Source organism: Mytilus trossulus, chromosome 5 (genome assembly GCF_036588685.1).
Source record: "Mytilus trossulus isolate FHL-02 chromosome 5, PNRI_Mtr1.1.1.hap1, whole genome shotgun sequence".
NCBI lineage: Eukaryota > Metazoa > Mollusca > Bivalvia > Mytilida > Mytilidae > Mytilus > Mytilus trossulus.
In genome coordinates, this window is record NC_086377.1 from 84,631,814 (window position 1) to 84,703,902 (window position 72,089).

The window sequence follows — 72,089 nt, forward strand, 5'->3', positions numbered from 1 at the left end:
AACGTACAATGTTGTGATCACTTCATATAATGTTGTGAGCACTTCATATAATGTTGTGAGCACTTCATATAATGTCGTGGACACTTCATTTAATGTTGTGACCACTGCATATAATGTTTGAATCACAGCGTATAATGTTGTGAGCACTTCATATAATGTTGTGGGCACTTCATATGATGTTGTGAGCACTTCATATAATGTCGTGGACACTTCATATAATGTTGTGACTACTGCATATAATGTTTGGATCACGGCGTATAATGTTTGGATCACGGCGTATAATGTTGTGAGCACTTCATATGATGTTGTGAGCACTGCATTTAATGTTGTGAGCACTGCATATAATGCTGATCATTAACATAAGGAAGCCATGGCGGTCCATAGATACATGTAGTATTCGAACTATGATATGTATTTAAAAAAGAAATAAAACAATTTTGTATATACATTAGTTTGACTTTTTATCTAAAATAGTAACACATCTTGTAATAGGCCTTCTGTTAAAACTGCAGTAGATAAATAGACCCCTTTTAGAAGATAATTGTATTACTGAAGGCAAAACTGGACTTTCTTATCGCTCTACCATTTAATAGAATTATCCCCAATGCTCTTCAACTTTGTACTTGTTTGGCTTTATAAATATTTTGATATGAGCGTCACTGATGAGTCTTATGTAGACAAAACGTGCGTCTGTCGTACCAAAATTATAATCTTGGTACCTTTGATAACTAAAGGCCACATATTATATTCCGTTTTTTGGGTTTTTTTTTTTTTTTATTTCTGATTGCATAATTAAACTTTTATTTGTAAGAAAAGAAGTTTAGATATAGTATAAATATTCAAATCTTTCCAAAACCATTTAATTGATATATTAATCTTAAAAGTCATTACTGTTATTTTGAAAAGCAATAGTATAACAATGCATACCAATGATACTTTATTTAAAAAAGAAATACAGTTTAAAGGAAGCATACACATAATAAAAAATAATTTTGTACGCACTCATAATACGAATTTTTACAAAATATTATTGAGTAATACAACATATTATTAAAAAGGTGACATGACATACATAATGCATAATACAATATACAAAATACGAACAGAGAAAGATATTATATGTTACTCAGGTCTCAGACAGGGAAGATACTGTGACATTCCCGGTTTAGAGTTTATATCCCCCGAGACGAAGGCGAAGGGGATATAAGCCTTAAGCCGGAAATGACACAGTATATACCCTGTCTGAGACCTGAATTACACATATATGACGGATTATCCCTGACCTGTTATTTTCCAGTGTAGGTATTTGTTGAACATTCACAATGCAACATATTCATTACATGTTTATTGTGTTTTTTAATATTTTGAGTAATCCATTTATATGCACCTTTTATATCTTGTTAAATTTTTTCCCGTTAAAAATACTTTCAATAAAGTTTTTAGATATCATATGTTGTGTTTGTATGTGTGTGTGGCTTTGTTTTTTTACAACACATATATTGAAAAACCCAACCTTATAAGTTTGGCATACGTGATGTGATAATTTATTATAATTAGTTATCAAAGGTACCAGGATTATAATTTAGTACGTCATACGCGCGTTTCGTCTACATTAGACTCATCAGTGACGCTCATATCAAAATATTTATAAAGCCAAACACGTACAAAGTTGAAGAGCAGTGAGGATCCAAAATTCCAAAAAGTTGTGCCAAATAACACATTTAACATTAAATTTAAGTATTAAAAGTGTAAATTAAGTGATTTTGTATTAAAAATGTACTATTGACTGACGCACGTCATTATTTTGCTCTCTGTGAGGCTCTGACATTCCTTAGTGTTCTGTACAGCTTTTGACTATGTTACATAGTAACCGTTGTTATGATAACGTTTTTGAGGTTCAAATTAGGGATACAAATGTCGTATATACCCTAGCAGTTTTCTAAATATATACTGACAATTCTGTGTTGTTATCCAATCACAAACCTCGACACATTTGTAATCCGTAATATACTTTAATAAATATGTTAGAACAAATATACTACACAATGTAATTAAGCTTTTCTGCTTATTTTGAAAATGTACCTACATTATTTATGTCACTAATATTTCTGACAGTTTGTTTCTATACTTGAATTATGAGCTGATATATGATATATTTACAAATATATAGTGTGTATGTATATATAGTTTATAGGTCTATCTAAATAAAATTGCAATCATGTATACTATCTATATATATATATACAAACAACATTTACTTTATTTTTTAATGACTGGCTATACATTGGACTTTCTTATTTTTATTGAAACTTTTTTACTCTTATTTTCTTATTCATCTGTAATAGTGGAAGAAATCAAATTTGTTATCAATACACTCAAGTGAACATGGTGTATTTATTGACTTTTGAGAAACTGTTTCAATTAACAAAACGAGAAAAGATATTATCTGATGACACAATTGATGATACTATCTGCACTACATTTGTAACATAATTGATGTGGATAATACTAATGATGAAACAATTACAAAACAGAAAAAAGATAAACAGTTAAAAGTAAAAGTAATAATAATAGGTATACAGAATCTATAATAATAGGTATACAGAATCAATAATAACAGGTATACAGAATCAATAATAATAGGTATACAGAATCAGCAATCATAGGTATACAGAATCAATAATAATAGGTATACAGAATCAATAATAATAGGTATACAGAATCAATAATAATAGGTATACAGAATCAATAATAATAGGTATACAGAATCAATAATAATAGGTATACAGAATCAACAATAATCGGTATACAGAATCAACAATAATAGGTATACAGAATCATCAATAATAGGTATACAGAATCGATACACAAATTGCATTAACTGAGAATATAATCAGATACAGTGTGCTTTTGACCTTAAGCGATAAAATCTGAATCGGTTAATACCACAAACGACCCCGTTTATATAGTGTCTGGTCAATAACACATTGTGTAAAGTATTTATCTTCGACTATCTTCACATAGTTAAATTTAGACGTTGTTATAAAGACCTAAATGAAGCATTGACGTAATCTTTGGTTTCTGATGGACATCTCCAGCTTACAATTAAGAATCTAATTATACAAAAAATTCAAAATGCCTCCTATAGCAATTGTATGTCATAGATCCTTGATTTCACAACTTTCGACACAAAGCTTTCTTTCAATGATAAAACATATTGATGATTTAACTTTATGATCAACAACTATGTTTTAACTTGAAATACTAGTTATAATATATCAAACACATTCTGCATTTGTCTGCGCTTGTCCTAAGTCAGTAACCTATTGTTCGATGGATGTGGTTTGTTGGTTTGGTTCATATGTGTTTCTCTGTTATAAGTCCTTAGTCGTCCTGTATCATTGGTTTTACACTATAATTTATAGTTTGCTGATTGGTGTGCACCGAGGCTTCGTACTTTGACCTATAGTTAACTTTTATTACATTGGGACTCCAATGGACAGTGTTCAAACCACATCTTCTTATTTATATATTGTTTACCATTGACTTTTTTGTCAATTAAATTAGTAAATTATAGTTAAGAGTAGTTCATTACATTTTTCTAATATGCGAAGTTTTCACATATTCAATATTTATCCTATTGACCGTAAATGGTGAATACAAAAATAAATTAACAAATATCGTTCAAAGCATCAGATACCATACTATCGAAAACTGCATGCATCTTTTCTATCAATCCTGAAAAGTTAAAAAAAAAATTCCGTCAAAAAATCATTTGCAAAACGTGTTTGCAACCGATACTAAGATAATATAATGTACCTAATTAGAGCAATATATCTTTATTCGTTTACCTTAACATGAAGAATAACTTAGTTGTGTTATCCAGATGATTTGTTCATTTGTTTTGATTAGGAGGTATTGTAATGGACACTTTCTTCATTGCCTAATATATTATACAAAAGTCACAAAAATAACAAGCACATTGTGCAAACAAATGGTTAGGTGTTCTAAATTCGTGGTTGATATATTTGGTTTTGCATACTTGCATTCCTATTTTTCTTTTCTGTATAAAAGCAAGTATTTTTCTAATAGTTTTAGAAAAGTCTTATATCATCTGACGAGACTTGTTAATTGGAAGTTGCAGTTTATCTACCTTTATTAACAAGGAAATGTAAACAGTATAAACTTTTGTATTCACGTTTTCCGATCGTAATCGTCAATAGTCGAGAACAAAGGAGAACGTTTTTCTGTTGGCTTCAAAGCATTGGTTTTACTGTTTAGTGTAGTCATTTTTTACTGTTGTACTCTTTTCCATCGATTTCTATTTGGGAGTGGTGTTATCTGTCTTTCTAGATTTAGGATTTATTCCTGTACTTCAAACATGAAAAAGATATCACTTAAATTACCTGCTTTCATTCGTTCTTTTATCTCTTCAAAACTCCTTGTCTCTAATTCCATTTTCCTGATTTCGTCTAATCGTTTTACATAGGATTCACCTGCTGGATTGTTACGCTGGTCAAATCTAGTTAGCATATCATGAACTATAGTGATTAGTGTTTGGTATCGTGTGTCGTCTAATGCAAAGACAGAAGAATGCTGCATTTCATTTCTGATCACACGTATCCGTTGAATGTCGTCACCAATAGTATCTTCAATGGTAGAAATCTCGTCAACCGTTTCTATTTTCCTAAAGCCTTTACTTGGAAAGTTTATTTTTAAAGCACAATATTTCCTACACATTTCTGTTATGTCCAACTTATCACGATCAAGTATTTCTCCAGTCTTTGTATCTATGTATAAGCGATCGTATAAAACGCCTGATAATACCTCTAGAACTATCATTGACATTCTGACGTAATTCTGTTGATCACAACTTATTCTACGGGAAGCCTAAAATATCAATGAAATATGTAATGGTACAAACTTATGCTATATAATTGCCATCTATTAACAGGTAGGTGGACTTAACATGCTTAAACAGGAGGCACTTAAAAAAATGACAGGTGTGGGCGTGAAGCCTGTAGGCTGGCTGTTAATTATCTGTAAGTTCATTTCTGATTTCAAACATTTAAATAGATATAACTCAACTTTTACTTTCGCTTTTCGTGATATTTTTCGTGTCATGTTGTTTTTCAACCCGGAACAGAAATATGAATCGATGAAGACCCTAGGGTAATTTGTATTTTTTTCGCAAATTGTATATTGATCTATGAAAAGCTATATTCATACATTTACAATGCAATCTTTATTTTATATGAAGGTCCCACAAAAAATGTAAAAAGTGTGTATGTTTTTTAGCTTCTCTCATGCGATACCTTTTTGGTCACTTTTTATGTGTTGTGTGTGAATATGAATTATAACCCTCAATAGTGAATGAACAGGTTGAACAAATCCTTCTGAACAAACAGAAAAAGAAGACACATAAGAGCCTCACAAGACCTTTTCGAGTTTATTAATGAAAACTCTGTCTCTGATCGAATACGGTTAGGTGAGCTTTAAATTATAAGTTATAGTGTGGATTACGCAAATGTTTGAAGTTGGTCGCGTTTTGTGTACATTTCCTGTTAAACAAAGTTTTGTTGTTTTCCTCTGACAGTTGATGTGTTTACCTCAGTTTTAGTTTGGAACACGGATCTGTTTTCTCTCAATAGATCTATGACTTTCGAACAGCGGTATATATAAAATTTAGTCCTGGTATCTATGATGAGTTTATTTACAACCACTGCCGGTAGAGATTTATTTCCCCGAGGGTATCACAAGCCCAGTAGTCAGCACTTTCTGTGCTGACATGAATTATCATTGATATTGTTACATTTATAAATTAACTGTTTAAAAAATTTTGATTTTTTTGAAATACTTAGGCTTTTCTACCTCAGGCATAGATTACCTTAGCTGTATTTGGCAACACTTTTAGTAATTTGGGATCTCAATGCTCTTCAACTTCATACTTTATTTGGCTTTTTAAAACTTTTTTGGATTCGAGCTTCACTGATGAGTCTTTTGTAGACGAAACGTGCGTCTTCCGTATATATAAAATTTAGTCCTGGTATCTATGATGAGTTTATATACTACTGTTGCCTTTATTTGACACATTTAAAAAAAAAACTTAGTCATATTTGACACAACTTTTTGGAATTTTGGATTCTTAATGGTTTTCAACTTTGTACAGTCGCGCATATTAATTGCGAATGGACCCAATACTTTTATCTTTATCACAACCAATCCACACTGATACTGACATTAGCAACGAGTACACATCAAAGGAATAAATATACAAATTACCAATAATTGGATTTCATCATGTCACAAATATATGCCCACTAAATGAAAATAATCTAAAGCAAATAGAAACATTACCTTTGATTTCTCACCAGACCAATAGTCTTTATATTTATGAACTGTCGCATGTTCTTCGCAATAATAATTTTCCCCATCATTTACTTGATCAAATTCAAGGAATCCTGTGTCAAAGGAGAAACTGGTGGTCTCACACTTCCATTTTTTCTCGAAAGATACCGTTTTCAACTTGTATCGTGTGTTGACAATTCTGTTGATTTCTCTTTCGACAACTTTTAAAACAGCTTGGTTAACCTTTGTATCTACTTCATCCCATTGCCATACTTGCAGCTGAATCATATGGCTACTCTTTGCTAATACAAATTTTGCACAGCCAGTTCTGCCAATATTAAATACACAACAATCCTTGAAGAGACCTATCTCGCCCTTTACCACTGCTAGAGGATATTCTCGTAGACAAGAGACAATCAGATTGCTGATTAGATACGGCGGTAAAAAACTAAAGACAAAACACAAACATGTCGATTTGCTAGCATTTGGAACGTTAAACAATACATCAATATCCTTAATTTTTAATGTTTGAAGCATGCATGGAACGTAAAAGCTATGCTCCCTTTGTACATTTCCACTTTCCGTCAGTAGCAATGGATAGATGATAATGTCAAACTTTTCGATTACTTCCAGTATATGCTCTTTATGAATCCTCATGTCTGCTGATTGTTTCTTGAATATTTCTTCCAATAGCTTAGGATCCATCTTTCCTGTTTGTTTGAAGTTGTCCCATTGTAAGTGTGGTAATTCCAGTTGAAACTGCTGGGCTGTAACAATGCATGTAAAGGCATTTGCTAACCATTGGGGATCAAGTATGATGTATGACGGAATGTCTTCAAAAAATATCACGTTACCAATTTCATGTTGATACCTGAGAAAGAGATGAAGCTCCTTGTCATCAGTTATGGGAAGTGGTATTTTCTCACCTAGTTCTTTTACTCTTTCAAAAGAAATTATTTGTTTTCCGATCGTAAGTTCAGAGTTGATGGCTTTTTCCATCTGAATAAATTTAACAGGGTATTCTCGATTCCAATTTGCGCTACTCTTTGCTGTGGCAAATATATTATTTCTCAATTTTCCAAAAGCATCTTCTTCATCCTCTGTGTTGGATATCAGGTGAATTGATCTCAGGTGACGCTTGGAATCTTTAAATATTTTATCAGTGTAGGATTCGAGACGTTTTCTGCATTGTTCTTCGTCCTTTCGCAAAAACAAAAACAGTGATATTGTATTATTTCATTATCATTTAACTAAAACAGTCTTAGATACATGATTTCTTATGATGTTTTTGGCTGTCAGTAACTATTACTATTCTCATATCTGTACTTTTCTGTGATGTTTTTCTAGAGCGGATGTATAAGGACTCTGGTTTTCGTAAAATGTTATCATATAAGTTAGACGTTTTAATTTTCCTATGAAAACTGTGTTCTGTATATTGTTGGGTTTTTTAATGATAGTTTTTATTTTCTATATTCATAAAGAATCGAACACTGGGGCAAAAAAATTGTTACTATTTAAGAACGGAAGTTGACAAAATTAAGAATGAGTGATAAAACACTACTTATTGAAATTAGCAGACACCAACACATGCAAAGAGAAAAAAGTGTCTATAGTAATTGTAAAAATCAAATTGATGGTGAACATAAATCCTTTCTGTCCAGTGACTTGAATAATCATAATTTTGACAAATAAGGAAATGTTGATAAACCTGTCAATACCAAAGGAAACTAAAATCGTGACATCCGTAGAAAATGTCTTTTGAGTTAGACAATGTTATACTAGAGACTTAAACTACTAATACAAAGTTGATATAATTTTTTTTTCATATTAAATGTCAAATTATTTGCAATATTATTGATTTGTTAAACACTAGTTTTCTTTACTATGTGTCAATTTATAGACAATAGAAACTTTCGAGTTTAAATGAAATATTTGGATCACAGTTCTCTAAAGATTTTTAAAGGTAATATCGAGTTATTGAAACGTCTCCGGACGCTACTACATAACAGAAGACTATTCATTCAAATATAGACTATGACTTATCGACGTTTAGATATGGTTCCTAAAGTCACTTGATTTAAATATATGTATGAATATTGTTTATATTCGCAATTCACCCTTCGAAAAGTTTTTTAAAAATAAATAAAAGAGTAGGTTATATGCCCCTTTTCTTGGACTAAAAATTTAAGTTCTATCAAAGCGTTTTGTGTTCGTATTAGTTGAAAAAAGCAGCCAGCAATGTGGTGGTGGTAAGTAAATACTGCACGGAAGTCGTTAAGAATGAAATTTTGCCTTCAACTTCATTCAAGGCCGTACGCTCCAAATAGAGTCATATACTAAATAACTATGTCACTACCACCGCACAGCTTAAGGCCTCCTCGAGACATTTGAAGGTTCCCACTATGTATTGGTTACCTAAACTACAAAAAAAAACGGTAAACTATCGTTTCATTTCGGCCTCTTGTAAGTGATCTACTACTAATCTTTCTGTGCTTTTAACGAGTTCCTTAACTATTATCAAAGAACATTTCATTAATTTTTGTAATATCATATGAAAACAGTGGAATTGACCATTTTAGAGTGTAAAAGATTCTTCAGATTTTTAGATAAATTACGTGCTTTTGGTGGTCCTGTTGATTTGGTTGCCAGTTTTGACTTTTTCACTCTCTATACTACACTTCCACACAATCTTATCAAACAAAAGTTTTCACCCCTAATTCCTAAATTGTTGGGATCTTAACTCCCAAAATCAATCCTTATAAAAAAGAAGATGTGGTATTATTGCCAATTAGACAACTATCCACAAAAGAATAAAATGACAACTATAGGTAACCGTACGACCTTCAACAATGAACAAGGCCCATACCTTACCTTACTTTTGTGTTCATAAACCTTGTGTTTAAATTTCATTGATTTCTATTTACTTATACCAAAGTTATCGTGCGAAAACCAAGAATAATGCTTGTTTAGGCTCTTTGGCCCCTAATTCCTTAACAGTTGGAACCCAAACTCCCAAAATCAATCCCAACCTTCCTTATGTGGTCATAAACCTTGTGTCAAAATTTCATAGATTTCTATTTAAACTAAAGTTATAGTGCGAAAACCAAGAAAATGCTTATTTGGGCCCTTTTTGGCCCCTTATTCTTAAACTGTTGGGACCAAAACTTCCATAATCAATCCCAACCTTCCCTTTGTTGTCATAAACCTTGTGTTTAAATTTCATAGATTTCTATTCACTTAAACTAAAGTTATAGTGCGAAAACCAAAAGTCTTCGGACGACAACGACGGAAACGTGATACCAATATACGACCAAAAAAATTTCAATTGTTGCGGTCGTATTAAAACGACTATCAGCATTGACGAGCATGAATGTCAGGACAGAAAAAGATATACATTGTTACCAATATGACAAAGGTACATATTCGTACAGTAAAATGAAATAGATATTATACAATCTAGAATGAAACAATTTCCCTAGTTTCTATTTAAACTGAGCTCTAACGTAACATTGAATCAGCGATTCGTAAACAGCCCGTTATATGTGTAAGACGTCGTGGCAATCCTGATCTAATCGTATCTTATAGATCCGATACATTGGTGAAGTATTCACAATGTCCATAGTCTAAACTTAACTAGAATACCGTTGGTATACAAACAAAAGTTAACATTAATACCTAAATATTTTCAAAGGGCCAAATTCAGTCGTCAAGTTTTTATAAACAGAGACTAAATTTACATGGCTACTCCATTGTTACTATGATATAAATACCTGAAATTTGTCCTTGTGTGTACCAATTGCAATAACTGGTGGATCTAGAAGGTTTTGAGCTCCTTCGAGCAATACAGCTTCAGTTTTGTCGTTTATGCTTCCATAACAATGTATTGTATCCATCCAGAAATTGAATGTGCCTGTGATTAAAGACAAATTAATAATAAATATTTCTGTGGATGACCGCACTTAAAATGTGTCTTAAGAATACAATTACTTCCTTCAATAAAAAAATATATAATGATTTATCCTGTAGACCGTTATAATATTGCAGGTAAAACATATAACTATTTAAATCAGTGTTTAAAAAGAGACAAAAGTTGTTCACGGGCGAATCAACATTCATCAGTCAGAAAGAAAGCAATAACGATCGGGCAGATAAAACAAAACAAAAATAGACAAAAGTATGCACAACAATATATAGAACACAATCAAGAGAAAAATATGAACCTTGCATAAATCAGGGTTAAATCGAGGTGCTCAAGAAGGGAACGCGGATCCTTTATCACATTCAGTACCCGTCGTGTTGTACAAATTCGGCGATAAGTCTCACTTGTAGGTCAGAGTAAACGTAATTAGAACGATATTGTGGTAACTACAAATGGAACATGCCTATGGTAATCTGTGGTAATCAAGCCAATCTAATGATGGAGTCCATATGTTTTCCATGTACAGAAAGCAAAATGCTATACATCAATAAAACACATTGCGAGGCGCAGCTTGATACGAGCAGAGAGGTCGAACCCTAAACAGTTTGGGCGAAAATCGACACTTCATTCAAGCAAGCTTGATACAGATCTGAATTTAGATTCTGATAAATAATTTGACACATATATCATGTATATATATAGCTTTCTAAAAATGATTTTTTACAAAATTATAAACGAACCTACCATGAAGTTCTGCATAGTTAGATTCAGCATATAAAAAAACACCATTGAATTCAAATTTTGTTAAAATCAAACTAAATTTAATTTGGACCCATAGGTCCTCAATGTGGATCAATTTAAACATGGGGCCAAAAATCCCCAATCTAAAAATACGGTTACATTCAGCATAATCATTGATAATCAAGAACCCACCGTGTTCTAGCCTTTGAATTAAATCCCATTAATTAAATATGGTCAAGAAATGGACAATTGATACATTTGTATTAGAAAAGTTTTGTTTTTGTTCTGTTTTTCATAACAGTTCAGACCATTGACCCAACAATCAATCCCAACCTTCATTTGTTTATATGAAACCTTGTGGTAACATTTCATCAAGATCCAATCACTAATATGTAAGCTATTGTTTGGAAATAAAATGTCTTCGGACAAGGCAAGATATTTGTGGTCGTATAACAAAGGATGTTTGTATGAGATAAAAAGGAAATCAACATTTGTGGTGAGATCTTTTTAAGCAAGATATAAAATAGGTTAGCTACAAGTATATTACACAATTTTACGTGTAAAAGAGAGGGGAAAGATATCAAAGGAACATTTATAATCATAAGACGAAAATAAACTGACAAAGACATGACAAAGAACGCCAAAGACTAAAACAACAATCAAAAATATCCAAAACACAACGTAGAGAACTTAAGACTGAGCAACAGAAAACCCAACCAAAAGCCAGGGGTGATTTCATACACTCACGGTAGATTTTACTCTACACATGCACACGTCGTGCTGTTCGTGTATTCCAAACATGGTGATAAGTATAATCCGGTAGGAAAAAAGGATTGTAGTTACAACTTTTGGAACATATCTGTCATCATCTTTAAAACAGATATGCAATGACGTTAAACCAACTATTGATGGCGTCTGTAAAGTTTTAGAAGGGATAATTTCAACTGCACCTCTTTGACACTTGGCTTGATAGCTTTTTTGTGAGCAGCAATCTCCTTAAAAGGACATCATAATAGGAAATACAAGTCCTAGAATATTGTATCACTTTGGAGATATATACTTCATGGGAAGACACTGCTAGAATGTTGCAACATAGAATATGAAAGAACAATTGGGAAGCTGAAGTCATCTCTTTTGTCACGAACTTTTGTTTTCATCCGATCCTCATCGTCAATTTCTAGATGCAAGTCAAGATAGTAAATGGCTATATTAAATGAAACACGGAAAGTAGTGTCGTTAACGTTTAGAGCAAATAATAAAAATCATTTAACAAAAAAGCCACGTATTAAAATTTGCTGTCTTAAATGTTTAGTTTCATTGTTTTTATATGAACTGAACATCAAGAATAATTCGTATCTAGGTTTAATATAACTATATATTGACTTTACAAACCGTAGGATACTGTGTCATCTGTGTCATGTAAATTTGCTACGACAAGAAAAATTGCTTCTGAATTCAAAAACGTTTGATGTGTGTTGTAATACTCAATGTCACCCGCAAAATCCCACACTGTTAAATTTGCATAGCCGTCTTCGTCTTGTAAGTCTACAGCAGATTCCATTATACTTAACAGCTCATCTTTTGCCAGTTTAGACAACGGCGATTCTGTTATCTCCGGATAAGCAAACTGATTCATTTTGGCATGTTTGGGTTGAGGTTCTTCGTCATGTTCAATATTTTTGGTGATTGTGCCCTTATTATCATCTGTTGATATCTGATCTGATGAAAATATCTCCAATATGTCATGCTTTGGTTTTTCTTTATCTTGATGCAACTCTTTGACAATTGACTGCAACATTCTATTGTTGATACTTGTTTCTTTCACTAATCTTGTATCTACAAAAAAAATTAGTAAAAAGTGTTCATAGTATAGAAGAAATCTATGGAAGTTAAACCACGTCCACCCCTTTCTCAGAAACTAAACACATAAAACAATAATCTGTTAAGGCAACATTCATTATCAAGAAAAAAGTTAATTAACAAAAATACCGAACTCTGAGGAAAATTCAAAACGGAAATAATGAAATGACAGTAGACATAAAGTATTTGCTAAAGGATTAAATTGCCATATACAACACTCAATCCAGACATCCATCTGCTTAGATATTTTCATTTAGTTTGTTTGCGCTAATTGGATTGCACTCTTGAGAACAGTGTTTAATAAGACGTTGAAGATCATATAAACATGAAATGCAGGCACTAAAAATTTATTAAAAAAAAATCCTATAAATTACACAGCTTTTTCAATATAAAAGAGTACACTGCAAAACAGTATAATTATAAAAATAACATTTTTACATATAATAAAACGGATGCGAGGATAAGTTTACATAAGCATAGTCGTTTTTGCGAATAAAAATATTTTGCGCTAATTTAGTAGAGATCATTAGTCTGTATTCTAGTTTAAATTACATCCAACATGCCTATCTTTAATTCCATTAATTGAATATTGAATATTTATATTAGGTCTGCTACATATGGTTGATACTAGTTTCTAGCAAAAATGTCTTTCCAAGAATTGAAAAATAAAAAAAAAGAGTAAATACATAAAAACAGCATACACAGAACTTGAAAAAAACTTTAAAATTATGTTTACTATGTTTTAGTTTTTCTATGATAACTTTGCAATAAATAAAACATGCAAAACGAGTGTGAGTAAAAAATCGCATATTTACCTAACACTTTATTCCATTCCCAGTTACTTAGATTTATTCGACATCTCCGCCGATGAATTTCTATACCATTTGTGCTTTTTACGCTTTGTAACTCCTCCCCGAACAATCTTCGTACTAAGGAAGTCTTTCCAACAGATTTTTTTCCAACAATTATTAAATTTATATCCCGTCTTCTTTCTGAACCCGATTCAAGGGCGTTCAAATAAATGGCAATCGACTCATGATCCATCTTTTTTATTTGTTCTGGTATTTTGCTGTCTGAAATGTAAATAAATAAATGTTTATCCTAAAAAGTCTATAGTAAGAGGTCTTACTCGTCTACCGATTTATACATATTAGGTCTGAGACATACAGTTCATATTAGGGCCTTCTCAATCGATTGATGAATTTCGAACAGCGGTATCCTACTGTTGCCTTTATGATTATGGTGGCGTCACATGCCTTGTGACAGCAACTAGTAAGAATGATATTGACGTCACATGCATTGTGAGAGGAACTAGTAAGAATGATTATCCAAAATATATTCAGCACGTTGAGGAAAGAATAAATTAGATGAGAATGATTTTAAAGTTAATGTGATCATGGTGATATGTAATCAATCAATCTTCTTCAAAAGCCTACTTCTCTTTTCCCATCAATTTGTTGTTTTATTTCATAATTTTTCATTATAACATTATAAGCAGAAATCAAGGTTTCTGTATATTAGAAACAGGTAATTATAAATCATTTCAGCCGGTATCTGAATACTTAACATTAGATGATTACCTTCAACTACTTGTGCTGCAGGTTCCTGTAAATGGGTGTAAGCAGTTACTTCTGGGGATGTCTTCGACATGACAGTCTACAAAAAAAGAATATGCTATAAACTATCATGCCCCATGTGAAAACTTATCAAATAGTTTAATACATATACTTTAAAGGCCCATTTTTGTCAATGAGAATAATGATTTTTAGAAAAATTTCAAATTTGCCCATACTTTGCACATAATATTTGGAAAATGCATATAAGATCAAGAAATACATACGTCAGACACATTATTCTTTATATAGAAGTTGGGAATACATATTTTCAAGTTGTTCGTTTGACCAGGCTGATGATACAACCCACACTAACTGGCACTTGAGTTGTGTGATGGTGACTTCGGTCATAAATCCTAATACACAAATAATGGACGACAAACAATATTTTACTAATAATTTGTAATGTGATGTCCTTTTTCAAATTTTTTTTTTTTTTTTTCTCAGGTGCAGTCATTGCCAAGTTCGAAAACAGTAGTGTTATCAACCAAACTCATAATGGAGAAAATACATCATTTCTTAAAATATGTTTTATTTCTCCCATTGTTTAATTGCAAGAAAATAGCACATATTCAGGTTTTCAGGTTTTAGGCTTCAATCTGGCAATATGTGTTGAAATGCATGTAATGTGGCTACCTTTATTTGAAATGATCAGTTAAGAAAACAAGAGGCTCTAAAGGGACTGTGTCGCTCACCTTGGTCTATGTGCACATCAAACAAAAGACACTCTCCAACGTTGTAGACGAGATAAGACTTCACGAGAAAAATCTCTATTTTTGTTGATCTTGTAATACTGATTTTTTAGTCTGTTTAGTTTCACTCTATCTTCTTTAGTTTTTGCTCAAAACACAAAAGAAGGTAAAAAAAAATCCTCATTTAAGGTCAATCACTCCTATGAAGAGTGACAGTCTACTATAAACTGTAGATACAAAATTTGACTTTTAAATAGATCTTGCCTTGCTGATCATTTGTGTGATTTAAAGTGTTTATTTATCTATTATGATTTAAATCATATAAGGCATAACGGAAAAGAAATGTTTCTCTCTAAATATCATAGTTTTCATGATAATAGGCAAAAATGAAAAAAAATGGTAAAATTTGTCATTTATGGGCAATAACTCCTATAAGAATATGTCTAACAGTTTTGATGGATATGGACAATTTGTAGAGCTCATCATTCTGAACATTTTTGTTCCTTTCAGATTTTCTCTATTTATAACATTTCAAAAAATAATAGACAAAACTTGCATTTTACCCCTAAGTTCTATTTTTAACCATGTCGGACAATTTGGTTGGTAGGCGAGGTCATCGGACAGATTTTTTAAACTAGATATCCTAATGATTGTGGCCAATTTTGGTTAAATTTGGTCCAGTAGTTTCAGAGTAGAAGATTTTTGTAAAAGTTAACAATGACGGACGACGACAGAGGACGGATGCCAAGTGATGAGAAAAGCTCACTTGGCTTTTTAGACCAAGTGAGCTAAAAAATCAATAGTTTTCTGATTTTTGTGATTCACAGTTTCTTGCTTTAAAGGTGTCAGACCACCAATTCAAAATCCCTACCTATTCCAACAAATTTTTTTCAATTGTCCCAGCTTTCTTAATTTTTTACCTAAGCATAATTTCATAAAAAGCAGGTATATCCTAAAATGTACATGTATCACCTTTCTATCTGCCAATTTTTAATCCAGGTTAAATGTTTTCACTTGTAGTAAAATACCAACGGTCCGAAGGTAACTACTAAACATAGTCCCTGATTTTTTCTGGAAATCTTAAATAAATATAGTATGGAGCGCATTAATCCTAAATTTTTAATGCAAACTCATGAGCTAGTAAATTATGTCAAATAAAGGGCTGCGCTTTAGCGCATGATACGCCCGTTGCTCTTTTAACTTGTCTTTTATGCTTTAAATGAATTTATATGATCAACTAGAAATATATATATACAAATCAAAAGGGATGTTACATTAATATATTCACCAAAGTTTCATAAAGTCCCCCTTTTTTAAGTATAAAAATTCATTACTTAAGAAAACGTAAAATCTAAAAATTTATAAAAATGGAAAGGGAGCTTATGTCAATAGATATAAACAATTTATCAAAGTTGCATAAAATTTTGTGAAAGTGTTAGTTATTGTCCCAAAATTGGAAAACCTCCCCCTTTTTTAAGCATAAAAATTCATAACACGGAAATGTAAAATCTGAAATTTATAAAAATTGAAAGGGAGCTTACATCAATAGATATAAACAATTCACCAGTTTCATGGACATTGGTGAAAGCCTTTTTGAGTTATTGTCCGAAGTGTTGAAAATCCCCCTTTTTTATGAATAAAGCCCCATAAATCCAAAACTTATTATATTAAAATCTGAAATTTATAAAAATTGAAAGGGAGCTTACATATCAATAGATATAAACAATTCACCAAAGTTTCATGGACATTGGTGAAAGCCTTTTTGAGTTATTGTCCGAAGTGTTGAAAATCCCCCCTTTTTTATGAATAAAGCCCCATAAATCCAAAACTTAAAATCTGAAATTAAAAAAAAACAAAGGGAGCTTACGTCAATAGATATAAACAATTCACTTATGTTTCATGGAAATTGGTGAAAGTGTTTTTGAGTTATTGTCCGAAGTGTGGACGACGGATGGACAGACGGACAACATATACCATAATACATCCCGTCTACAAGACGGGCGTATAAAAATGGTTTAAATATATTTCTCTTTCACTATAACTTTCATTTTTGCAAATGTTTTGGTTAGTTTAAGTAAACAATGACATCAAAAGCACTATATATTTTTTAGGGAAGGACTATTTTAATATAGAACTTTACATTCTAAATTGGAGTGAGTTAATTGGTGGTCTGACATCTTTACCACCATGCCATATCTCACTAGAGTAAAATTTACCGCACACTGCTTATTTAATGATGATGTGATTTATTTGTTTTGTATGTAATTTAAAAAGGTTTAGTTTAGGTGTGACCAGGAACCGATGACATTTACCTGAGTCTTCATCATATGTAGTTGTCTCCCTTATTAGTATAATCAGTTTCAGAATGTTCATTGTTATTTCCCTTGTTTAAAACATGTACATGTATCACCTTTCTATCTGCCAATCCATGTTTAATGTTTTCACTTATATAGTATGGAGCGCATTAATCCTAAATTTTCAATGCGAACTCATGAGCAGGTAAATTATGTCTAACAAGAGTGTACACGCTGAAATGTCTCGCCTTCTTTACCAATCATTTATATTATGTTGATAGTTCTAAATATAAAGCTTTATTACAACTGTCACATAAACTTAACATTAACCTAGAAAACTAAACATCGACCAATGAACCACGAAAATGAGGTCAAGGTCAGATGAACCATGCCAGGCAGGCATGTACAGCAATCAATTCTTTCATACAACAAATATAATTCGCATATTGCTTTAGTTTATGAAAAACAGACCAAAACACAAAAACTTAACACTAAGCAATGAAACGTGAAATTAGGTCACTGTCAAATAAAACCTGTGCTACTGACATAAAGATCATAAAACATTAGAAAAAAAGACAAAAACTCAAAACCATGAAAATGAGGTCAAGGTCAGATGACACCTGCCAGCTAGACATGTACACCTTACAATCATTCCATACACCAAATAAAGTAGACCTATTGCATACAGTATAAAAAAACAGACAAAAAACACAAAAACTTAACTATAACCACTGAACCATGAAAATGAGGTCAAGGTCAGATGGCACCTGCCAGTTGGACATGTTCACCTTACAGTCCTTCCATACACCGAATATATTAGACCTATTGCTTATAGTATCTGAGATATGGACTTGACCAACAAAACTTAACCTTGTTCACTGATCCATGAAATGAGGTTGAGGTCAAGTGAAAACTGTCTGACGGGCATGAGAACCTTGCAAGGTACGCACATACCATATATAGTTATCCTATTACTTACAATAAGAGAGAAATTAACATTACAACAAGTCTTAACTTTTTTTCAAGTAGTCACTGAACCATGAAAATGAGGTCAAGGACATTGGACATGTGACTGACTGAAACTTCGTAACATGAGGCATCCATATACAAAGTATGAAGCATCCAGGTCTTCAACCTTCTAAAATATAATGCTTTAAAGAAGTCAAGCTGATGACACATACAAGGACATGATGTGATGTATATACCTAGAAGATAGCAAGCTGATGACACCAAAAAGATGTGATTTATATACCTAGGATATACCACGCTGATGACACATAAAAGGAGATGATGTGATGTATATACTAGGAGATACCAAGCTGATGACACATACATGATGTGGTGTATATACCTAGGAGATAGCAAGCTGATGACACAAAAAAGATGTGATGTGATGTTTATACCTAGGAGATACCAAACTGATGACACCTACAAGGACATGATCTGATGTATAAACCTAGGAGAAGACACATACAATAAGAGACATCCAACAGATGAGAACACAGATTTCAAACATTTGTCTTTCACATATGCCAACTATATTAGACAACAAGCTTTGAATTGTCAACTTACATTGTTAACTGACAACAAATACTACAATGACCTTAAAAACTACAGGCAACCGTTTTATTGTAATTTCTTTGTACCAAGTCTGTTTTGTCTCTTATAATCTGTGAATATCTTTTCAAGTTAGTAAGACAAGACTATTTACCTTAAGGAAGTCCATCACTTCTTCCTTTTTCCTTTTTTCCTCTTCATCATCAACGCTGTATATTTTTACCAGATCATAAGGAGTCTTACCCTGAAATACAATCAAATAATCTTTCATTAATTATACACATATATATCTTTTATTTCAAAAACTGTATAACATTATATAATAGGTTACTGTAGCATTAATTTCACCTATGCAATGCAGAATGTTGTCTTATTTATATATACTTGAAATAAAAACCAGTGAACCTAAACCAACAACAAATATGAAGTGTCATTATAAAGAGATCAATGAATAATATTTGAGATTTTGCTGTTAAAGAAATTATTGAATTATTGGTGTAGGGTGTGTTGGTGAAATGTGATAAGATCAGGGATGATTCCACTATATAGTTTAGGGCCGCTTAGCGGCCCTTAAATTGGTCAGCGGCCCCCGAAAAATTTATGTGAATATAAATTCCCAATTCAGGAAAATAAAATAAAAATTGGTATTGCCGGAAAAATTTCCGTCACTGATTACGGCAACTATAATTTTCATAGTTTGTTGTCAAAACGTAGTAAAATCCGGATAACATAAGAATGTTGACTACAATAGCATTTTATTACCAACGATTTAATTATGTCAACATGAGGTAAATAATTTACGCAGCTGGTTTCAATTGATTAAAATATTATGGCAGTATTAGATCTGGTATAAGTAGATCGCTCAGCAGGTTGATCAAAAACATGCTTTTTGACAAACAGGTGTCAAAGCAGACATCGACAAAGATTCAAATTTTTGTATAGCATTGATGAATAAATTTTAATGGGCGCCGATCTCGTAAAAGCAGATCGCCCGTTATGTTTTTGTTGGAAAAAATGTTGATGATAGACCATTCATGAAATCAATTCTCTGCTATCCGCCATTTTGTCTTCTTTCCCCCGATTAATGAAATGATATGTCTATAAACCACAAAGAAACAAAACTACAGTAACCGATGTAGTCGTAATCTTGTCAATCGTACGGTTGTTTTATCCGACTAACTAACTCGATACGGAAAATATTCTTTAAATTACCATGGTCTGTTGTTTTTAAACTTGATATTGGAATTAGGTGAAAAGTCAAAGTTGAAATCATAAATAAGTGTACCGTGAAAATTGTTTTCGAAAATCTAATTTGTTCATAATTCTTTAAAGTAATCAACTGTTTTCAAATAAATTTTGATCTTCCCTCTTCTGATCACCAGCATGGCTAAAGGTATTACTTCCAAAGGTATTGTGAGGGGTGTCAGGTGACACGTCCCGGTATTCAAGCGATTTCCTGTCTGGCTTGCAAGTTCACGCATCGTTTCACTTCTGCAGGTATTGATCAGTGCATGTACACGGCTGATAACTTTTAACTTCCCATTTTGAACTATCAGATGTATAATATACAACTCTGTCTTACTTGTCATTACCAAACTCATACGCTTGTTTATAAATTACGTTTCTGGTGTAAAGAATATTATTCATAAAAATATAAATAATACCCAAAAAATAAGATTTGATGAAATTAAAATCTATTTAAATATTTTTTCCAAGGGAGAATTTGGGAAAATGTAATATATGCTCATTGTCAAAAGTGAAGGACAGATTGAAACATACCAGAAACATTGATTTAAAAAAAAGTGTTGGTGGAGTATGATGAGATGGTAGTTGTGTCAGTAGTGTAAGATTGGTTTTAGGTGTGTACATGGAGTATGATGAGATGGTAGTTGTGTCAGTAGTGTAGGATTGGTGTTAAGTGTGTTGGTGGAGTATGATGAGATGGTAGTTGTGTCAGTAATGTAGGATTGGTGTAGGGTGTGTTGGTAGAGTATGATAAGATGGTAGTTGTGTCAGTAATGTAGGATTGGTGTAGGGTGTGTTGGTAGAGTATGATAAGATGGTAGTTGTGTCAGTAATGTAGGATTGGTGTTAGATGTGTTGGTGGAGTGTGATGAGATGGTAGTTGTGTCAGTAGTGTAGGATTGGTGTAAGGTGTGTTGGTGGAGTATGATGAGATGATAGTAGTGTTAGTAGTGTAAGATTGGTGTTAGGTGTGTTGATGGAGTATGATGAGATGGTTGTTGTGTCAGTAGTGTAGGATTGGTGTTAGTTGTGTTGGTGGAGTATGATGAGATGGTAGTGGTGTCAGTAATGTAGGATTGGTGTTAGGTGTGTTGATGGAGTATGATGAGATGATAGTTGTGTTAGTAGTGTAGGATTAGTGTTAGTTGTGTTGATGGAGTATGATGAGATGGTAGTGGTGTCAGTAATGTAGGATTGGTGTTAGGTTTGTTGGTAGAGTATGATGAGATGGTAGTTGTGTCATTAATGTCGGATTGGTGTTAGGTGTGTTGGTAGAGTATGATGAGATGGTTGAAGGTTCAGTAATGTAGGATTGGTGTTAGGTGTGTTGGTGATGTATGATGAGATGGTAGTTGTGTCAGTAGTGTAGGATTGGTGTAAGGTGTGTTGGCAGAGTATGATGAGATGGTAGTTGTGACAGTAGTGTAGGATTGGTGTTAGGTGAGTTGGTAGAGTATGATGAGATGGTAGTTGTGTCAGTAATATAGAATTTGTGTTAGGTGTGTTGGTGGAGTATGTTGAGATGATAGTAGTGTCAGTAGTTTATGATTGATGTAGGGTGTGTTGGTAGAGTATCATGAGATGGTTGTTGTGTCAGTAGTGTAGGATTGGTGTTAGTTGTGTTGGTGGAGTATGATAAGTGGTAGTGGTGTCAGTAATGTAGGATTGGTGTTAGGTGTGTTGATAGAGTATGATGAGATGGTAGTTGTGTCATTAATGTATGATTGGTTTTAGGTGTGTAAGTGGAGTATGATGAGATGGTAGTTGTGTCATTAATGTATGATTGGTTTTAGGTGTGTAAGTGGAGTATGATGAGATGGTAGTTGTGTCATTAATGTATGATTGGTTTTAGGTGTGTAAGTGGAGTATGATGAGATGGTAGTTGTGTCATTAATGTATGATTGGTTTTAGGTGTGTAAGTGGAGTATGATGAGATGGTAGTTGTGTCAGTAGTTTATGATTGATGTAGGGTGTGTTGGTAGAGTATCATGAGATGGTTGTTGTGTCAGTAGTGTAGGATTGGTGTTAGTTGTGTTGGTGGAGTATGATAAGTGGTAGTTGTGTCATTAATGTATGATTGGTTTTAGGTGTGTAAGTGGAGTATGATGAGATGGTAGTTGTGTCAGTAATGTAGGATTGGTGTTAAGTGTGTTGGTGATGTATGGTGAGATGGCTGTTGTATCAGTAGTGTAGGATTGGTGTTAAGTGTGTTGGTGGAGTATGAGATGGTAGTTGTGTCAGTAGTGTAGGATTGGTGTTAGGTGTGTTGGTAGAGTATGATGAGATGGTAGTTGTGTCAGTAATGTAGGATTGGTGTTAGATGTGTTGGTGGAGTATGATCAGATGGTAGTTGTGTCAGTAATGTAGGATTGGTGTTAGGTGTGTTGGTGGAGTATGCTGAGATGGTAGTTGTGTCAGTAGTGTACGATTGGTGTTAGGTGTGTTGGTGGCGTATGATGAGATGGTAGTTGTGTCAGTAGTGTATGATTGGTGTTAAGTGTGTTGGTGGAGTATGATGAGATGGTAGTTGTGTCAGTAGTGTAGGATTGGTGTTAGGTGTGTTGCTAGAGTATGATGAGATGGTAGTTGTGTCAGTTGTGTAGGATTGGTGTAGGGTGTGTTGGTAGAGTATGATGAGTTGGTTGAAGCGTCAGTAATGTAGGATTGGTGTTAAGTGTGTTGGTGATGTTTGATGAGTTGGTAGTTGTGTCAGTAGTGTAGGATTGGTGTAAGTTGTTGGTGGAGTATGATGAGATGGTTGTAGTGTCAGTAATGTAGGATTGGTGTTAAGTGTGTTGGTGATGTATGATGAGATGGTAGTTGTGTCAGTAGTGTAGGATTGGTGTTAGGTGTGTTGGTGGAGTCTGATGAGATGGTAGTTGTGTCAGTAGTGTAGGATTGGTGTAGGGTGTGTTGGTAGAGTATGATGAGATGGTTGTAGTGTCAGTAATGTAGGATTGGTGTTAGGTGCGTTGGTGATGTATGATGAGATGGTAGGTGTGTCAGTAGTGTAAGATTGGTGTTAGGTGTGTTGGTGGAGTATGCTGAGATGGTAGTTGTGTCAGTAGTGTAGGATTGGTGTAGGGTGTGTTGTTAGAGTATGATGAGATGGTTGAAGTGTCAGTAATGTAGGATTGGGGTTAGATGTGTTGGTAGAGTATGATGAGATGGTACTTGTGTCAATAATGTAGGATTAGTGTAAGGTGTGTTGGCAGAGTATGATGAGATGGTAGTTGTGTCAGTAATGTAGGATTGGTGTGAGGTGTGTTGGTGGAGTATGATGAGATGGTAGTTATGTCAGTAGTGTAGGATTGGTGTTAGGTGTGTTGGTGGAGTCTGATGAGATGGTAGTTGTGTCAGTAGTGTAGGATTGGTGTAGGGTGTGTTGGTAGAGTATGATGAGATGGTTGTAGTGTCAGTAATGTAGGATTGGTGTAAGGTGCGTTGGTGATGTATGATGATATGGTAGTTGTGTCAGTAGTGTAAGATTGGTGTTAGGTGTGTTGGTGGAGTATGCTGAGATGGTAGTTGTGTCAGTAGTGTAGGATTGGTGTAGGGTGTGTTGTTAGAGTATGATGAGATTGTTGAAGTGTCAGTAATGTAGGATTGGGGTTAGATGTGTTGGTAGAGTATGATGAGATGGTACTTGTGTCAATAATGTAGGATTAGTGTAAGGTGTGTTGGCAGAGTATGATGAGATGGTAGTTGTGTCAGTAATGTAGGATTGGTGTGAGGTGTGTTGGTGGAGTATGATGAGATGGTAGTTATGTCAGTAGTGTAGGATTGGTGTTAGGTGTGTTGGTGGAGTCTGATGAGATGGTAGTTGTGTCAGTAGTGTAGGATTGGTGTAGGGTGTGTTATGACACATCTAACACCAATCCTACATTACTGACACAACTACCATCTCATCATACTCTACCAACACACCCTACACCAATCCTACACTACTGATACAACAACCATCTCATCATACATCACCAACACACTTAAAACCAATCCTACATTACTGACACAACTACCATCTCATCATACTCCACTAAAACACCTAAATAATGATGAGATGGTAGTTGTGTCAGTAGCTTTATATTTTAGAAAGAGGGGGCTCGCGGGTCTAAATCATTTTTTTAATTTAAAAAAAATGGTAGAGTATGATGAGATGGTTGTAGTGTCAGTAATGTAGGATTGGTGTAAGGTGCGTTGGTGATGTATGATGACAAAAATAATCAGTTTTAAGGGGGCTCGCGGGTCTAAATCATTTTTTTAATTTAAAAAAAATGGTAGAGTATGATGAGATGGTTGTAGTGTCAGTAATGTAGGATTGGTGTAAGGTGCGTTGGTGATGTATGATGACAAAAATAATCAGTTTTAAGGGGGCTCGCGGGTCTAAATCATTTTTTTAATTTAAAAAAAATGGAAGAGTATGATGAGATGGTTGTAGTGTCAGTAATGTAGGATTGGTGTAAGGTGCGTTGGTGATGTATGATGATATGGTAGTTGTGTCAGTAGTGTAAGATTGGTGTTAGGTGTGTTGGTGGAGTATGATGAGATTGTAGTTGTGTCAGTAATGTAGGATTGGTGTAGGGTGTGTTGTTAGAGTATGATGAGATGGTTGAAGTGTCATAATGTAGGATTGGTGTTAGATGTGTTGGTAGAGTATGATGAGATGGTAGTTGTGTCAGTAGTGTAGGATTAGTGACATGTGTGTTGGCAGAGTATGATGAGATGGTAGTTGTGTCAGTAATATAGGATTGGTGTTAGATGTGTTGGTAGAGTATGCTGAGATGGTTGTAGTGTCAGTAATGTAGGATTGGTGTTAGGTGTGTTGGTGATGTGTGATGAGATGGAAGTTGTGTCAGTAGTGTAGGATTGGTGTTAGGTGTGTTGGTGGAGTATGATGAGATGGTAGTTGTGTCAGTAGTGTAGGATTGGTGTTAGGTGTGTTGGTGGAGTGTGATGAGATGGTAGTTGTGTCAGTAGTGTAGGATTAGTGTAAGGTGTGTTGGCGGAGTATGATGAGATGGTAGTTGTATCAGTAGTGTAGGATTGGTGTTAGGTGTTTTAGTGGAGTATGATGAGATGGTAGTTGTGTCAGTAATGTAGGATTGGTGTTAAGTGTGTTGGTGATGTATGATGAGATGGTTGTTGTATCAGTAGTGTAGGATTGGTGTAGGGTGTGTTGGTAGAGTATGATGAGATGGTAGTTGTGTCAGTAATGTAGGATTGGTGTTAGATGTGTTGGTAGGTTGAGGTCAAGTGAAAACTGCCTGACTGGCATGAGGACCTTGCAAGGTACGCACATACCAAATATAGTTATACTTTTACTGATAAAAGATAATTTAACATTACAAACATATTTTTTTTCAAGTAGTCACTGAACCATGAAAATGAGGTCAAGGACATTGGACATGTGACTGGCTGAAACTTCGTAACATGAGGCATCCATATACAAAGTATGAATCATCAAGGTCTTCCTCTTTCTAAAATATAAAGCTTTTAAGAAGTTAGCTAACGCCGCAGCCACTGCTTGATCACTATTCCTATGCCGAGCTTTCTGAGATTAAAGTCGCAGTCTCGACAAAAATAATCAGTTTTAAGGGGGCTCGCGGGTCTAAATCATTTTTTTAATTTAAAAAAAATGGGGTCACCGTTCATTTACGCTCACAATCTGCCTTCGAAAGAAGTATACATTTTTGTTAATGTCCTTTTTTCTGTTGACCTAATAGTGGAAATAGTTGTAATATCGAAATAAAAAAAGAGCTAAATTACAGAAATCGCTTAAATTTTACAGTTATTTAGTTTATGTACAGCTTTTTCGAAAACAACAATAAAAAATATAGGTCGCCAATGAGTAAATTTAAGATATTTCTATTTTAATGCCAAACAAGAGGCTGTCACAACAACAGCAAACCGGATTTATTAACATTTATTTGTGTCCTGGCAATATCACAAGAACCATTACTCCTGAACGGTAAAAGTCAAAATCGTCATTATTGAACTTGACCTATATTTTGTCATCAGTAACAACATATAAAAATTTCAAAAGCTTTGGTTGAATGGTTCATGAGAAAATGCACGGACACGACTGGAAACACCATTTTTCAATCTTTCAAGAACCATTACTCCTGAACGGTAAAAGTCAAAATCGTCATAATTGAACTTGACAACTATTTTGTCATCAGTAACAACATATAACAATTTCAAAAGCTTTGGTTGAATGGTTCATGAGAAAATGCATGGACATGACTGGAAACACCATTTTTCAATCTTTCAAGAACCATTACTCCTGAACGGTAAAAGTCAAAATCGTCATAATTGAACTTGACTTCCATTTTGTCATCAGTAACAACATATAAAAATTTGGGAAGCTTTGGAAGAACAGTTCATGCGTAAATGCACGGACATGACTGGAAACTCCATTTTTCAATCTTTCAAGAACCATAACTCCTGAACGGTAAAAGTCAAAATCGTCATTATTGTTCTTGACCTCCATTTTGTCATCAGTAACAACATATTAAAATTTGGGAAGCTTTGGTAGAACAGTTCATGCGTAAATGCACGGACACGACTGGAACCTCCATTTTTTAATCTTTCAAGAACCATTACTCCTGAATGGTAAAAGTCAAAATCGTCATTATTGACTTTGACCTCCATTTTGTCATCAGTAACAACATATTAAAATTTGGGAAGCTTTGGTAGAACAGTTCATGCGTAAATGCACGGACACGACTGGAACCTCCATTTTTTAATCTTTCAAGAACCATTACTCCTGAACGGTAAAAGTCAAAATCGTCATTATTGACTTTGACCTCCATTTTGTCATCAGTAACAACATATTAAAATTTGGGAAGCTTTGGTAGAACAGTTCATGCGTAAATGCATGGACACGACTGGAAACTCCATTTTTCAATCTTTCAAGAACCATAACTCCTGAACGGTAAAAGTCAAAATTGCTATTATTGAACTTGACCTTCATTTAGTTGTCAGTAACAACATATTAAAATTTTGAAAGCTTTGGTTGAACGGTTCATGAGTTAATGCATGGACAACATTTGATTGCCGCCCTCCCGCCCCACTGGCCGCCGGCCGTACATCCCCAAATCAGTAACCGAAATTTTTGTCACAAAAATCCGGTTAAAAATGGCATTTTTGCACCAAAGGGAAATAATTTGGAGCTTTTTCAATGATATCTACATTTTAAAAGTCACCTGAGGCCAACAAGAATTGATTTTTTGGAATGATTCTTGTACCATAATGATAAAGTAATTACTACTTAAGGTAATAAATGAAATTTGTAATGAAAAATTATTGTTTAATTTTTTTCTGAAAATCTTATACCCGTGAGCCTCCTTAAGAAAACTGTGTTCATTCATTAAGTGTATTAATAGAAAGGTTAGTCCCTCCATGTAAACGTTAAGCACAGACTGATTTCTTCATATTTAGTTTAACCTGTTTATTATATAGGTATTTCATCATAAACTTAAAAGTTGTACTTTATTATATTTTATCTGCAGCTGTTTACCCTCAACTATTGTACATGTATTTGTATTTATACTGTAATTGTACTTTCTCTGTTGATTTGTATTTAGTTTTTAGAGAATAAAATATCTATCTATCTAATAAGAATAAAACTGAATGTTACCTGTTTTGATTTCACCCAAGGACTGCATCCTTGATCTATTATCCATTTTGTTACACCAATATTTCCATACTCAGCAGCATGATGTAAAGCTGTGTGTCCAATCTATATCAATATATAAATATAAACATGTTAATGGTGTGTGATAACAAAATCAAGAGAGGAGTCAAACAATTTACCAAATGTAAGAAAAATAACATTGCGTAAGAAAATAAACAATTATACTTGTGTATAAACTATTAAATGGTAGATTAAGATATATAAATTCATTTTATAATGTATATTTTCTGATTCAGTGAAACAAAACAGGTAAAAAAACTAGTAAACTGTTAATTATATAAGTGTAACAAGTCAAATAATAGCAACCCTCACTTTATATAAGTCTCACAAGTATTTGTTGTCCATTTAACATGTATGATTAACAACATAATTTTATGTTGATTCAGTAGAATGATCAAAGTTGAAAAAAAAAACTTTTTTCAAGAAACATTAAAACGAGTAATATTTTCTGATTCAGTGCGAAGAGACAAGAAAAATAAGACCCCACTTTATATAATTCTGTCAAGTATTTGTTATTTTTAAAAGATGTTTAACATTAGATCTGTAGAATTAACATTATCTGACTAAAGATGTTAACACAACTCGTTCTCTTTAACTTCTCATTAAAATCAGATGTTTACAAAATATTTTTTTTGTCAAGAAACAAAATAAAACCTTAACGATCTGATTCAGTTCTATGTTACGAATAAAATGAGACCCCACTTTATATAATTCTAACAAATATTTGTTTTCCATTAAACCTGTCTGATTAACAACATGATTTTGTGTAGATTCTGTATAAAGTGATGTTTAGTCAGAGTAAGGTGATTATATCTATCATTACCATGGATGTAGCCTCTAACTGACTGCCGTGACTGACCAGGTACGTCACTACCTCCAGGTGTCCGTACTTAGCTGCCAACAGTAATGGTGTCTCTCCCCACTGTAATATCAACATATAACAGACATCAAAACTTGTGTCATAAACTGGACAATATTGTGTAATAAATATAAACAAAATATATATCACATGAATCAGTGGTCAAAACTGAATAAAATGACCAGTCACACTGTTATTTATATTCTACATAAACAACAAATAAACAACATGTTTTATTGTGAGATGTCAGAACTTCCATCAGAACTGTTAGGTTAAAAAAATAACTTTTTTCTAGAAACATAAACAATATTTATATCAATGGACTCAGCTGGACAAGACATTTAAAATGAGACCCCACTTTATATAATTCTATCAAATATTTGTTGTCCATTAAATCTGTACAATTAACAATGATTAATAAGAATGACAAAAGTGAGAAAAAAAAACTTTTTTCAAGAAACATTAAAACGAGTTATATTTTCTGATTCAGTACGAAGAAACAAGAAAAATAAGACCCCACTTTATATAATTCTGTCAAGTATTTGTTATTTTTAAAAGATGTTTTACATTAGATTTGTAGAATTAATATTATCTGACTAAAGATGTTAACACAACTCGTTCTCATCAACTTCTCATTAAAATCAGATGTTTACAAAATAATTTTTCGTCAGGAAACAAAAAAAACCTTAACGATCTGATTCAGTTCTATGTTACGAATAAAATGAGACCCCACTTTATATAATTCTAACAAATATTTGTTGTCCATTTAACCTGTCTGATTAACAACATGATTTTGTGTAGATTCTGTATAAAATGATGGTTGGTCAGAGTAAGGTGATTATATCTATCATTACGTGGTCTGTAGCGTCTAACTGACTGCGGTGAGTGACCAGGTACATCACCACCTCCAGGCGTCCTCCCCAAGCCGCCCACATTAATGGTGTCCTTCCATCCTGTAATATCAACATATAACAGACATCAAAACTTGTGTCATAAACTGGACAATGTTGTGTAATAAATATAAACAAAATATATATCACATGAATCAGTGGTCAAAACTGAATAAAATGACCAGTCACACTTGTATTTATATTCTACATAAACAACAAATAAACAACATGTTTTATTGTGAGATGTCAGAACTTCCATCAGAACTGTCAGGTTAAAAATAACTTTTTTCTAGAAACATAAACAATATTTATATCAATGGACTCAGCTGGACAAGACATTTAAAATGATACCCCACTTTATATAATTCTATCAAATATTTGTTGTCCATTAAATCTGTCTGATTAACAATGATTAACATGATTAAGAAGAATGACAAAAGTGAGAAAAAAATATTTTTTTCAAGAAACATTAAAACGAGTTATATTTTCTGATTCAGTACGAAGAGACGAGAAAAATAAGACCCCACTTTATATAATTCTGTCAAGTATTTGTTATTTTTAAAAGACATTTTACATTAGATCTGTAGAATTAATATTATCTGACTAAAGATGTTAACACAACTTGTTCTCATCAACTTCTCATTTAAATCAGATGTTTACAAAATAATTTTTCGTCAAGAAACAAAATAAAACCTTAACTATCTGATTCAGTTCTGTGTTACAAATAAAATGAGACTCCACTTTATATAATTCTAACAAATATTTGTTGTCCATTAAACCTGTCTGATTAACAACATGATTTTGTGTAGATTCTGTATAAAGTGATGTTTAGTCAGAGTAAGGTGATTATATCTATCATTACCAAGGTGGATGTAGCCTCTAACTGACTGCCGTGACTGACTAGGAAAGTCACTACCTCCAGGTGTCCGTTCACAGCCGCCAACATTAATGGTGTCCTTCCATACTGTAATATCAACATATAACAGACATCAAAACTTGTGTCATAAACTGGACAATGTTGTGTAATAAATATAAACAAAATATATATCACATGAATCAGTGGTCAAAACTCAATAAAATGACTAGTCTCACTTAAATTTATATTCTACATAAACAACAAATAAACAACATGTTTTATTGTGAGATGTCAGAACTTCCATCAGAACTGTCAGGTTAAAAAAAAAAAAAAATTCAAGAAACATTAAAACGAGTTATATTTTCTGATTTAGTGCGAAGAGATAAGAAAAATAAGACCCCACTTTATATAATTCTGTCAAGTATTTGTTATTTTTAAAAGACGTTTTACATTAGATCTGTAGAATTAATATTATCTGACTGAAGATGTTAACACAACTCGTTCTCAACTTCTCATTAAAATCAAATGTTTACAAAATATTTTTTCATCAGGTAACAAAATAAAACCTTTACTATCTGATTCAGTTCTGTGTAACGAATAAAATGAGACCCCACTTAATATAATTCTCACAAATATGTGTTGTCCATTAAACCTGTCTGATTAACAGTATTTTGTGTCTTTTCAAAATAATGATCAAAGCTTAGAAAATATTTAGTGGTATTTCCGTGTAAAATGTTGGGTGTCTACCAGCTGCTTCATATCATATGAGTTGTTGTGTATAAGGGTAATATAGCAATGGTGTAGGTTTGTGGTGTGTATAAGGGTAATATAGCAATGGTGTATGTTTGTGGTGAGTATAAGGGTAATATAGCAATGGTGAATGATTGTGGTGAGTATAAGGGTAATATAGCAATGGTGTATGTTTGTGGTGAGTATAAGGGTGATATAGCAATGGTGTAAGTTTGTGGTGAGTAAAAGGGTAACATAGCAATGGTGTATGTTTGTGGTGAGTATAAGGGTAATATAGCAATGGTGAATGTTTGTGGTGAGTATAAGGGTGATATAGCAATGGTGTATAATTGTGGTGAGTATAAGGGTAATATAGCAATGGTGAATGTTTGTGGTGAGTATAAGGGTAATATAGCAATGGTGTATGTGTTGTGGTGAGTATAAGGGTGATATAGCAATGGTGTATGTTTGTGGGGAGTATAAGGGTAATATAGCAATGGTGTATGTTTGTGGGGAGTATAAGGGTGATATAGCAATGGTGTATGTTTGTGGGGAGTATAAGGGTAATATACACTAGAAGCCCGATTTCAGTCTGAAACGGCCATTTTGGTCTGATCACATCTTGATTGACTGGATTTACCGCTAGAGAAATTCGTCCAGATATTTCAGATCGTTTAGTCGCCGTTCAGATCGATAGCCTCATCAGGTAAATCAGTTCGTTAAGGCGTATCAAGACGGAAAAGACTGAATCGTCTAGCGGGTTGTTTAGACCCGTTAAGACCGTGTCAGACCAAAACAGACCATTGATACAAAATTACGTTCAACATGTTCAGACCCTGTTTAGATCCGTTTAGTGTACCGGTTTGATAACACGAGTTGCGCCCCTTCTACTCGATAATGCATTTTAGATTAATTTGTATATATGTTTTTTTTTATATTAGGATTTGTTTGAAGTATTATTTTGATTAATTACAAAGAAAAATTAAATCTTCTGTTGATTCTTTATTTCTTTTCTTGTTTTGTCGAGGAACTAATAAATTATTCGTCTATATATGTTGTTTATTTTTTTAATAAATGTTAGTTTATATAAATGTATATTGGTAATTAAATGCAAGGACGTATGTTAATTGTATACACACCAGAATGTATGCCATAAACCTTAAAATGTTGTGAACACCGGTGAAAATGTTTTTCGTATTTGAAGATTAGTAACGGAAAATCCTAAACGTAACCTAAAAAAGTTAAGGATCCACAGAAATGCACCGGAGGCAAATTAACACATGCATATTTTTGTTTTATGTATGACATTTGCTTTAATTCGTTTTCTGTTGATATATGTCCTAGTTAACCGTTGAAGCTGTTGCTTTTTGTTTGCATGTGTATTAATTTAGTGAGATTTACTCTATTTAAGTTGGAAAAAAATATTCCCGACATCCGGAAATTCGAAAAAAGACTTCTCGGATCCCGAAACCTGATCATCATACTGCATTCATTCAGTCTCTGTCGGGACAGTGTTAAAGTATCACCGTATAATATGCATTTTCTAATCCATATGATAGGTATACTGTACTTAGTATACATATGGCGTTAACTTAAACAAAATCTATTTTAGTTAAAGTGGTTGAGTTCGATGGCACGTGCTAGTAATCAACCGGGTCAACAGGTAACAAAATCAATGATCCGTAACGTAAGAAAGTACATGCCTATTATATATTACAATTACTCTCATCATCATTCTTAATAGAAAGGTGCCGTAGGGCTAAACGTTAATAAAGAATTAATGAATTTGTGTATACACGTATTAGTGATGTCTGATCGTCAGCTTTTAATATACATGCTTATGTTTTCAAGATTTTAAATTGAGCAAAAAAACATGAACTGTTCGGAAGTTTGTTAAGTATTCAAAAGAAACTTTTCGCTTCTCTACTTATATAGTTTACAGAGTATTCCTTTAAATTATGTCAGTTAAATAAAGTAGTGTGTATTTGTATTCTATTTATTTTGCTAATTGTATCATTATAATATTCATTTTGTATTTCACTACTATATATACTTTAAGTTGTAGTGTGATTGATTGTTGGTTGTTAAAAGTCCAGTGGCAAATATTTCATGCATTTTCAGGACCAGCTGTAAGTTGAAGACATATATGAAACTCACCGGTGTAGTTTTCACGTGTTATTATAGATAGAAGAATAATTAATTTCTAAAATATCGAAACATAAAGGAGGCAAGGCGCATGGAATACCCGCACTTATCAGTTCTTTTCTCTGTTTTGTCTTAAAAAAATAATGTTATTTTTTTTTTATATGTTTATATAATTCACGATAACTGCGGTGTATACGTGCTGTCAGACGAAAGATAAATATGTGCCCTTTAAATGTCTTTTTTACCATGGATCGCTTGCTTTCGTCGTATTGAATGGAAGCTGCGCTCAAAGTACTAATTCTTTGGCGTATAACGACCAACCATGATGTGAACAATCTTTTAAAGATTAATTTTGAAATGTCTGACATTGTAAAGTTCGTCTACAGTAAAACTTGTAAAATGCATTTTTTTGTACAAAAAAACACTTCATTTTGTTATAAAAATTTTAGTTCGAAAAAACCTTTTTTTTCATACATTTTTTGTTCGATTTAAAGCCAATGTTATCATTAACTACGTTTCAATATTATTTTACAAATATTTTATCATATTCCATCCAAAATAAGAGACTAATTTTTCATGTTTTAAAAAATTAAGGTGTTGCAATACTTTTTTCCATGTGTATATATGTTTCTGCATGGGTGATTTGTACAGTTATATAAATACAGAGTTAATGTTTTTACAAAATGCATTCATTTACACGTAATGAACGAATTTGGTAATTGTCATTGTTTGTCGGGAATACACGTACTTGTAATAATTATCCATTCATTTGACTGTTTTCCCCCGAGGGCTAATCATAACCTATGCCATATGGCATGGAGAGATTAATAGAATAGTTTGAAAGGGTTTAAGCTATTATTTCGGGCGATATCTATTTGTGCCAAAAAGTAACTCATTTGCGCCACAACTTAATTGCGCCAATACTTCTTTGGCGCCACTTAATTTTCAAAACTATATGTATCATTTGCGCCAATAAAATAATCATCTAATTGCGCCAATTTTTTTTTATTTATATAAAATAACTAAATGATTGACTTCCCTCCTTCTTTATCCGGGCTCGGGATCGGCAGTTTACCGACTGCCGGAGTTAAAGTCATTTTAATAACAAAAAGTATGCTGAATTAAAACGTTCACTTGTATAAATATACACAGTTACACCTTAAAATGTCTCTGTACATCATTGAACTAAAGGCTGGTATTTGTAGTTGAGAATAGATACATATATAATGTCCTATCTTGAAGCCATGCATGTATAGTATAAAGTTGTTTGGAATATTTTGGACAAATTTTATAGATACCAGCAAAAACTTCCTCTGAAATTGTACACAGAAATTTTAAATTTTAAATTAGCTTTGCATCCTAATAAAATGATCCCGCTTTCTGGATCGTTACACAATACAAAGTCATCATCTTTGTTTGTAACAACACCAATAGCATCCACTATTCAGTGAAATTCGGCTGGAATTTAAGTTGAGCCGGTGAAGTTTTCTTCTCTCTAAATACATTTACTGACGCACATATTTTAAATCTTTCTTTTCTTAGTTTTCTTCTTCAATTTTGAAGAGCTCTGGATTTATTATTTTTTTAAGGTAGCTCTGACAACATACCATTTGCTTTTCTTTTGCTATAGGTAAAAAAATATTTACAGGTAAATATGGCGCAATTTCATTTAATTAATTGGTAAAAAATAAAGGTTCCGTCGTCAGCATTCACGCCGACTAATTCAGCATTTAGGTTCAGTCTGTGGTTAAAGTTTTGTTTTACATCAAAATCGTTGTCAAACATAATGGAATTTCGGGAAATTGGGACATTGGCTTCTTTATGTCCAAAACACAGTATCCAGGGGAAAATTTTGCATATATTTATTTTAATTTTTCCGTATTTTACTACTAGATGGACTTCGTTTTTCCTGAACAGTTAATTTCATGTTTTGTCTGAGGTTAAAGATTTTTGTGCAGCCATCAATAACCGGTTTGTTTAACCGTACAGTTGCAAGTTAAATGCATATATCCATGCAGGTCAAGATCATGATAATGATAAATGAATGTTGAAACTATTTTGTTCTACATGGCGCTGGACTTTCACTCGTTTGTTCAAAATGCAACAGTCAGACTGAGAGCATGTATATATCTTATAAGTGAGTGTGGCTTTTTCCACCTACTTTCAAACTTGAAAGGAGACCTCTTTCAGCGACACGAGTCTAGAACATGTACATGTGGCAGTTGCAAGTAATAGCTATATAAATATAAAAGAGAAGATGTGGTATGATTGCGAATGAGACAACTGTCCAAAAGAAACCAAAATTACACAGACATTAACAACTATATGTCACCGTACGGCCGTCAACAATGAGCAAAGCCCATACCGCATAGTCCGCTATAAAATGCATTTCAAAGATACTATAATTAGAATGAAAGGTTATAGAGTATATTAAACGTACTTACAAAATATGTCATCTTGTAGAATGTGATTTCACAAATATATTATTTTCAAATTCGCAGTCCAAGTCAACGTAAAATCAGTTACACACATTTTTCATGCTATAAATCCATTTCAACAATATCATTTCAAACACACACTAGCTTGCCTTTTCATTAATTTAAATAATACAAATTCAGCTAAATTTTGTTTATTCCCATCAACAGAGAAATCTCACACTTATCCTAGACGTTAATAATACTCATGCACTTCAATTTTATTAAACAATTTATTGATACGGATGACAACACTTTAAAAATACGGTTACATCAGGGTGTAAAAAAAGTGAATTTGTTTTAATTTGAATTCAAAGATAGATTAAACGGTAGCTTTAATAGTGAAATGTACTATTTTTTGAAGACTCGCCTAAATGTATGTTGCATAGATGTATTTGACCCCAACAATGTTATTAAGATCATGCTGTAAATTATATTTATAAAACCATTCATTTGTAAATACCGCATATATCTGCTCACTGTTTGAATATAGAAACTTGTCGATTTTATAATATTGAGACATATCCGAGATTTTGTATTATGTGTGATAAACAAGTAATTGAAGATGAATATCATTTTATTTTAGTATGTGAAAAGTAATGAACTTCGAAAGAAATTTATCAAACCATATTGTTGGAGGAAACCGTTGAGTCATAAACTTATAAGACGATCAATGCATTTGAACGGGGACATATAGTTGGAACTCGCCCCTTTTTTTTTTGTGTGATCGGTTGGGACCCCAATACAGGCTAATAGTATTTTGAAGCATTTTTGAAGTAATCAAATATAATAAACCAGAGACATATATAACTTGTAATTTATGTCTCTAAATGGACGAATGATAATTTTTACGAAAAGAAAGAAAAAGCAAGTCTATCCGAAAGGTGATTGTCTATTTGATATTTAAAAGGAAAATGTATAACTATAGTGTGTTCATTGTAAACTTCTAGAATTAAAGGTCAGCGATCGATTAAAAATTCGTGCAATTATATTTTGTCAAAATTTTCCAGAACACGTTAAATTTAATATCAGAGCCATATAATACATGTTTTATATCTTTGACTATTATGCTAGTAGACTAGTATAGTTTTCTCAGGTTATATTCTCCGTTGATATGTATCTTTCCTTTAAAGTCTTGTTTTTTTTCTCTAACACTTTAGAATAGTATATACGGGACAACTTCCGAAAATAATCTTTCAAAACTTGTATGTCAAATAATTTGACCACATGACAAAAAATTCTACAATAAACATTGGTCACGCTCGACAGATTTCGATATGAGACAGTCACACGTGCCGTTACAATAGCCAGTGTACACGCATCAGCGCACACATGTATGTCAAATAGGTCTGATTGGAGGAATGTTTCCGAAAACACGCCTACCTCAAACTAATACCCAATCAAACGCCTTTACCAGAAACATAAATAATACTTGGAGATTTGGTTGCGTTTTATATTCTTTTATTATTTTATTATTTACTTAATCTTAAATTTTTTACTTTTTTTATTCATTTATTTATCCACATTTTTGCTTTTTAAATTTTTGTTTTTATTAAACTTTCTCATCGTTCTAAATTATTTAAATTACCACATGGTAAACATATTAAATTATTTAATGCCCAAAAAGGCGCAAGCCAGGGCCGACCGTGCAAGGGCTGTATAGCCAGTCAAGGTCGTTAAAAACTTCCATTTGTTGGTTGCGTATTCAACATTTGAAAAAGTTTAACACACTCTTTAATTCGAGCTAAGAAGCAAAGAATATGTCCGAAATGCAAGTTTCCCAATAAATTTCAGCTATCTAGTGATGAAAATAAATAAAAAAAAAAAATACAAATTAAAAGTTTTTCGAGTTATATAACTACAAGTCTTTTATCTGGCAAGAACAGCCCAATTTAGCGGACAAGCAGTCAAGTTATTCATTTTGCTGTTACTGAATATATCAAGAAAGAAAATAAATCCCGATATTAATTTGAAACTTTGTTACTGAATACTTTTCCAAGAAAATATTCACATCTCTTGGTAACATGCATGTCGGAACAGAAAATTCTCTTGGGACGTCAGGTAGCATATATATAACGTGCATGTTGGAACAGAAAATTTGGCATACAGTACTTCAGAACGATGTTCACATTATAATACATTATACCCAACAATTGTGATGACGAATTCCTTCCTTTGTTCGAGAACAATTTTATTTAAATAGAAATCTGTGATTTTACTTTGTCCATTACTTCGACGAACCAGAGCAGGTTAAATATCGACCTGTTTTTAATTCAAATTGGTTCTCTTCTTCTTCTTTTGGTATACAATAGTCCATCGACATCCCATGATAACATGCTCAGTGGCGGACCCAAGAATTTTCGTAAGTGATGGCCCACTGACTGACCTAAGAGAGGGACCGCTCCAGTCACGGTTCAGTGATTCCCTATATAAGCAACCAATTTTTTTCCCAAAAAGGGAGGGGGCAAATTTCATGTTTATTTATGTTTAATTGTCATTTTGCTTATTTTCTTTGGTTACATCTTCTGACATCAGACTCGGACTTTTCTTGAATTGAATGAATTTCAAATGTACGTATTGTTATGCGTTTACTTTACTACATTGGCTAGAGGTATAGGGGGAGGGTTGAGATCTCATAAACATGTTTAACCCCGCCGCATTTTTTGCGCCTGTCCCAAGTCCGAAGCCTCTGGTCTTTGTTAGTCTTGTATTATTAAATTTTAGTTTCTTGTGTACAATTTGGAAATTAGTATGGTGTTCATTATCACTGAACTTGTATATATTTGTTTAGGGGCCAGCTAAAGGACACCTCCAGGAGCGGGAATTTCTCGTTACATTGCATTGAAGACCTGTTGGTGACCTTCCGCTTCCTCTTCGATACATTCCCCATTTCCATTCTCAATTTTATTTCTTTCTTATGTTCAATGTAAAAATGTATATAATTTTAAATTGCAACTATCTATAGTTCCGTAACTTTCTATCAAGGCGTATAAAAGAATGGTCGTTAAGTGCGTATATATATATTTTTGTTAAATCAATTTTTCTTGTATGTTTCAAACTGGCCTTTACTTTTGACAACGAGTACTTACATTTCCCCAAATTTACCATTGGAAAAAATGTGTAAGCAAATTTTTATTTTATCAAATCTCTTTTTTGGAATTATTTAAATTTTTATGAATAATATTCTTTACACCAGAAATGTTATTTATAAACAGTAATGACTAGTGTATCACTATCGGACACGCAGGACAGAGATGTATATTATCAAATGATTACCTATGCACCTGAAAGTTTAAAATGGAAAGATTCAAGTTTTCGGTCGTGTACACTGACAGAAGTGAAATGATGCATGAACTTGCAAGTCCGACAGGAAATCGCTTGAATACCTGGAGGTGTCACCTGCCAATACATCTGGGAGTAATACCTTTAGCCATGCTGGTAATCAGACAGGTGAAGGTCTGAATTTATTTAAATAAGTTTATTACATAAAAGAATTATGGACAAATTAGATTTTTGAAAACAATTTTCACGGAACGTCAGGGTAATACTTGTACAAGACATTAGTTAATTTTATTTACTTTACATTAAAGTAAATAAACCCAAGTCAGGAGCCTGTTATTAAGTGGTTGTCGTTTGTTTTTGTGTTACATCAAGGATTTGTATAGTGAGACACTATACAAATCCTTGGTTACATATTTGTTTTTGTTCATTTATTTTCATAAATAAGGCCGTCAGTTTTCTCGTTTGAATCGTTTTACTTTTTCTTATAGTTATCGGGGCCTTTTATAGCTGACTAGGCGGTATGGGCTTTGCTCATTGTTGAAAGCTGTGCGGTGACCTATAATTGTTAATGTTTGTGTCATTTTGGTCTTTTGTGGAGAGTTGTCACATTGGCAATCATACCACATCTTCTTTTTTTATATTTAAATAGTCTTCCCTTAATTTTTTGTCTGTAGTGTTTTTGTTGATTGCTGTTTATCACATATTTGTTTGTTTGTAGCTCATGTATACTAGTATAAATCAAGTTGTCATCACTGTTGGGTTCTCGTCTGAATTTTTTACATTAACTCTGTTAGAAGCCTAGCTCTTTCCAAGCAGAGCCATTTATAGGGTGCTCATCATGAAGTTTAAGTTTTTGGTCTTTGCTGAAGGGTGTGCAGTGACCTATTATATAGTGACTAAAAAGAAAATCACTTGGTCTACATGGTTTATAGTTTAAGTAATGCAAGTCGTCTCATCAAAATTCATACCCAGTGGTGGATCCAGGGGGAGGGTTCAGGGGGTTGGAACCCCCCTTTTTTGGACGATCATGGAATGGGGACATATAGTTGGAACCCCCCCTTTTGTCTTGGGTTGGGAACCCCCCCTTTTTTAAATGGCTGGATTCACCCCTGATACCATATCTCCTTAGGCAAAACAAAAATTATGTTTGTTTCCAACATGTTCAATGTAGCTTACAGCTTCTGAGAAACAATTCAAACATTGATGACCTTCTGCTGTTGTCTGCTCTGTAGTCAGGTTGTTGTCCTATTGGCACATTCCCCATTTCCAGTCTCTAATTTCATTACGAAGTATCTGAGAAACAAACCTAACCATGTTAACATTGTATTAAACTGAAATAACCTAAATCACTTAGATTATCCATGAAATAAAATTAAGGTCAGGTCAACCTAACCTGATAGACAAGTAGACCTTGCAAGGTACTCATATACAATAAAATGTATCCAATTACATGTAATAAAATGTAACAGTATATTTTACACTCATTCCCTGAACCAGCTCTTTTAGCTTTTATAAATTTAAAGCTCTATTAAAAATAGCTTACATCATCACCCCAAGACTGTAATACATATTTCTTGCATATATACAACCAACTTTCATGACTTTCATGTAAGGCGAGACAAAATAAATTGATACTTTGAAGTACATGTATTGTTTAATATGTTCGACTACTACATGTACTAGTATAAAATGCCAGTTTCAGAATGAACAGTAATTTAGAAGATTGTCACCATACATGTAGATTCATTCAGACTATTTGAACTACAAATGTATACAGCAAGCTGTCATTTGACTCTAAGTGCAACCAACAACCGTGCCAGGGCTGTAAAGCTTGTCTAGGTTGGTGAAACTTCCATAATCATGCATATATGACACTAACCAATTGTGACGGACCGTGACAGACCCTCACGAAAGGTCAAAAAGGTTTAACACTCCCAGCTGGTGGTACATGAAGCCAACAGTAGCAACGCCAGCACAGAAATTCTTATTATATCCAAATTCTTATTTTAAATGTATAATTATCCAAGGTGAATTCAGATATATATGATCATGATGATGCACTTGTAGTATTGACAATGATCATGATGATTGTAAGATAATCACTGAAACTATGAATTTTCATTATTCCAATTTCCTACTTTTTTTCCTATGAATTTCAAGTTTGCTATTTGTTCAATTCACAATTTCCTTTTTGTCCAATCAGAACATCCCATCAACATCATGGCATAATGCTGTTAGCTTTATCAACGTTATTTCCAATTGCAATAAGTAACTCAAAATTATGAATGAATCCACCGTTTCGCAATTTACAGCTACAGAGGTGAGGTACCGTATGAGAGTAATTTAGTGACACTATATATTTCCTATGTATATATGATATATATGCCCCTTCATAATCTTGCTGGGAATCATGCTCAAACCAATGTGATATCTTATCTACAAAACAAATTTACATTAAGAATTAAGTATTTATAACTTGTATTACATGCGACTTCTATAACATGTATAAAATTAAATAAGTCAATAGCATTAATGCTATTTTATATACTACTGTCAATTCAGAAATTAATGTGAGGTTTTTATTATTGCGAAAAATGCGACTGAGTTGTAAACGCAATAACTTAAACGCACATTTTATGATATTTTATATGAATTAAACAAAATCGTAAAAATTGAAATCGCATTTAAGTCTAAAATGAAAAATTCAGATTAATTTGCAAGCAATAATTTCTGAATTTACAGTAACTACATGTATTTGATTTGTGATATTTGTAGTAATAATAATTCAACAAATTCTTTTAATAATACTTTTTTATTTCAAAATAGAATTTGTAGAATATTACTACATACATGACAAAGCAATGGTATGCATAGATTATAACATGTTATATTTAAGTTCTACAAAATTTAGAGCAAAACAAATCATTGATAACAATTCAGGGGAGAGTCCAGCCATTTTGAAAACCAGGACAAAGGGGGGTTCCAATTACATGTCCCAATTCAAATGCATTGATCCTCAAAAAGAGAAAGGGTTCCAACCCCTGGAACCCCCCTCTGGATCCGCGCCTGCAATTTAATGAAACATGCCTGGAAAATTATCTTAAATTTCTTATCACAAAAGTGTAAAAAATTGTCGTTAAGGACGCAATGCTGTCACATCATTTGGAATCAGGGCACAATATCAATATACTCTTTTTTTTGCCCCCGGCAATTTAGAGGTTATTGCATATGCAAACCCAAGCCTTGAAGGTATTCATAACAAATATGTGATAAATTATAATTATTGTACATCACCCACCAGTGGCTATATAAATAGGTGCATCATCATTGTAACATACATGTGAAGATTGGTTGGTTATGAGTTATAAAAAATCCAGTGACAGATATTTCATGCAAATTTTAGGACGTGACAGTTATCAATACATTATTAAACATACAATAAATATGAATATGTAGGGTTACTCTAGTCCAAATAATTATGACGTTTGGCAAGGCTATTTAAATTTTTTTTCTGGGACGCCTTCCTACAACGTCCTAGGAAGGCGTCTCAGAAAAAAAATAAAATAGCCTTGCCAGACGTCATAATTATTTGGACTAGGGTTACTCCATCAGGGGGTTAGGTCTGGTAATAGGCCCCCCTCACCCCCCCCCCCCAACCAAACCATTGTGAATACACACAATGGTTTAGGCAATAAACAGGTGTGTATCCAGCCCTTTTTAAAAGGGAGGATTTAAACCATAGTTTATATGTACCTTTTTCAAATCATGCATTGATCTTCCAAAAAGGGGGGGGGGTCCAATCACAGGAATAATTTTTTTTACAAGCCCAAATTCTTACTTTGCCTTTGAACAAGTTACTGTACAAGAATGTGGTGTATTAGAAAGTCAATTCATACCTGTATGCACAAATGTAACAAATGTAAACATCTTTCCTTCAAACTCTTGGCCGGATCAATGATTATTCTCATGTCTGATAGGCATGTTTTAAAATATTATTCATTTCTACTCACCAATTGTAATTTCCAGCTCAGCTTATATTGTGCTGTAGTGTCCATCTACCATCATGGCATGTCAACGAATTTGTGTAAAATAAATTTGCCATTTGAAGATGCCGACATGTGACAAGTAAAGCTTTGAATTGAAAAAGAGGGTACGGTAACGTTAAATCGTTTACGGGCTTATTTTCCGTTTTTAATCAAACTTGTCAGATTTGATTAATTATCGTCAGAAAATGTCCCTAATGGATAGTAATTCAAATTAAACCAGCTTTATTATGCTGTATTTATGTAATATATATAACCTGGTCTTCAAATGTACTTCAGGTACACTGGCCTTTTTCTGCTATAATATTCAAACTTTATCTTTTAACAAAGTCTTCTGGTGTGTAATATTTTTTTTATAAAAGGCTCTCGAATTATAGACTAAGTGAAAAATAAAGATGGAAAGTCAAACGCATGAGTCTGGCAAAAATGAACGGACAATGGCATGACAGTAAACGGAAAACGAGAAAAGACATAGATTCTAGTTATATATATATATTTTTCCCTGCCTCACTCAAATGCAATTTATATAGCCAACATTAAAAGTTAAATGAATGCATTCATTTACAATATTAAAAAATGTTACATCTTAAATTTAATTAAACATAATTATTAAGATCACGCGTTTTCAAGTGTTCACGCACAGGCACTTGTCTCAGAAAATTTTTTTCCTATACTGTGGATTCATTTATTTTCGTGGGTATCAATTTTCGTGGATTGCAGAAAACTTGCATATTCGTGGATATTTGATTTCGTGGTTTTGCCAATGTTTGTACAAAAAGCCTATTGAAAATGTGCTATTCGTTAAACATTTGAATTCGTGGTTCACCTTTACCCACGAAAACCACGAAAATTGGTATCCAACGAATAATAATGAATCCACAGTATACCTTATTATAATAAGGTATATAGGAAATTTTTTGGCACTTGTCTCAGAAAAAAAAAATTCCTATATACCTTATTATAATAAGTATATAGGAAATTTATTTTCTGAGACAAGTGCCTGTGTGTTCACGGCCGACATCCGTAATTATTTAATACGGGTGTAAAAATGATCTATTGCGTCAACATGACAAATTTTTCACCACCCACGACAGTCTGTAATTGCAAAAACATGTATTGTAATCACTTGTAAACCTTTAATATAAAGGTTCAGGTGCTTACATTCAATAAATAAATGTTATTTCGGCAATCTGTTGAATTTTTTTTAGTCATTTCGCGGCGGTTTGTTCAGCAGTATGACTTTGAGCTATTTTTTAAAATATATACAAAACATGTTAAATAGGATGTAGTAAGAATTCAAATTGAATATTTTTTTTATTTAATTAACATGATTAAAGGGACGTGGTAGACAAACAATGGGAAAGTTTCACTCGTTTTGTGTCCAAATGATTAAAATCTGAACACGACTGGACACGGTCTGACAACATCTTGACGTAACTTTGTATCCATGGTCTGTTTTGGTCTGACACGGTCTTAACGGGTCTAAACAACCCGCTAGATGATTCAGTCTTTTCCGTCTTGATACGCCTTAACGAACTGATTTACCTGATGAGGCTATCGATCTGAACGGCGACTAAACGATCTGAAATATCTGGACGAATTTCTCTAGCGGTAAATCCAGTCAATCAAGATGTGATCAGACCAAAATGGCCGTTTCAGACTGAAACCGGGCTTCTAGTGATAGCAATGGTGTATGTTTGTGGTGAGTATAAGGCTAATATAGCAATAGTGTCTGTTTGTGGTGTGTATAAGGGTAATATAGTAATGGTGTATGTTTGTGGTGAGTATAAGGGTGATATAGCAATGGTGTATGTTTGTGGGGAGTATAAGGGTAATATAGCAATGGTGTATGTTTGTAGTGAGTATAAGGGTAGTATAGCAATGGTGTATGTTTGTGGGGAGTATAAGGGTAATATAGCAATGGTGTATGTTTGTGGTGAGTATAAAGGTAATATAGCAATGGTGTATGTTTGTGGTGTGTATAAGGGTAATATAGCAATGGTGTATGTTTGTGGTGAGTATAAGGGTAATATAGCAATGGTGTATGTTTGTGGTGAGTATAAGGGTAATATAGCAATGGTGAATGTTTGTGGTGAGTATAAAGGTAATATAGTAATGGTGTATGTTTGTGGTGAGTATAAGGGTAATATAGCAATGGTGTAAGTTTGTGGTGAGTAAAAGGGTAATATAGCAATGGTGTAAGTTTGTGGTGAGTAAAAGGGTGATATAGCAATGGTGTATGTTTGTGGTGAGTATAAGGGTAATATAGCAATGGTGTATGTTTGTGTTGAGTATAAGGGTAATATAGCAATGGTGTATGTTTGTGGTGAGTAAAAGGGTGATATAGCAATGGTGTATGTTTGTGGTGAGTATAAGGGTAATATAGCAATGGTGTATGTTTGTGTTGAGTATAAGGGTAATATAGCAATGGTGTATGTTTGTGGTGAGTATAAGGGTAATATAGCAATGGTGTATGTTTGTGGTGAGTATAAGGGTAATATAGCAATGGTGTATGTTTGTGGTGAGTTTAAGGGTAATATAGCAATGGTGTATGTTTGTTGTGAGTATAAGGGTAATATAGCCATGGTGTATGTTTGTGGTGAGTATAAGGGTAATATAGCAATGGTGTATGTTTGTGGTGAGTTTAAGGGTAATATAGCAATGGTGTATGTTTGTTGTGAGTATAAGGGTAATATAGTAATGGTGTATGTTTGTGGTGAGTATAAGGGTGATATAGCAATGGTGTATGTTTGTAGTGAGTTTAAGGGTAATATAGCAATGGTGTATGTTTGTGATGTGTATAAGGGTGATATAGCAATGGTGTATGTTTGTGGTGAGTATATGGGGTAATATAGCAATGGTGTATGTTTGTGATGTGTATAAGGGTAATATAGCAATGGTGTATGTTTGTGATGAGTATATGGGGTAATATAGCAATGGTGTATGTTTGTGGTGAGTATAAGGGTAATATAGCAATGGTGTATGTTTGTGATGTGTATAAGATTAATATAGCAATGGTGTATGTTTGTGATGAGTATATGGGGTAATATAGCAATGGTGTATGTTTGTGGTGAGTATAAGGGTGATATAGCAATGGTGTATGTTTGTAGTGAGTATAAGGGTAATATAGCAATGGTGTATGTTTGTGGTGAGTTTAAGGGTAATATAGCAATGGTGTATGTTTGTAGAGAGTATAAGAGTAATATAGCAATGGTGTATGTTTGTGGTGAGTATAAGGGTAATATAGCAATGGTGTATGTTTGTGGTGAGTATAAGGGTAATATAGCAATGGTGTATGTTTGTGGTGAGTATAAGGGTAATATAGCAATGGTGTATGTTTGTGGTGAGTATAAGTAAAAAACTGCAATAAGCCGCCATGTTTATTTTTTTCAAGTTTGCATTGCCTATAAGTGTGATCTGTAACTTGTTTGTGATGAGTGTAATAATGTCATTGCTACGTCACATGTTAGTGTTGAGTATAAGAGTGTCATTGCTACGTCACATGTTGGTGTTGAGTATAAGAGTGTCATTGCTATGTCACATGTTGGTGTTGAGTATAAGAGTGTCATTGTTATGTCACATGTTGGTGTTGAGTATAAGAGTGTCATTGCTACGTCACATGTTGGTGTTGACTATAAGAGTGTCATTGCTTTGTCACATGTTGGTGTTGACTATAAGAGTGTCATTGCCATGTCACATGTTGGTATTGAGTATAAGAGTGTCACTGCTATGTCACATGTTGGTGTTGACTATAAGAGTGTTATTGTTATGTCACATGTTAGTGTTGACTATAAGAGTGTCATTGCTATGTCACATGTTGGTGTTGACTATAAGAGTGTCATTGCCATGTCATATGTTGGTGTTGAATACAAGAGTGTCACTGCTATGTCACATGTTGGTATTGAGTATGAGTGTCACTACTACGTCACATGTTGGTGTTGAGTATAAGAGTGTCATTGCTATGTCACATGTTGGTGTTGACTATAAGAGTGTCATTGCTATGTCACATGTTGGTGTTGACTATAAGAGTGTTATTGCTATGTCACATGTTGGTGTTGAGGTAGAGTGTCATTGTTATGTCACATGTTGGTGTTGAGGAAAAGAGTTGTATTGCTATGTCACATGTTGGTGTTGAGTATAAGAATGTCATTGCTATGTCACATGTTGATGTTGAGGTAGAGTGTCATTGCTATGTCACATGTTGGTGTTGACTATAAGAGTGTCATTGCTTTGTCACATGTTGGTGTTGAGTATAAGAGTGTCACAGCTATGTCACATGTTGGTGTTGAGGTAGAGTGTCATTGCTATGTCACATGTTGGTGTTGACTATAAGAGTGTCATTGCCCTGTCACATGTTGGTGTTGAATACAAGAGTGTCACTGCTATGTCACATGTTGGTATTGAGTATAAGAGTGTCACTGCTATGTCACATGTTGGTGTTGACTATAAGAGTGTTATTGTTATGTCACATGTTGGTGTTGAGCATAAGAGTGTCATTGTTATGTCACATGTTGGTGTTGAGTATAAGAGTGTCATTGCTATGTCACATGTTGATGTTGAGCATAAGAGTGTCATTGTTATGTCACATGTTGGTGTTGAGTATAAGAGTGTCACTGCTATGTCACATGTTGGTGTTGACTATAAGAGTGTTATTGTTATGTCACATGTTGGTGTTGAGCATAAGAGTGTCATTGTTATGTCACATGTTGGTGTTGAGTATAAGAGTGTCATTGCTATGTCAGATGTTGGTGTTGACTATAAGAGTGTCATTGCTTTGTCACATGTTGGTGTTGAGTATAAGAGTGTCATTGCTATGTCAGATGTTGATGTTGAGTATAAGAGTGTCATTGTTATGTCACATGTTGGTGTTGAGTATAAGAGTGTCATTGTTATGTCACATGTTGGTGTTGAGTATAAGAGTGTCATTGCTATGTCAGATGTTGGTGTTGACTATAAGAGTGTCATTGCTTTGTCACATGTTGGTGTTGAGTATAAGAGTGTCACAGCTATGTCACATGTTGGTGTTGAGGAAGAGTGTAATTGCTATGTCAGATGTTGGTGTTGAATATAAGAGTGTCATTGTTATGTCACATGTTGGTGTTGACTATAAGAGTGTCATTGCTATGTCACATGTTGGTGTTGACTATAAGAGTGTCATTGCCCTGTCACATGTTGGTGTTGAATACAAGAGTGTCACTGCTATGTCACATGTTGGTATTGAGTATAAGAGTGTCACTGCTATGTCACATGTTGGTGTTGACTATAAGAGTGTTATTGTTATGTCACATGTTGGTGTTGAGCATAAGAGTGTCATTGTTATGTCACATGTTGATGTTGAGTATAAGAGTGTCATTGCTATGTCACATGTTGATGTTGAGTATAAGAGTGTCATTGCTATGTCACATGTTGGTGTTGACTATCATAGTGTTTTTGCTATGTCACATGTTGGTGTTGACTATAAGAGTGTCATTGCTTTGTCACATGTTGGTGTTGACTATAAGAGTGTCATTGCTATGTCAAAAGTTAGTTTTGACTATAATAGTGTCATTGCTATGTCAAATGTTGGTGTTGAGGTAGAGTGTTATTGCTATGTCACATGTTGGTGTTGAGGTAAAGAGTGTCATTGCTATGTCACATATTGGTGTTGACTATAAGAGTGCCATTGCTATGTCACATGTTAGTATTGAGTATAAGAGTGTCATTGTTAAGTGACATGTTGGTGTTGACTATAAGAGTGTCATTGCTGTCACATGTTGGTGTTTACTATCAGAGTGTCATTGCTATGTCAAATGTTGGTGTTTACTATCAGAGTGTCATTGTTATGTCACATGTTATTGTTGACTATAAGAGTGTCATTGCTATGTCACATGTTATTGTTGACTATAAAAGTGTCATTGCTATGTCACATGTTGGTGTTGAGGTAGAGTGTCATTGCTATGTCAAATGTTGGTGTTGAGGTAGAGTGTCATTGGTATGTCACATGTTGGTGTTGAGGTAAATAGTGTCATTGCTATGTCACATGTTGGTGTTTACTATCAGAGTGTCATTGCTATGTCAAATGTTGGTGTTTACTATCAGAGTGTCATTGCTATGTCAAATGTTGGTTTTGACTATTAGAGTGTCATTGCTATGTCACATGTTGGTGTTGAGGTAGAGTGTCATTGGTATGTCACATGTTGGTGTTGAGGTACAGAGTGTCATTGGTATGTCACATTTTGGTGTTGAGGTAAATAGTGTCATTGCTATGTCTCATGGTTGTGTTGAGGTAAATAGTGTCATTGCTATGTCTCATGGTTGTGTTGACTATAAGAGTGTCATTGCTATGTCACATGTTGGTGTTGACTATCAGAGTGTCATTGCTATGTCAAAAGTTAGTTTTAACTATAAGAGTGTCATTGCTATGTCACATGTTGGTGTTGAGGTAAACAGTGTAATTGCTATGTCAAATGTTGGTGATGATGTAGTGTCATTGGTATGTCACATGTAGTTGTTGAGGTAAAGAGTGTCATTGCTATGTCACATGTTGGTGTTGACTATAATAGTGTCATTGCTATGTCACATGTTGGTGTTGACTATAAGAGTGTCATTGCTATGTCACATGTTGTATGATCAGGTGTCACATGTCATGTTCAGTACAGGAGTAGTAAAGGCATGTTGTATGATCAGGTGTCACATGTCATGTTCAGTACAGGAGTGGCAAATGAATGTTGTATGATGTGGTGTCACATGTCATGTTCAGTACAGGAGTGGTAAATGCATGTTGTATAATCAGGTGTCATATGTCATGTTTAGTACAAGAGTGGTAAATGCATGTTGTATAATCAGGTGTTACATGTCATATTCAGTACAAGAGTGGTAAATAAACGTTGTATAATCAGGTGTCACATGTCATGTTCAGTACAAGAGTGGTAAATGAACGTTGTATAATCAGGTGTCACATGTCATGTTCAGTTCCAGAGTGGTAAATGAATGTTGTACAATCAGGTGTCACATGTCATATCAGTACAAGAGTGGTAAATGAACGTTGTATAATCAGGTGTCACATGTCATGTTCAGTTCTGGAGTGGTAAATGAATGTTGTATAATCAGGTGTCACATGTCATGTTCAGTACAGGAGTGGTAAATGAATGTTGTATAATCATGTGTCACATGTCATGTTTAGTACAGGAGTGGTCAATGAATGTTGTATGATCAGGTGTCACATGTCATATTCAGTACAGGAGTGGTTAATGAATGTTGTATGATCAGGTGTCATGTCTCAAGTCATGGTCATGCAAGGTTTTTTTTGGACCAAAGTAATGTTTTTTGTGTAGAATACTATGTTACGTGTAATAAAGTAAATCAATATTTCAATTGTATACAGTTACGAAGTATCAGACAGCAACTCTTTGACATACAAACTGGAGTGGTATTCATCAGTGTAATAAAGTAAATCACAATATATCATAATACTATGTTTCTTAATATTTTGAAGACAAGAGTATTTGCAATAAATAGATTGTACACTGAATCACTAACACTAACAAGGGCAGTATTTAACTGATCCACATTATGTGTACTATATATAATAAATATCTGTAAATGTGTTAAACATTTTACTTTACTTACAACATCTCTACATTCCAAGTTAGCTCTGTTCTTTACACATAATTCTACCTCTTTTATATTCCCTTCCGCTGCAGCTGTAAGAAGTTTCTGTAAGCAAAACAAATCTTTTACATTTTCCTCTAGAACATACAAATGTATTATAAATGTAATAATTGAATTTAACAAGCTACATTTTTACAGTTTCAACAGTTTATACCAAAAACAGTGATTACCAAGAAGGAGTGAAATTGTTGTCTATAATTTCAGAGTTTTTTTTTTAGAAAAGTCTGTAGACAATTGTATTATGCATCAGTTTTGAGATCAGCCTAAGTTTTTGTTGAGGTTTGTGTTGCTCTGTCCTTAGTTTTCTATGTAATGTTTTGAATATAAAAAGAAGATGTGGTATGATTGCCAATGAGACAATTCTACAAAATAGACAAAATGACACAGAAAATAACAACTATAGGTCACTGTACAGCCTTCAACAATGATCAAAGCCCATATGGCATAGTCAGCTATAAACAGTCAGAGCTCAGACATAAATAAGTCTGAATCTGCTTTTGACTCATAGAGGTCTAAATTTGTAAGTTTTATGATTTGTCTCCCTTTAATGTAAGACAAAATATGACTTGAATAAGTCAAATATTGTTAAGCAAGAAATAATTGACCAGAATCAAAAAGTTCCAAATATCGACTCCTACAAGTCGATAAGTTATCAAAATTGGTTAACTTCAAGACCCACGCATATTTATAAAAAGGTCATGCATCTAAATCAAATAAAGACAACATTGAAAGACAATGCTTTGTCTTCTTAAGAAAAATATGAATGCGAGTCTAAAAAATCAGAGATAATGTTAATTAACCTTACAATGCAACCACCTGGAATCACACTTAATGAGGTAAAACATCTGTGTTTAGTAAGGATGGTCAATTAGATAATTAAATATAGATAACTCAAGTCGTTGTGAACTCTCATACAGGTTTTTGCTGTCATAGGTGGTGTAGTTTGGCCACAAAGTAACATTAAGTTTTTTCACCAACATAAATAGACCTAAACAAGTCTGTCGTTTTCTGACATAGATAAGTCTAAAATTGAACTACATTTTTATAATAAATACATGTTTCGACTTATTTTTTAGTCAAAAACAAAAATTGACTTGTTTATGTCTGAGCTCTGACTGATAAATGGTACTGAAATGACTAATGTAGACCGTTGAATTTTGATTGTTTTTCATTTTGTTCCATGGCGTTGTCAGATTTTCTTCGACTTAAAGAGTTGTGAATGTCCTACAATATCTTACGTTTCTTTTTTTTTTGTCTCCTGGAATTTTGTATATTGAAATTCTGTTCACTGTAGTCATTTTGATTTCTCCTGTTCTCCCCCTGAGAATACTGCATGCCTGTATCTTATGTACAGTTTATAGACAATATAGGTCACATGACATAGGTCACATGACACTGAATTTTAAGAAGAAAAACTTACCCAATTCCAACTTGCCATGATATCCTGTAAAAGAAAATGAAATCATTGTATATTTATAAAAATAAGGAGATATGATTACCAATGAGACAACTATCCACTTAAGTTCAAATGAAGTGGATGTAAGCAATTATAGGCAACGGTACGGCCTTCAACAATAAGAACAAGAGGCTGTCAAGTGACAGCAAACTGGATTTTCCTGCATAGGTCGAACCCTGAACAGTTGAACAAGTATGGACACAACATTTAAGCTTAAAACAGCTCTGAATTTGGATTCTGATTGAATATTTATAATAGATTATTTTCTAATTAAGAGGGAATGCCACGAACCATCAAGCTTTCTCCCTAAAATTTATTGAAAGTACATTTTTAATTAATAATGAAAATGATATTTGCAAATCTGAAACACAAACAGGATCATGTAAAAAAATAAACATTAACACACGTGTACAGCAAAAATGAATTACCACATAACAACTGTGACATCTACCTTCATAACACACATGACTTTAAAAAAAAGCCAAAAAGAAATTTTGATGTTATCATTACTCAGGTCAGGAACACTACCTTATATGGAAATGCATGAATTAGCATACTTATGTTCTCGCACGTGTAATTGTTTATTTACGTGTGACGCAATTTATTGTTACCTGGGTTTTTTTACCAATCCACTTAATGAGCAACAATGCATTATGGACTACTACGTGTTTACAATCAACCAAGAACACGTGCTACTTACTTAAATACAACACATTTTGTCGTGCAATGTGGGATTAACAATTTAGCTTAGTTTTTCATTTTTTGTATCCACATTTATAGTTCGTTATATAAAGTATTCGTTCCATGCTCAGATTAATGAAGAGTTCTTTCTATGCGAAGAAAAAGTGTTTGATTTACCAGATATATAGCTATTCACGTGTTTGATGATGACATGCAGAATTCATGTATTTGTCCACCAGACAGCAACGAAACAACAGTGAAAAACACAATTACACAACAGACAAACATACAAGTGTAAAGTTACCCGTCGATTACAGCCGATACTAATATTCATGATTGCAGAAACTTTCGTATAGATAGTTAAAGAGAAATGTGTGATCCATGAATTTTGTGTTCATACAAAAGACGAAGACTAAGAGTTTGTCAAGTATCTGATGGGGTCACTAAACTTTTTGGGTTTAAAAATATATATTGCACCTACTTTTATGTTTAAAAAGTAATTTAAATCGAGGACATAATGTGTTTATATATTTGTCTTTAAGAGACAATAGGGTATAATCATCAATCGTGGCCATTAATAGCCGACTTATAATACGGTATGGGGTTTTCTCATTGTTGAAGGCGTTACAGTTGCCTATCATTATTTATATCCACTTTATTTGTGCTTTAGTGGATAGTTGTCCCATTTGGCAATCATACCCCATCTCCTTATTTTTGTATATAAACATCCCTCAGAAGTTCGGGTTTCCATTATAAAGTATTTACATACATGACAGTGTTTACAAAAAAGTATTGATTTTTGACATATTTCAGTATTTTGCACTTTCAAACTGTTCCCTTTGCTCTGACGGTAGTGGAAAACAACTGTTGTTTCATATGGTTTTCGTCTTTGCTAAGATTTTTTTTCAAATGGAGATATTAGATTTTTTTTTTAATTTTTAACGGACTCGGACTCGAACATTTGTCAATCTTAATAAAATCATTAATGATGTATATCCATGTTTATGTTCGACAACGTGGGAAATTTGATATGTTTGTGAAAATTGTACCGTTACACCTTAACCTACTATATTTCTTTTATGCATTGGATATAAAAATTTCTATTTTTGTATATAAAATAAGGCCGGGTTTTTTTATGTTATTTTACACAAATAATTTTTGGTCACTTTATGGCTTACTTTTCAGCAATGAACCTATGATTGCTTATTTTACTAGATTGTGTATTGAATGGAAAGATGTATCAATTGGCACTCATACATCATCGTCGTATTTCTAACTTAATCATGTTAATCAGTCAGAGCTCAGACATAAACAAGTCGATTTTTGTTTTTGACTTAAATAAGTCCAAACATGTATTTATCATAAAAATGTAGTTTCAATTTTAGACTTATCTAAGTCAGAAAATGACAGACTTGTTTACTGTTTAGGTCTATTCATGTTGGTGAAAAAACTTAATGTTACTTTGTGGCCAAACTACACCACCTATGACAGCAAAAACCTGTATGAGAGTTCAAAAGGACTTGAGCTATCTATATTTAATTATCTAATTGAACATCCTTACTAAACACAGATGTTTTACCTCATTAAGTGTGATTCCAGGTGGTTGCATTGTAAGGTTAATTAACATTATCTCCGATTTTTTAGAATCTCATTCATATTTTTCTTTAGAAGACAAAGCATTGACTTTCAATGATGTCATTATTTGATTTAGATGCATGACCTCCTTATAAATATGCGTGGGTCTTGAAGTTTACCAATTTTGATCACTTATTGACTTGCAGGAGTCGATATTTGCAACTTTTTGATTCTGGTCAATTATTTATTGTTTAACAATATTGGACTTGTTCAAGTCATATTTTGTGTTACATTAAAGGGAGACAAATCCTAAAACTTACATATTTAGACCTCTATGAGTCAAAAGCAGATTCAGACTTATTTATGTCTGAGCTCTAATAGGTAATATTGCACCCAGTATGATCCAGAGGATTTATATAATCGGAGATATTGCACAGGACAGCAGCCGAACGATAAAAATACCTATGACGGACTCTGCTGTTGTCTGTTCTATAGTCGGGTTGTTGTCTCTTTGACACATTCCCAATTTCCATTCTCAATTTTATGCATCGAGTGATGAAACTATACAAAATATGTAAAGCTATTTACCGTCCGAGCTTTAATAACACTTATTTTTAGCATACTGAATATTATGATGTTCAGATCCTGATAAAAAAAATTACACATCCAGTACATATAGAAGTGTTGCTGTCAATGCTGTGCCAGTTTTTGTGTTTTTCGAGGCAGAAATGTTTTTGGAATGACATTATATATGTTTTAAAGAGATTACAAAATTTTCATACTTGACAGTAATCATTTCACGTCGTGAAATTATTGCACAGGTACAATGCATAACAATGGAAACCAGATGCTCCGCAGGGCGAAGCTTTATACGACCGCAGAGGTTGAACCCTGAACGGTTGGGGCAAGTAAGGACACAACATTCAAGCTGGATTCCGCTCTAAATTTGGATTGTGATTAAATAGTTGACACAGCATAGGTTTCTGACACAGAATGAATGTATTCAAATGAACTTAAAATTTTTGTTTTCTCTTTAATAGAGCAATTCACTATGCTGTTGAATATTAATCCTCTCAAAAAAATGTTTGAAGAAATTTTCTTTTTATTTATGAAATTTCAAATGAGAAAAATTTAACCCAATTTTTTATTCACATCCCCCTTTCCCTTATTCCAAAACTAATTTCAATTAAAATATTCTAATGGAGTTTGCAACAATTACTACTCATTTAAATACATGATGTAAAAAAACTGCTTGTTATCACTGAATGGTAAAGATTATTTAAATTTATCAGTTGGTAGTAAAAAGTGAATATACATTGTATATTGTATATAACAAAGATGTAAGTTGATTCTGGACAAAGAAAGATAACTCCAATTAAAAAAAATTCTTGCAGATTTTTCTTGCTTACTATACTGGACAAAGAAAGATAACTCTTAATTAAAAAAAAATTTGCTATTTCACAATATTGTGAAATTAGATATTTCTTGCCATTGCACAATACTGTGCAATTGAAAAGACTTGCTATTGCACAATACTTAATATAATAATTTTAGATCCTGATTTGGACCAACTTGAAAACTGGGCCCATAATGAAAAATCTAAGTACATGTTTAGATTCAGCATATCAAAGAGGCCCAAGAATTTAATTTTTGTTAAAATCAAACTTAGTTTAATTTTGGACCCTTTGCACTTTAATTTAGACCAATTTTAAAACTGGACCAAAAATTAAGAATCTACATACACAGTTAGATTTGGCATATCAAAGAACCCCAATTATTCAATTTTTGATGAAATCAAACAATGTTTAATTTTGGACCCCGATTTGGGCCAACTTGAAAACTGGGCCAATAATCAAAAATCTAAGTACATTTTTAGATTCAGCATATCAAAGAACCCCAAAGTTTCAATTTTTGTTAAAATCAAACTAAGTTTAATTTTGGACCCTTTGGACCTTAATGTAGACCAATTTGAAAACGGGACCAAAAATTAAGAATCTACATACACAGTTAGATTCGGCATATTAAAGAACCCCAATTATTCAATTTTGATGAAATCAAACAAAGTTTAATTTTGGACCCTTTGGGCCCCTTTTTCCTTAACTGTTGGGACCAAAACTTCCAAAATCAATACCAACCTTCCTTTTATAGTCGTAAATCTTGTGTTTAAATTTCATAGATTTCTATTTACTTATACTAACGCTATGGTGCGAAAACCAAGAAAAAAGCTTATTGGGTCCCTTTTTGGCCCCTAATTCCTAAACTGTTGGGACCGAAACTCCCAAAATCAATACCAACCTTCCTTTTGTGGTCATAAACATTGTGTTTAAATTTCATTGATTTCTATTTACTTTAACTAAAGTTATTGTGCGAAAACCAAGAATAATGCTTATTTGGGCCCTTTTTTGGCCCCTAATTCCTAAACTGTTGAAAATAAAACTCCCAAAATCAATCCCAACCTTTATTTTGTGGTTATAAACCTTGTGTCAAAATTTCATAGATTTCTATTAACTTAAACTAAAGTTATAGTGCGAAAACCACGAAAATGCTTATTTGGGCCCTTTTTGGCCCCTAATTCCTAAAATGTTGGGACCAAAACTCCCAAAATCAATACCAGCCTTCCTTTTATGGTCATAAACCTTGTGTTAAAATTTCATAGATTTCTATTCACTTTTACTAAAGTTAGAGTGCGAAAACTAAAAGTATTCGGACGGACGACGACGACGACGACGACGCCAACGTGATAGCAATATACGACGAAATTTTTTTCAAAATTTGCGGTCGTATAAAAAACCTGTTTAACTACTTTTACAAGGCGAGAAAGAAAGTCGAACAGTGAAGCTCGTAGGCAATACTTTTTCAATCTGAGCATGCAAACTGAAGATTATGTGATTTTAAAGAAACATGTTAAAGTAAAGTCCCTTACTTATTACAATACAATTAAATACCCAAAGTGAAATCTGTTGGTACGAGTTCTACAACCGTCAATATGGGATTACATGTGGGTCTTCGTCAAACTGTTATTGCAACTTCAGCATGTTATTGTTAAGTCTGTCAGCAAGGCCTTAATGCCACTTTATATTCATACCCCTTCTTCCAGCAGTCAATCAGAATCTGAAAAAAAGTTTTAAAATTTAAAACATGTAAACAGATTAAACAGAATAGAGAATGGAAACAAGGAATGTGTCAAAGAGACAACAACCCAACCAGAGAGCAGAGACAGCCAAAGGCCAACAATGGGTCATCAACACAGCGAGAAAATTCCGCACCCAGAGGCACACTTGATCTGGCCCCTAAAGGCTAAACAATAATGATTACTAGTTCAGCAAAGTAATATTACAGACATACATGTACTTTTTCTGTTATAACATAGGTGTACTATCTGACTATGCATGATTGGAAAACTATGAACTGTTATATCTTTCTATAGTTGAGTATACCAGTACATAAAGACAATAGTATTAATATCAATAGAACTTGTATACATTTTAACAAAACTAATGATGTATTGTTCCTTTGAAACATGTAACATACATATGTTATCACAGTTCTTTGATTTTTTAGTCCACAATAACAAATGTATGTTATTTTTCTGTAATAACTCTATAGAGTTATATCCTTGACTGACTGAACCATGAAAATGAGGTCAAGGTCGGGTGACAGCTGCCAGTTGGACATGTACATCTTATAATGATTCCATATACAAATAAATTGGGAATGTTTCCATGGGACACAGAAGTTGCCCCCGTTTGCATATCATATAAAGTTATAAAGGGACATAACTAAAGAACGGTAAAGGTAACTATCAAAATTTGGTTGAGGCTAACTTAAGTCAGAGAACGGAAACGCAAAATTCAGCACCTTTACCATTTGTAAAGGGGCATAACTCTAGAACGGTTTAAGTGAAGCACCAAAATTCAAACTTGATCTGTCCTTTGTGGAAATAAGCATTGTGTATAAGTTTCATAACATTTGGTTGAGGCAAACTAAAGTTAGAGAACGGATACCAACTTTGGGACGCACGGATATATGTAGGGACAGACGGATGCACAGACCAACAAGGGCATAAATATAGTAGACCTATTAATTACAGTATTTGAGATATGATAGATAGTTTATTCTCATAAAACCATGAAGTATATAGGTTACAGAGAAGTTAAAAACATGCATATGGACTCAACCCATACAAATTTAACCTTGCATGTTCACTGATCCATGAATAGAAAAATGTCTGACGGGCACTAGGACCCTGCAAGGTACCCACATACAAAATATAGTTATCCAACTATGCATAATAAGAGAGAAATTAAGAATACTAATAATCTTAATTTTTTTTTCAAGTAGTCACTGAACCATGAAAATGAAGTCAAGGACAATGGACATATGACAGACAGAAACTTCATCACATATTAGGCATCTATATCCAAAGTACGAAGTATGAACGATCCAGGTCTTCTACCTTCTGAAATATTGGGCTTTTAAGACGTCTGTTTACGATGAATCTGAATGTCTAAGGAACATAACTAAGTAATTTTTTTTACCTATACAAGTAAATAAAATTCACTTGTATAACAGTCAGGTATATAACTCTATAGGGTTATTACAGGAAAATAACATACATTTGTTATTGTGGACTAAAAAATCAAAGAACTGTGATAACATACGTATGTTACATGTTTCAAAGGGACAATATACATCATAAGTTTAGTTAAAATGTATACAAGTTCTATTGATATTACTATTGTCTTTATGTTTTCTTAACTATTGAAAGATGTAACAGTTCATAGTATTCCAATTTTGAATAGTACACCTATGTGTTATTACAGAAAAAATCTGCCTGTAATACCTAAAGGGGGTTATTACAGCTTCTCTATATCATTTCAAAGCATTTGCTCAGACATAAATCATGCTTAATTACAATGTATTTTAATTTATTGTCAGAAATAATGACCAGAGCATGTAATGAGGTTCTACGCAAGTTTTTCAGTAATTCCCAAGTGTCTTATATAATAAGTTACATTCCTTTAATAACTAAGCCTTGTTATCACAGCTAAGTTAATTTCTTAATAGCCTTGTCTCATTGATTTACCATGGTTAATCAACGATGTATTAATTAAATTTAAAAATTAATTATCAAGGCTATGCATTTAGTTTCTGCGCAAAGTCTCAAGAGTTCCCTAGAGTCCACTGTAGATTAAATAATTTTACAAATAACAAACATATGTTATTACAGGTTTAGAAATTTTAAGGAAAAGTATCTGTAATAACACACGCAAGTTATTTTCTGAAATAACTCTATAGAGTTATATCTCTGACTGTATAAGTATCCTACAAATTTACTTATATAAGTATATTTTTTTTACTTCTTCAAGTAAATTAAAAGTACTTGTACAAGTTGTACCCCTGACTGTACGTTATACAGGGAATTATTTGTACAGATTCTCATCGAACTATTTTCAACAAATTCGGCGAGGTCATCATATGATTTGCTTTATACAATACAGACATGACAGAGTTTATTCTGTGTATTGGATATTGTCAAAATAGTCAAATCCAACCCGCCACTGTAAGGATTAGGTGGGCAACCCTGCCTTAACCAATGAATGGTAGACAAACCAAGAGAGAGTCCAGGAGAAAGGAAATCATTTGACAAAGACACACGCGGGACAAGAATGTCACATATATATTGTCTTCGATACATGTATATGATTTTTTATTAGTTGTTATAGGCTTTTAGCTAGCTGTCAATATCAGCTAAATCACAAAAAGTTTGTGTGCTTTGTATCGATCTGATAAATTAAGCCCTTTAAACTAATTTCTAACCCCGCTCGCCACATTTGTAATGTGCCTGTCCCAAGTCAGTAGCTGGTAGTTTAGTAGTTGTCGTTGGTTCATGTCTGTCATATTTGTTTTTCGTAAATAGTTTTGTTGTAATTCATCAGTCCTGCCTCTCCCCCAACCATTATAAAAGAGGCATGTTTTTCTAGATTTTAAAATAAGCTCGGGATATAAAATCGGTACCCCTACACATATATTAAGTGTCATCTCTCAGACTTTGTCTGATCGATCGTTATTGGAAGTGCTGTGTACTGTCTCTGTATTTCACATTCCCTAACATAATATTCATAAAATCGCACGGGTTGGCATGGTTGGTGACTTGGTAGAATCTGGAATTGCTCATCTTTTTGGAGCACATATTTCGTCCTATTTGTCATCTTATTTTTAAGGACCTGGGTTTGTACTTGTATCTTTGTTTTTCTCATTTTGACTGACGCTACATTAGTTGCTAATTTCCGTGACAAAATTAATTGAAATAAAACTCAGATGAGTGATACAAGGGGTAGAAGGTGTTGCGACCAAAGAGGGCGGGTAGTGTTATCCAACTCTGATTTATTTTTTATGTAATAAATAGTGATGAAACCTCACTCCCCTGATACGGGAAAGGGAGAAACTGAAGATCTAGTGAAAATGAGATAGATCAAGAAAAAAAAAAAAAAAAAAAACAGCGACCTAGAACAGCACAGAATAACAGTGGTCACACAAACTCCGAAATATAAAGACAGATAAAATACCAAGACCTGTAAAACGAAAGAGGGACGAGGGTAAGGACTAAACAGTTGCAATAAGCACAAGTACCAACCCCAATATACTGAGACAAATATCCCACCTGAGAAGAATAATCGGAATCAAAACAGACAACCACAAATATTATAGAGAACGGAGTTGGTCTTTTTAGAGAAAATTTACCCATACACTTAAGACAGATGCATTGTCGGAATAAAGAGCTGTCGGAATAATGGGCTGTCGGAATAGTGGGCTGTCAGAGTAATGGGCTGTCGGAATAATGGTTGTCGGACTAAAGGGATGTCACACATACAAACAACATGAACAAGTCATCACTACTTTTGACAACAAATTTTGATATCATGCTAATAATACAATTAGGATTTTCCAGGATTCCCTGCTATTTTTTTTAGTAATTTCATGTGTCCCGCTCGACTTTTGTTTCCCGTTTTCACGCAAAATAATTTTACTTTTGCATGTCAAGTTTACCAAAAATCGGCCAATCCTGCATCACGCTAACTTAGTAAGACCCCAATGAGACCCACTGTGATGACTGAAAGGCGTTATTACATACATACATTGTTTCTTTGTAAAATAAAGGGTTATTTCAACACAATTCACGACAGGAGGAGATAACTCTATAAGAATTACCCCAATAACAGTATGCCTGTTATTTTCTGAAATAACTTGTTTAAGTTACATGTTTACTTTTGGTGGTATATAATAATGTAACAACTTTAATTAATATTGTCTCATACCTGTGGATGAGGAACCTAACTTGATGTTAATAATCAGTTATTAACTTTTTTTTAATTTTCAAATACAAAGATTATATATTGTATCCACAATTTTGATTCTATACGCATTATAAATGAAGGTTCAGGCAAGTTTTTTAAAAAAGAAAACTTAAACAAACAAAAAATGTCATCAATGTACGGCAGCCGGTACCGTCACAGAACCGTACGAATGCAGCACCGGAGTACGACTACAGAACCATTTAAAAGTCATGCGCAACAATTGTTAGCTAATTACCGACAAACAACTATGACCTGAATGTACACCAATAAACAGGACATATTATAATATTGTAATGACAGTAGTCTTAGATTATAATTATACACGTTTCGTTTGTATATCTGATTAAATGATCAAATATAGAACTTAAAGACTTCATTAACTGCATGTTAGCCGATGTTTTGGTTCAGTCAGCGGCTTATAAATAATTTATTTATAACTGATATACACATGTAAATAATTATATGTACTGACATGCGTCCTTAATTAGATAAATTTATGGTAAACTTTATAGGACTTTAATTATAGTTTATTATCTTTGTTAGAAACATCTGATGTATACACTTCATGATCTATTGGTCCCAAGATACATATTTTAATTTGATTTTATGTGTTAGATAGTGTATCCTACACTGAACAAAATATGAATATTATATAATTGGTTGATTAATCAGGCTTTGGTGATATTTGGTTTATTTTCTTTCTAAATATGTTTGTCCAAATCTTCACGCACAATTCATATTTCTTCTTATACACTTGTTTTCTTAAATATAGATAATGGAGTCGGCAAAAAAACCATGTATTTCATATTATGCGGCTGGTATAAGGGGTAATAGATGCCGTGTTCTCGATACATTTGTGCGTCTATCCATTTTTACTTCATTTAGGAAGTAGAATATTAATTCAGCAATCAAAGATCAGTATACAATTAAAATATTTTTTTCATCAACTCATTACATAACTTGAAAAATTAGTATTTGAAAACTGACAATATATAGCATGGTAAATGCTGAATTATCACTTTAAAACTAAGTTAAAGAAATATGATAATATGTAAGAAGGTAACAATTTATAATAATGAAGACAATTTGGTTCTGAGAAGGTTTTGCTGGATTAGTTCAAAGGACGTTTCGTCCTATATTTTAAATTTAAATACAGAAGTAGGTTCTTATAGGGTGTATACTTTCCTGTAAAAAATGGTTGCATTTGACTTACTTATATTACAATGTATTACTTCACAACTTAATTCTGACAAGGTGTTGTTTAAAATTAATTTTTAATACTTTATGGTTAGTTATGGATAGGTGCCGTCCTTTATATCATAAAGTAACTAAAAAAAATTCACGATTCTTACAAGGTATAAATCACTTTATATATAAGTTGTTTCTTATGACGTTAAGAAACAGGCAGAATTAAGACAGGCTCATAAAGAATGTAGATGAAGTTATACTATTGTCTCAGTAAAAGGGAGAAGGTTTGGTATCATTAAAACGTTTAATACCGCTTCAAATATTTGCACACGTCCTATGTCAGAAATCTAATGTACAGTAGTTGTCGTTTCTTTATGTAGTTTATAAATGTTTATCGTTTCTCGTTTTTTTTTATATAGATTAGACTGTTGGTTTTTCCGTTTGAATGTTTGTGAGCCAACTTGAAGGCTCCGTGTTGAAGGCCGTACCTTGACCTTTAATGGTTTACTTTTAAAAATTGGTACTTATATGGAGAGTGGTCTCATTGGCACTCATACCACATCTTCCTATACCGATATACATATAATTGGTACTGACAAGGTTACTTTTATATATTTTTAAGCCCCCGGTCGCCATTTAGTTTTACCCTTGTCAGTCTTTATGTCTGCCCGTACGTCCGTACGTCCCTGGATTGGTTTCCGTTCTCCAACTTTAGTTTGACCCAACCAAATGTTATGAAACTTATACACAATGCTTATAAGCACAAATCACAGATCAAAGTTGAATTTGGGTGGCGTCACTTTTAATTTTCAAGAGTTGTGTCCAATTATAATGATCTTCAATGGTGAAATATTGTAAAAATTTTCGTTCCCGTTATCTAACTTAAGTTTATGAAACTTATGCACAGTGCTTATTACCCATAACTCTGATCAAGTACGAAATTGGGCAGCGTCACCTATAATTTTTTGAGTTATTATAAGCAAACAGGGGCATCATCTGTGTTCTGACAAGGTATGATTGTATTTACTGTACATAACGGTTGTTTCTGAAGAGGTACCGACACTCAGTAGACTTAGAACTTTAGTGCTGATAAAGAAAGTGTTGTTTAAACTGTAAATAAAGGTTGGTTTTAAGGAGGATCCGACATGAAATTTACTTAAAAAATTTGGTTCTGACAAGTTATTAATGTTCTTTTGTAAATAAAGGGTTACTTCTGAGGAGGTACTAACATAAAATTTGATTCTAACAACGTATTGTTGTTTTTACTGAAAATAACGAGTGGTTCTGAGGACTTTCTGACATAAAGTTACACTTAAAACATTAGTGATGATAAGGTTATGTTGTTTTTACTGTAAATAAGGTTGGTTTAGAGAAGGTACCGACACATAGTTTACTTAGAAAATGTTTCTGACAAGGTATTAAGGTTTTTACTGTAAATAAACGTGGGTTATGAGGAGGTACCGACACTCAGATTAGTAAACAAATTTTGTTCTGACAAGGTATAGTTGTTTTTACTGTAAATAAAAGTTGGTTCTGAGGAGGTACAAACACAAAGTTTTCTTGAAAAATCTAATTCTGACAAGATATGGTTGTTTTTACTGAAAAAAAGGTTGGTTCTGAGGAGGTACCGACAATCAAATTACTTAGAAAATTTAAATCTGACAAGGTATGGTTGTTTTTACTGTAAATAAAGGTTGGTTTTGAAGAGGTACACACACATTTTCTTTCTGGGAAAATCTAGTTCTGACAAAATATGGTTTATTTTACTTTAAAAAAAAAAGGTTGGTTCTGAGGAGGTACCGACACTCAGATTACTTAGAAAATTTAGTTCTGACAAGGTATTGCTGTTTTTACTGTAAATAAAGGTTGGTTCTGAGGAGGTACACACAAATTGTTTTCTTAGAAAATCTAGTTCTGACAAAATATGGTTGATTTTACTATAAAAAAAGGTTGGTTCTGAGGAGGTACTGACACTCAGATTACTTAGAAAATTTAGTTCTGACAAGGTATGGTTGTTTTTACTGTAAATAAAGGTTGGTTCTGAGGAGGTACAGACACAAAGTTTTAGTTCTCACAAGTTGTGGTTGTTTTAACTGTAATTAAAGGTTGGTCCTGAGGAGGTACCGACATAAAGTTTTCTGAGAATATTTAGTACTGAAAAGGTATGGTTGATTTTACTGTAAATAAACGTGGGTTCTTAGGAAGTACCGACACTCGGATTAGTTAGAAAATTGAGTTCTGACATGGTATAATGGTTGTTGCTACTGTCAAGTAAGGTTGGTTCTGAGGAGGTTCAAACACAATTTTTTCTAAGAAATCTAGTTCTGACAAGATATGGTTGGTTTTTTTACTGTAAAAAAAGTTGTGTCTGAGGAGGTAATGACAATAGTTTACTTAGAAAATTTAGTTCTGACAAAGAATAGTTGTTTTCACTGTAAATAAAGGTTGGTTCTGGGGAGGTACAGACACATTTTCTTTCTGAGAAAATCTAGTTCTGACAAAAAATGGTTTATTTTACTATAAAAAAAAGGTTGGTTCTGAGGAGGTACCGACACTCAGCACTACAAACTGCTCAGAGTCTGAATTGACCAGTTTTTGTGCTCGACCAGTAAAATCGAGCACACATTTTACTCGACTAGTCTCGACATTGTCTCGACTGGACTTAACTGTACTTAAGTGTACTCAACTAGGTCTCGACTTTACTTAATTAGTCTGAAATGGTCTTGACCAAGGCTCGAACTGTCTCGACCTGTCTTGACTAGTCTCGACTCAGTCTGACCTTCAAATTTAGTTCTGACTGCTATAAAGAAGCCCATCTAACTAAATTAAATATTGATCTTACAAAATTCAAGCTTATTAGGTAGTTTGATGACTGTCTGTGAAATAAAATAATTTTTTTTTACAATAGGTAAAAATAAAAATTATTATATAAATTCAGATAGGCATCTTTAAATTTTCTAATAACTTTTTCAAATCAACTTTGATTTTCATCAAACTATGCACTTATCTAAGATATATATCAAGCTTACTGAATCCCATTTCATTTACTTTTTTGTTGTATAGCTAAAAAATGTAAGAATTAAAGTCATCTCGGTAAAAAAAGCTAGGATTTGCAATTTGGACAAATTAGAGATAGGCATCTTTAATTTTTTTAATAACTTTTTCAAAATCACTTGGATTTCCATCAAACTATGCAGCTATCTTAGATATATATCAAGCTTACTGAATCCCATTTCATTTACTTTTTTATTGTATTGCTGTAAAATTTAAGAATTAAAGAAATGTTGGTAAAAAAAGCTAGGATTTGCAATTCGGACAAAATAGAGATAGTACACTTTAAATTTTCTAATATCTTTTTCAAAATAACTTTGATTTTCATCAAACTATGCAGCTATCTTAGATATATATCAAGCTTACTGAATCCCATTTCATTTACTTTTTTGTTGTATTGCTGTAAAATTTAAGAATTAAAGTCATCTCGGTAAAAAAAGCTAGGATTTGTAATTCAGACAAAATAGAGATAGGCATCTTTAATTTTTTTAATAACTTTTTCAAATCAACTTGGATTGTCATCAAACTATGCAGCTATCTTAAATGTATATCAAGCTTACTGAATCCCATTTCATTTACTTTTTTGATGTACTGTTGTAAAATTTAAGAATTAAAGTAATGTTGGTAAAAAAAAGCTAGAATTTGTAATTCGGACAAAATAGTGATAGTACACTTTAAATTTTCTAATATCTTTTTCAAAATAACTTTGATTTTCATCAAACTATGCAGCTATCTTAAATGTATATCAAGCTTACTGAATCCCATTTCATTTACTTTTTTGATGTACTGTTGTAAAATTTAAGAATTAAAGTAATGTTGGTAAAAAAAAGCTAGAATTTGTAATTCGGACAAAATAGTGATAGTACACTTTAATTTTTTTAATAACTTTTTCAAATCAACTTGGATTTTGATCAAACTAGGCAGCTATCTTAGATACATATCAAGATTCTTGAATCCCAGGTTATTTAGATTTTAGTTGTATTGCTGTAAAATTTAAGAATCAACGTATTCTAGGTAAAAAAGCTAGGATTTGCAGTTTTGACAAAATAGAGATACATGTAGTACACTTTAATTTTTTCATAACTTTTTGAAATCAACTTAGATTTTCATCAAACTCTATAACTATCTTTGCAATATGCTTGCTAAATATCTTACTAAACCATAAGTTGTTATTTAGTTTGGTGTATTTCTGTCAAATTTAAGAATTTAATTAATCTACATGTAGGTCAAAAAGCTTTGATATTAGAAATATATCTTTCTTTAAATAAAAATATTAAATTTTTGTTTTAACAAAAAAAAGTGTCTTTTTTAAGATTTCATATCTTTTTCAAATCAGCTTAAACAAAGTAAACCCCTTTTTTTGTAGTAAAACAAAAAAATAATATCATGAACTTTCATAACAATCCTTGAAAACCTTTTAAAAAAAGAAATGTGTTCCAAAATTACAGTAAAAATTTATTTTAATCAAATCTCAAACTATTTTTTTGTCAAATTTAATGACATGGCACTATACATGGTTTAATTACATCAGTACACCTGAGTTTTTACAGGTAAAAAGAAAGCCCTACTTTTCTTAAACTCGTGTATTACTAATTATCAAGAGAATTAAAAAAGCCTTGCGATTTAGATTTAACAGGATGTTGCAACTTTGAATAAATGTTATTTAGAATTTAAAACACTCTGGTAGATGTGATCTTTTTAAAAAGTTTGCCCCAAGCAGAAGGTATTGCCTTATAAATCACCACAAATCAGAAGAACTATTTGAATAATTTCTTTAATTTTTCTTTGCTTTTTGATATATTTATAGGATATATATATCAAAAGGAATAAAACATTAAAGGAATTATATAACTAATTTATATATACTTTTTCCAAAATTATGAGGAAAGATATATATCTAATATTGTAGCTTTTTGACCTACGTGTAGACTAATTAAATTCTTAAATTTGACAGAAATACACCAAACTTAATAACAACCTATATGTTTCAGTAAGACTGATACATCACCAAGGTAGCTATATAGTTTGAATAAAATCCAAGTTGATTTGAAAAAGTTATTAACAAGTTTAAAGTGTACTATCTCTATTTTGTCAAAACTGCAAATCCTAGCTTTTTTTACCCAGATTAAATTAATTCTTAAATTTGACAGCAATCTCTGAGACAGCAATACACCAATAACAACCTGGGATTCAGTAAGATTAATACATCAACAAGGTAGCTATATAGTTTGAATAAATCCAAGTTGACTTGAAAAAAATATTAAAAAAATTAAAGTGTACTATATTTCTTTATTTTGTTTGAACTGCAAATTCTAGCTTTCTTGACCTAGATTAATTAAATTCTTAAATTTGACAGCAATTCAACAAAAAACAAAATAACCTGGGATTCAGTAAGCTTGATATATATCGAAGAGAGCTGCCTAGTTTGATTTAAATCCAAGTTGATTTGAAAAAGTTATTAGAAAATTTAAAGTGTACTATCTCTATTTTGTCCGAATTGCAAATCCTAGCTTTTTTTACCAACATTTCTTTAATTCTTAAATTTTACAGCAATACAATAAAAAAGTAAATGAAATAGGATTCAGTAAGCTTGATATATATCTAAGATAGCTGCATAGCTTGATGACAATCCAAGTTGATTTGAAAAAGTTATTAAAGAAATTAAAGATGCCTATCTCTATTTTGTCTGAATTGCAAATCCTAGCTTTTTTTACCGAGATGACTTTAATTCTTAAATTTTACAGCAATACAACAAAAAAGTAAATGAAATGGGATTCAATAAGCTTGATATATATCTTAGATAGCTGCATAGTTTGATGAAAATCCAAGTGATTTTGAAAAAGTTATTAGAAAATTTAAAGTGTACTATCTCTATTTTGTCCGAAATTGCAAATCCTAGCTTTTTTTACCAACATTTCTTTAATTCTTAAATTTTACAGTAATACAATAAAAAAGTAAATGAAATGGGATTCAGTAAGCTTGATATATATCCAAGAGGTCCGTGTAACACTTATCAATTCAAACTTTTAAAAAGTTTTGAAATTTTAGATTTTTGGAATTTTGATCAAAGTTTTAAAATATCAAAATTTCAAATTGTGTTAAAGTTTTGAAATTTTGAAATTTTAACCAAATTATTAAAATATCAAAATTCTAAATATCGTTTATAAATTTGATAGTTTAGAAATTTGACCAAACTTTTAAAATACTAAACCTAACGCGCAATTTTGATTATTTCACTTTTTGAAAGTTTGATTTTTTAAATGTTTGCTTAAAATATCAAAATAGAAAAGGGGCAATAAGAGGGATACCCGAAAAAGCGAAACGAAATAAAAGCGGAACGAAACGAAACAATATGAATTAAAAACATACTGATACTTAAAAGTTTATGTATGAAATAAAACGGACAGTTGAAAGCGGTGAAAAATTTGATGACAAAATTAATATTTCTTAAAAGAAGATAATTCATTTAAAAACCAGACGTACGGCTCTGATATTGACCATTTTACCTGCTGGTTTTTCTAGCACCCATATTGGAGAAACAGGAGTAACAGTAAAAACTGAACAACTCGCAGTAGGTCAAATAGTATGGTTATGTTGAGCATGTATATATATACATTTTCTACTAAACTCTAAGCCATAAAAAGGCCCAATACACGATGTATTATCTCTTTTGATTTCATTTTTTTTCTGTTTTGCTTTACGAGTTCTTACTTTCTGCAATCATGTTGGCTAAAGAATATATCATTTCATGTACAGAATGAAATATCATCTTAAACGTTTTTATCTGTTCTTTGTAAGTTGTTTGCCCTAAATATTCAGCTTTAAGCGTTCCGTAAGGAGGTCGATCAAGAAAAGCGCTTCATGATACTGAATGCATGGTTTAAGGTTGTGCTAGTCCACAGTATGTTTTTTTTTTAATATAATCTTTTTTACGCTGAAATTATGCCGGTAATAGGATCCAATATCAGCAAATTGGAGCCAAGATACTGTTACAAGGTATCTACAAAAACTCATCATAGATGGATACCGGAATATAAATTTTGCCGGTTTTTGCGCCAGACGCGCGTTTCGTTTACAAAAGACTTATCATTGACACTCGAACCAAATTAAGTTAAAAAGGCAAATAAAGTCAAATGAAATTGAAAAGGCCAAATAAAGTAAACTTTTAAATCCAACGTATAGCTCTGGTTTTGTAAAAGTTAAAACCTTTCATATCATATATAAACGTATACCATAAACATTATTTTCACGAGCATTCATATTTATGTAATAATTACCGCTGTACTACATTAAGCACCCAACTTGCATTCATGTTTATGTAATAGTTGCCGCTGTACTACATTAAGCACCCATCGATCCAGTTGTAGGTGTCAGCATTTTGAAAGTTGAAAATTGTGTTCAAAAGTTTTTATCAGCGATAAATGGTAATCGTCTGGGGAACCAATATTTAGATAGTCCCTGTTTTTTACTTGATACTTTCACTAGGGGCTTCGATAATGGTACATTAAAATATTCTGATCCCTAATTTGATGATATAATATTCTGTGCCAGACGAGGACAAAAGAAAAATTATCCATGCCTTTAAGTGTTGAATTTTGAAGCAGACAAGTTGATTAATGGCGATGAAAAACTTAATAAAATTGTTAGCGTTTCGACAAAACAACCTCACCCCACTTTTAAAGTTACATGGTTGCTACCTTAAAGACAACGTTTGGACTGGTTATCATACACGTAGCTCCATTATAGGTTCTAAATCAACCACTGATTTATTATAGTAAACAAAAGGAATAGATTTTTTTGTATTAAAGGATATTACTGTCAGCTATTTGCATTTTGTTATTTGGGTATTTTATTTGAAGTTATCGTACGACAATCGACTTTTAGCAAACTAAAAGTTCACAGAATGGGGCGTGCAAAGAGAGGCCACATTGTCAGCTGCATGATGGATTTTTTCCATTTTTGGCCGTACACCAATGTCACTCTCGAAAAACCAGTACAATGTTAAACGCAGAATTTGAAGTAAAGAAATCACATACGGAACGCTGAAACTGAAATTTGAAATTCAAGTAAATAAGAACGAAACAATTAAAGAGGTGTTTGACCAAAGTGAAGTTAAAACATATTTAAATCCATCTATAAGTAGATATAGGAAGATGTGGTGTGAGTGCCAATGAGACAACTCTCCATCCAAAGGGCAACTTTGTCCTCGGAAGTTGAATCTTACGTTTCTTCGTAATTTGTATGTAAACAACCTATTTTAAATTATCGTTTTTTTGTTGTTGCCAGTGACAAATATTTCATGAATGTTCTGGAACAAATTAGCAATAAATACAACAGGGAGAGAGTGTGCATAATGAGGACATATAAAACTTTTCAATTAGTTTAATTGAGGTCTGGAGCTGGCGTATGACAGTAACTGCTAGCCTTATGTATAATAGTTCTTTGTTATTTTATTATCATTGTCATGCATGTTAATTAGTTTCTTAGTTTGTTTCCTATTCTGACATAGGACTTGTATTTCCTATTGAAGTGCGTTTTACTGTAGGTATCAATGTGTGTTTTTCATTCTTTATTGGCTAGAGGTATAGGGGAGGGTTGTGATCTCACGAAACATGTTAAACCCCGCGCATTTGTGCGCCTGTCACAATCCAGGAGTCTCTGTCCTTCTAAGTCTTGTATGATTTTGATTTGAGTTCATTGTTATGTTTCGGAGTTTAGTATTACGTCTATAATCGCTGAACCAGTACACTTTTTTGTCTAGGGGCCAGCTGCAATACGCCTAGAACAACTTTTATTGCGACGCTATATCTAAGTATTCCTTTCGTATCATTTCTTGGAACTGAAATACATCATAAAAGGCAATATATTATCATCATGCAATCGATAA

The 72,089-nt window shown here is 32.9% G+C and overlaps 1 protein-coding gene and 1 long non-coding RNA gene across 2 annotated transcripts; both read right to left on the reverse strand.

Moving 5' to 3' along the window:
• Positions 1-910: 910 nt before the first annotated feature.
• LOC134718399 (uncharacterized) lies at positions 911-34,541 on the reverse strand. Its single transcript, XM_063580900.1, has 13 exons — positions 34,520-34,541; positions 30,577-30,678; positions 29,698-29,777; positions 28,789-28,887; positions 27,909-28,010; positions 19,179-19,268; positions 14,449-14,524; positions 13,684-13,941; positions 12,401-12,844; positions 10,119-10,258; positions 6,358-7,548; positions 4,407-4,890; positions 911-3,738 (listed from the first exon to the last, which is right to left on the reverse strand). The coding sequence occupies exons 1-13, from the start codon at positions 34,539-34,541 to the stop codon at positions 3,671-3,673; spliced, it is 3,156 nt and encodes a 1,051-aa protein (XP_063436970.1). The 3' UTR covers positions 911-3,670.
• A 5,969-nt stretch (positions 34,542-40,510) lies between these two features.
• Positions 40,511-43,331, reverse strand: LOC134719219 (uncharacterized). Its single transcript, XR_010107549.1, has 2 exons — positions 43,211-43,331; positions 40,511-41,636 (listed from the first exon to the last, which is right to left on the reverse strand). It is a non-coding gene; the product is annotated as an uncharacterized LOC134719219 (long non-coding RNA).
• Positions 43,332-72,089: the final 28,758 nt, after the last annotated feature.

Coding starts and splice junctions, on each gene's coding strand:
- LOC134718399 (XM_063580900.1), bottom strand. CDS start 34,541: ATGACTTTAACTCCGGCAGTCG. Junction 29,778..30,576: donor TAGAGGCTACATCCACCTTG/GTAATGATAGAT, acceptor TTGATATTACAG/GATGGAAGGACACCATTAAT. Junction 19,269..27,908: donor CTTGGGTGAAATCAAAACAG/GTAACATTCAGT, acceptor ATTGTATTTCAG/GGTAAGACTCCTTATGATCT.